General features: G+C 39.5%; 1 protein-coding gene and 1 long non-coding RNA gene across 2 annotated transcripts; one reads left to right on the top strand and one right to left on the bottom strand.

The window, feature by feature from the left end:
* Positions 1 to 55,213: 55,213 nt before the first annotated feature.
* LOC138901155 (uncharacterized) lies at positions 55,214 to 55,809 on the bottom strand. Its single transcript, XM_070188899.1, has 2 exons — positions 55,621 to 55,809; positions 55,214 to 55,546 (listed from the first exon to the last, which is right to left on the bottom strand). Exons 1-2 carry the CDS (start codon positions 55,807 to 55,809, stop codon positions 55,214 to 55,216), a joined length of 522 nt encoding a protein of 173 aa, XP_070045000.1.
* Positions 55,810 to 56,236: 427 nt separating this feature from the next.
* Positions 56,237 to 62,722, top strand: LOC138900752 (uncharacterized). Its single transcript, XR_011411995.1, has 2 exons — positions 56,237 to 60,123; positions 60,499 to 62,722. It is a non-coding gene; the product is annotated as an uncharacterized lncRNA (long non-coding RNA).
* Positions 62,723 to 72,089: the final 9,367 nt, after the last annotated feature.

Genomic DNA, 72,089 nt, shown 5'->3' with positions numbered 1-72,089 from the left:
TTCTTTCGGAGCCATGAGATACGGTGGGATAGATATAGGCTGGGTATCTGGAGCCAAGTCAATAGAGAATTCAATATCACAATCAGGTGGCATACTTGGAAGATCTGAAGGAAATACATCGGAGAACTCCCGAACTACAGGCACTGAATCAATAGCCGGAGTCTCTGCAGTAGTATCTCGAACATAGGCTAGATAAGCCAAACAACCCTTCTCAACCATGTGTTGAGCCTTTATAAAAGAAATCACTTGATTAAATGAACTAACAGACGAACCATTCCACTCTAGCTTAGGTAATGCTGGAATAGCCAAGGTAACAATCTTGGCATGACAATCTAGAATAGCATGATATGGAAATAACCAGTCCATGCCCAGAATAATTTCAAAATCGGTCATCTCAAGCAATAGGAGATCTGCTTTAGTTTTATAACCACAGAATGTAATAATACAGGGCCGGTATATCCGATTCACAACAACAGAATTGCCCGCAGGAGTGGACACATAAACAGGAGTACTCAAGGACTCACGAGAAACACCCAGGAATGGAGCAAATAGAGATGACACATATGAATATGTAGATCCTGGATCAAATAATACTGAGGCATCTTTGCCGCAAACAGAAATAATACCTGTAATCACGGTATCTGAGGCCTCTGCATCTGGTCTGGCCGGCAAGGCATAGAACAGAGCTGGAGAGCCAACTGGTTGGCCTCCGCCTGGCTGACCTCCACCTCTAGGACGACCCCTACCCACCTGTCCTCTACCTCTTGGTGGTCGGACTAATGGTGGAGAAACTAGTGCGATAATCATAGGCTGCTGACCATGCTGCACTGGTATACCCCACAGTCTGAGGCAGAATCTATGCCTGTGACTGGGGTCTCCGCACTCGTTACAACTCTTCGGTGTGATGGGCTGTTGACTAAGTGTTTGGCCCTGGGGACCTGAATACCCACTGGAAAGAACCTGAATAGCTGGTGGGCGATAAGAACTCTCTGGTATAGTACTGAGATAAGGTCGCACTAGAGCACTTCGAGGAGGCGGTGGTGCAAGATATAGGGGCATGCCCTCTCACGAACTGACCTCTGCCCCCAGATGGAGTACCTCTGAACGCTCCAGAATACCTAAACCGCTTATCTCTCGTAACCTACTCTTGGCTCCGCTGACGTACACCCTCAATCCTGCGGGCTATCTCCACGACTAGCTCATAAGAAGTACCCATATCAACCTCTCGAGCCATAGTGGCCTGAATGTCAGTATGTAAACCCGCAACAAACCTCTGCACTCTCTCCGCCTCAGTAGGGAGTATCATAAGTGCATGGCGAGATAACTCAGAAAACCTCGCCTCATAATCGGTCACTAACATCTGACCCTGCTAGAGCTGCTCAAACAAAAACCTCAAGTCTTCCCTCTAGGAGGGTGGAATATACCTGTCCAGGAAGATACGGGCAAACCTATCCCAAGTTATGAGAGGAGAATCTACTGGTCTGCCAAGAACATAAGACTGCCACCATCTACGGGCTCTGCCCTCTAGCTGAAAAGTAGCAAAGTCTACCCCATGAGACTCCAATATCCTCATGTTGTACAGTCTATCCTTCCACCGATCAATGAAATCCTGGGGATCCTCTTGTCGCTCACCCCCAAAGACAGGAGGATGTAGTCTAGTCCATCTGTCCAATAGTTTCTGAGGATCAACGACTACAGTTGGCCTGGGCTCAGGTGTAGCTGCTTCCACTGGCTGGACTCCACCCATGGGTAGTGCACCCTGGGTCTAATATACAGCAGCTTCTTCTCCATGAGCCTGTGCGGTAGGGGTCTGTGCTCCCCCGCCCGCCTGAGATGTGGTTGGGTCTGCCGGAAATAAACCGACCTGAGTCATATTGTCCATGAACCGCAGCATACGACCCATGACATCCTGAAATTCTGGTGCAGATGTGAAATCCACGCAGATGTGAAATCCACCGGAGCTGGCTCTGCCACAGGAACCTCACCCTGTTCCTCAGTAATGGGATCATTTGTTGGACCCACTGGCGACATAACTGGAACAGTCCTGGGACGTCCTCGCCCTCTACCACGGGTAGGAGCGCTCCCTCGGCCTCTAGCAACTGGGGGAGTGGCTATTCCCTGGTCTGGAACCTCATTAGAGCATGTTCTCACCACTTGTGAGAGAAAAAGATAATGATATTTAGTACTACATTAATTTCACGACAGAATATGAAGAAAGGTAGTTTCCTAACACCCTATAGCCTCTCGAAGATAAGTACAGACGTCTCTGTACCGATCCGCAAGACTCTATTAGGTCTGCTCATAACTTGTGAGACTTACGTGAACCTAGTGCTCTGATACCATGTTGTCACGACCCAATTTTACCTATAGGTCGTGATGGCGCCCAACACTATATCTAGGCAAGCTAACTAATAAATTAAACATATATCGATAAAATTTAAATCCAAGAAAAATAATAAGACACCAAATTCTACCAATGTGTGTGCCAAGACCTGGTGTCACAAGTGTATGAGCATCTAGTAGATTATACAAAACTCCAAATACTGTCTGAAATAAAAATAGACAGAATTAAAAATACAAGAAGAGGCACTGGTAGCTGCAGGATGGCTCAGAAAGGCAGCTCACCATTACGCCCCTAGATAACGAGGATGTGCGATGATAGGTCCTCCACTAGTATCTGTCTCAGATCCTGCACAAAAAGTGCAGCAAGTGTAGCATGAGTACGTAAACAACGTGTACCGAGTAAGTATCAAGCCTAATTTCGAAGTGGTAGAGACGAGATGGACGACTTTGACACTCACTAAGGGTCAATAATAATAAATGAAATAAATTATAATTATTCAAATCAGCATGATTCATAGAGTTAACAATAATTTTATTCAATTAGCATAAATAATAAAATCCTTCAAATGCAATAATTCCCAATCTATTAATTAAATCCTTCAATTTCAATAAAAATTCCAATTTATCAAATAGCTTTACAAGCTGCAATTAAATTTCAATAAATTTTCAATTTATCAAATAGCTTTACAAGCTGCAATAAACTGTCCAAGTATCATGTAATTATTATTATTATTAAGCACGATTTCTGCCGAGGTCGTACGACCCGATCCAGAGTTTCGTGTACACTGCCGAGGGACGTGCGACATGATCCATAGATGCATATATCCTGCCGAGGCGTTCGACCCGCTCCAACAGAAAGGAGGACATTTTCTTATGTACCTACGGAATGAGAGTATATTTATCATAAGATAAATTCAGGAGAAAGAACAATTTCTCTTAACAATTAATTAATTTAAACAGAACATTTAAGCATATGAGATTTTCATCCTTCAATATCTTCCCAGTAAAATCCCAATATATATATATATATATATATATATATATATATGAAATAATTTAATTAAGTAAAGACTACAATTTACAAAAGTAATTCATGCTTTTGAGTCCTAAACTACCCGGACTTTAGCATTTAATAGTAGCTACGCACGGACTCTCGTCACCACGTGCGTACGTAGCCCCCACAATTAGTAACAATTATTTAATTTAATCACCTATGGGGTAATTTTCCCCTCATAAGATTAAACAAGAGACTTACCTCGTCTTGCTCCAATTTAATCTACTAGTAGGCCTTTTCCTCGATTATCCAACATCGATTGGCTCGAATCTAACCAAAAATAATTCGATACAATCATTAAAATTTATAGGAATTAATTCTATAAGGAAATACTACATTTTCAATAAAAATTCCGAAATTAATTAAAAATTCGTCCATATGGCCCACATATCGGAATCCGGTAAAAGTTATGAAATCCGACATTCCATTCAATTACGAGTTCAACCATACCAGTTTCACTCAAATCCAACTCCGAATCGATACCGAAATCTCAAAAATTTATTTCTATGAGATTTTTAAAAATTTTCCAAATTTCAATCTCAAAACACTAATTAAATGTGAAAATAATGATATATTTGTGTATATTGACCAAATTCGATTTAGAATTACTTACCGTAATGTCTTTCCTTGAAAATATATCAAAATCGCCTCTACTCAAGCTCCAATTCGTTAAATATGGCAAATGGGACGAAGTTCCCTGTTTTTATAACTTACAGATCTGTCCAGTCCGATCACGGACCTCGATCAGGGAGTCCGATCATGGACCTCGATCCTGGAGTCCGATCATGGAGTCTGATCCTGGAGTCCAATAGAGTCCTATCATGGAGCTCAGTTAGGGAGTCCGATTTTTGGGAGCTCGATCCTGGGGTTCGATTATGGAGTCCGATTTTTGGGAGCTTGGTCCTAGGGTTCGATTATAGATTCTGATCATGGAGTCCGATTAGGGAGTTCGATCTTGTACCTCGGTCATGGAGTCCAATTTTGTACCTCGATCAGGGAGTTCGATTTTGACAGAGAAGAAAAAAAAACCAGATCAGCCAAAAACCAGTAAAACTCACTTCAGCAGTCTCCCGGCTTCAATTCTTGATCCGTTAACCATCCGAAACTCACCCGAGGCCCTCGGGACCTCAACCAAACATACCAAAAAGTCCTAAAATATCATATGAACTTCTTTGAAACCTCAAATCACATCAAACGATGCTAAAATCATGAATTATGCTCCAATTCAAGCTTAATGAAACTTAAAATTTCCGACTTCTACATTCGATGTCGAGACCTATCAAATCAAGTCCGATTGATCTCAAATTTTGCACACAAGTTATAAATGATATAACGGAGCTATAAAAAGTTTTGGAACGGTATTCCGACTCCATAAGTCAACTCCCCGGTCAAAATTCCAAACTTAAATTTTTAGTTTAGCCATTTCAAGCCTAATTTCACTACGGACTTCCAAATAAAATTTTGATCACACTCCTAAGTCCAAAATCACCATACAGAGCTATTGAAATCATAAAAATTATGTTCCGGGGTCGTTTGCACATAATTTGATATCTGGTCACTATTTGAACTTAAACTTTTAATTTTTTTATCAAAATTCCATATCTCGGGCTAGGGACCTCGGAATTTGATTCCGGGCATACGCCCAAGTCCCAAATTACGATACGGACCTACCGAAATGATCAAAATACTAATCCGAGTCTGTTTGCTCAAAATATTAACCAAAGTCAACTCAGTTGAGTTTTAAAGCTTTAATTCATATTTTAATCCATTTTTCACATAAAAACTTTCCGAAAAATTTTACAGACTGCGCACGCAAGTCGAGGTATGATAAATAGTACTTTTCGAGGTCTTAAAATACATAATTAATTATTAAATTTAAAGATGATATTTTGGGTCATCATATTTATGTTCTATGGAGCATACTTCTCTTCGTTAAGAAATTTTGTTTTTTAAAATTACATATTTGTGCTTGTGTGCATGGTAACCATAGCTCAATGCAGCCACACAAGTTATAACTTGTTAGAGTTTGTAGACGGATTCTTTGCATTTACACCTTTAATGTATGCGGTCTTTTGTGTTTGCGCCTTATAGTTTTCTTTTAATATTTTGCACCTTAATCTACTTCTTTCTTTGCAAAATTAGTATATAAAAAATAGTAGTATAAACTTTTGATTTATTATGAGGGCAATAGATAAAATATCAGAATTATTCAACCTAAGCTATATGAACCTACTAAGTGTGTTTTTTTTTTTTTTTTTTGAAAGCAAAAAACCAAAATGGCAAAAGAAAGGATGAAAGAAGTATTGATCGCAAGTAGTAACAATATAAATATATTACATTATTGAAAATAAAAAATAAAAATAAAAAGATTCGCCATGTAAAATCTTAAAACACAATGGAAAAAAGGGGGAGGATAAAGCAGATAACAATGGATACAATTAGTTAGTAAGGATTTCAATTTCCTCTCCCAGATAGCCGGTGAAAATTTTCACTTTCATTCATCGAACCATTTTCTGAAAATAAGCAAAGTCTTCGTACTTGTCGTAAAAGGGAGGCGTTACTGATTCCCACTTATTGCAATCTTTAATTCTGATTTGTAAGCTGCTCCCAATACCATCTTCTTCATTGATTACTTCGCAACATTGTCGTCGTGGTGCCTGTCTGACCAGAGGCGGATGTAGTGTATTATCTACAGGTTCAACTGAACCAATAACTTTCGACGCGGAGTAAAACTTTGTAAGTAAAAATTCATTAAAATTGCAAAAATAGTAGATTTGAACCCATAACTTTAAAAATATAATGGGTTCAATGCTAAAATTTTTAAAATTGAACCCATAAAATTTAAATCTTGGATCCGCCTCTGTCTGTCTCCATACTTGGGGAGATAACATTGGCGCGGTGACATTAACCATATGAACTGCTAAAGCTGGTTTATAATTTTGATTCTCGCATTGCTTGTTAATACCAGTAATGGTATTATAACTGGTCAGGCTTTCACCACTGCGAAAGTCAACAACTTGATCCAAGTAGTACTCTATAGGACTCTTGCACGGTTCTACATTGTTTGGCCGAGTATTGAATGTGAATGGTTCTTCAGACCCTTTCCATGTCTTGAACGTCTGCGTTGGCATCTCCCTTGCATTCATCAGCCATGGATATAATTGAACTGAGTACGTATCCCCACGACACTGATAATGACCATTTCTCTTTAGTTCATAGCACAAACTATGTTGCATTGTCCGACTCGGATTCTTGTTGTAAGCTTCAATTACCTTCTTCACCGACTCAAATCGACTCATTGAAGGAATCAAATGTTGTAACATATACACGTCTGATATTTTATACGTCAATACCACCCAAGAGGGGTGATTTGTGTGGTGTCCAATTTTTCGCGTACACAGATTATAGAAGGACCTGGTTCTTCTATATGTTTCAACTACTACTGTTGCGGAATAATAAGTACAGAAAATAAAGAACACAGAGATTTTTACATGGAAAACACCTGGCTCAAAAAGTGAAAAAACCACGACCTACTTCCCAGTTGGATTTTCCCAAAACTCTTCACTAAATCACTAAGCCAAAAGCTGCATTTATAAAACACTTTTGTAAACCTAGGATTAATTCTAATCCCGTTGTGGCAACCAGCCTCTAACTACTGTGATAACTTCAAGTTAACTTTAACTTGAATACTCTTAGTACCTATTATAATTGCCTCTAGATAAAGTCGAAAGGTACAATATGAAAATACCTACTATAATTGAATTAGAATAAAAGACAGACACTTGGAGCTGGTTCTTCTATCTGGTTCATGTAGCTTCAGGTTCGCACACTTGAATCACACACGAACTGCTTGCAAAATGCCTTGATATTTTGCTCTCAATTCACGTTTAACTTCTGCTTTTGTGCGTCACATGTAGAATGAGAACATCCTTCGATTTATAGAGTGAGTAGAGTAGAAAATAACTAGAGTTCTAATGCTACTCTTCCTTGGTGGAAGAGTTCTAGTTAATCTCAACTCCTAACTCCTTCCTTATCTTGGATAATGTTCTCGTTGAGTAAGGAGTCTTTCTCTTTATCAATTATGCAATCTTTTCGATCAGGAGATATCTATTATTATACCAGATTTCGTTTATCTCCTGCATGTGTATCTCACGTGCTTTGAATCTGCCCGTGTCTATGCCTACCAGTGATGGACCTGGTTCATCCCTGAGTTCCTTTGTCAATCTTCAAAACTATCCTTTACTTGGACCAATAAATTTCCCCTTTTTGATGATGACAAACTTTGTGCTTCCATAAGCTTAGGCCCTATTTCAACTTAGCTCAACATCAACACAATGTTAGAAATATTTTTTTTTATCACTTATCATCAAGGACCAGGTTCATTAGGTTATAAATATCACTGTTCAAAGCACAACCATTTTTTCCCTTTTGGCATCATCGAAAAGTTGCATAAAACATATGAGATAACCATATTTTAAAACTTACTCATGGCCACTGGGGCTACTTCAAATACAATCATGGATTAATCATCATAGATCAAGCTAAGAATTTTAACCATCAAAGAAATATAAACAAACAGTTAGAGCAAAAACAGTGAATTTCATTGATGATTGATACGATTCTTCCACAAAACATAAAAAGAAGTAAAAATACTGAAAATATGAGCAAACAAAAAACATCCCAAACTGGGTCACCGAAAGGTCTATACTGGGCTAGAAGTTTAAGTCTTGGAAGAACTGGGGGCTTGAATTTTGGCTTGGAGAAATTTCAGCATGTCTTGAAGAATTCCATCATTCTTCTCCTTTTCCCTTGCTAGTTCAGTTCTGAGAGCATCTCTCTCAGAATCTACCTCAGCCAACCTTTTCTCCAGCCTCTCAATCTCAGCATCCTTAGCCCCATTTTCTTGCACCAAGGCTCGCACCTTGCTATTCAGTGGTACCTTTTTAGATGAACCAGGTTCTTTAGGAGTGATATGGACTTCATAGTGACAAGCAGGCAGCGTATTTGCCCCAAAATGATCCTTTCTTGTACCAACCTCCCTTTCTTCTTTGGATTATAACTTTTAGTCATTCTCTTCAGTAGGTCTGCGAGGGTTTCCTATTCAGATGAAACAGGTTCATCTATATTTTCTCCAAGTTGAACCAGCCCTTCAGCGGCTTCGCCAGACCCACTTCCCCTTATTTTCTTTACACTCTCCTCTACTCCAGCAGATTTTTCTCCCCAAACAACCATTGCACCTGTGTCTTTGGTTAAACTCAAAGGAGTGGGTGAAGAATCAACCACTTTTTTGACCCTTTCCCCTCACAGCACTTCGAACACCCTTGCTCTCTTTTTCTTTTTCTTTTTCCTTTTCATTTTTACCACCAATTCCTCCAGATTATGTAGTTTCAACATCTGCTATAGACCCTACCAGCACAAACATATTCTCCAAATTTGTATCAACTTCAGAAATTGTCTCAGGAGTAACTTTAGGACCAGAAGATACATGTTCGGTTTCAGAAGAAACTGTTTCTTTCCCCTCAGTAGCAGATTTAAATGAGTCTTCAGATTTCCTTGGGTGGGAATGAAGGATTTTCAGGAGTGTTAGCCATTTTTGTGCTTGGGTATGGGAGAGAAGAGAATTGGATTGTGTTTGGAAGATGAGAGTATTTAACGGCAGCTCATGATCCAAATATTATTATTTCAAATTATGCAGAGTATAAAAAACATACCATGCTATCTTGATGAACCAGGTTCTTCACTGATAATTCTCTTGTGTAAGTCTAAATTTGCCAAAATAGAGAAAATATCATTAGAGATTAATGAGTCATGTTAATACATGGCACAATAGTCTATTGAAAGTATGAGTCTGAGCAAGAATTAATTTAATTATATACATATTTTCAGATTTTCTAACCAAAACCAACAATTTGTTTTTTTCAATTTTTTTTTTCATTGTGAATTCTGAACTGATCCTTTTAGGTGATCTTAATCATCCCTAATTCTAACATGTTCCTTTCAAAGTAATCTTTACTTAGGACTTTTGTGAAGATGTCAGCTATTTGTTTGTCAGTAGCACAAAATTCCACAGTGATCAACCCTTTTTCATAGTTATCCCTCAAAAAGTGATGCCTAACATCTATGTGCTTAGTTCTCTTATGATGAACCGGGTTCTTGGTCATACTAATAGCACTAGTGTTATCATAAAAAATAGGGATACAGCCAATATCAATTTCAAAATCCATTAATTGTTGTTTGATCCATAACAATTGAGCACAACATAAGGCAACAGCAACATACTCAGCTTCAGCAATAGATAAGGCCACTGAATTTTGCTTTTTGGTGGCCCAAGACACAAGACATGAGCCAAGAAAGTGTGCCATACCTGAGGTGCTCTTTCTATCCACAAGAAAACCTGCATAATCAGCATATCCCACAAGATTGAAATTACTACCTTTTAGATACCAAAGACAAAGATCAGTGGTGCCTTTTAGATATCTCAAAATTCTCTTGACATCCGTCAAGTGAGACTCCTTCGGATTTGCCTGAAATCTTGCACAAAGGCCTACACTGAAAATAATGTCAGGTCTACTAGCAATGAGATACAACAATGAGCCAATTATTCCCCTATACAACTTCTGATCAACAGATGAACCAGGTTCATCTATATCCAACTTTTTAGCTGTTGCAATAGGAGTGTCGATTTCTTTGGAATCTTCCACTTTAAACCTTTTAAGCAACTCTTTTACATACTTCTACTGATGGATCATAGTTCTATTTGAATTTTGTTTAATTTGTAAGCCTAAAAAGAAATTAATCTCACCCATCATGCTCATTTCAAATTCACTCCCCATTAGTTTAGCAAAATCTTTACTTAACTTATCAGTAGTTGCTCCAAAGATTATATCATCAACATATATCTGAACTACCAAGAGATCTTTACCTTTTTCTTTCAAGAACAAAGTATTGTCAATTTTACCTCTCTTGTAGTCATGCTCAAGCAAAAACTTTGATAATCTTTCATACCATGCTCTTGGCGCCTGCTTGAGCCCATAAAGTGCTTTGTCAAGTTTGTACACATGATCAGGACTTTCCTTGCTTTCAAACCCCGGAGGTTGCTTGACAAACACTTCTTCCTTTACATAGCCATTAAGGAAGACACTCTTGATATCCATATGGTGAAGGGTGAATTCCATGTAAACAGCAAAGGCTATAAAGAGTCTTATTGCTTCCAACCTTGCGACTGGAGCAAAGGTTTCATCATAGTATATGCCCTCCTCTTGGCTATATCCTTGAACCACCAATCTTGCCTTGTTCCTTGTAACTGTTCCATCTTCATCAAGTTTGTTTCTGAAGACCCATATTATTCCAATTATTGATCTGTCCTTAGGTCTTGGTACCAAATGCCAAACTTGATTCCTTTCAAATTGGTTGAATTCATCTTGCATTACATTTACCCAGTCTGCATCCTGCAAAGCCTCGGCAATATTTTTAGGTTCGATAAGAGATAAGAAAGCATCAAAAGCGCAAAGATTCTTTAAAGAAGATCTGGTTTTGATTCCAGAGGTTGGATCAGTGATGATGTTCTCAATAGGATGAGAACTTTGATATCTGTAAGGTTTCACAACCAACTGGTTACCCCTTGATGTTCCCTCAATGTTTTGTTGCTGTAGAACAGGTTCAGGTACAGGTTCCACTGAAGTTTGAGAATTGTTTTGTTCTATTCCCCATGTCATGTTGTCGGTGATAGATGAACCTGTTCCATTACCTGTTCCTTCCTCCAGAGATGCTTCGGTCTGGGTTGTGGTTTCATTTAATTGTTTAACCAGCCCAATTGCTTCATCAACATGTTCGTGTCTCTCAGAAAAAATGTTAGTTTCATCAAACACCACATGTACACTTTCTTCAACACACATAGTTCTTTTGTTATAAAGTTTATAAGCTTTACTATGTGAAGAATATAACAAGAATACTCCCTCATCACTTCTGGGATCAAACTTACCTAGGGAGTCCTTATCATTATTGTGCACAAAGCACTTGCATACAAATGCCCTAAGATGGGATATGTTTGGTTTTCTCCCTTTAAGTAACTCATAGGGAGTCTTATCTATTAGAGGTCTTGTCATGCACCTATTTATGATATAGCATACAGTATTTACTGCTTCTGCCCAGAAACTTTGGGGCAGTTTACTAGAAAGAAGCATAGTCCTAGCAATATCTTCAAGTATCCTATTCTTTCTTTCAACTACTCCATTTTTTTGTGGAGTTCTAGGGGCAGAAAAATTATGATCTATGCCATGCGCATCAAAAAATTCAACAAATTTAGCATTTTCAAATTCAGTACCATGATCAGACCTAATTGATGCAAGTTGATTTCCTAATCATTTCTGAGTTTTTCTAACAAAGGAAGTGAACATGTCAAATTCTTCATCTTTAGATGTTAAAAATAGTGTCCAGGTAAACCTAGAATAATCATCAACAAGCACCATCATATATCTCTTACCACCTCTACTTAATGTTCTCATTGGACCACAAAGATCCATATGAACTAGTTCCATCGTTCTGGTGGTACTTACCACTTTCTTGCATTTAAAAGAGGATCTTACCTGCTTCCCCCATGCACAAGCCTCACAAACTTTGTCTTCCTTCAACTTAATGTTAGGCAGTCCTATCACCAAGTCCTTGGAGACTAATTTGTTAAGTTGACTTAGACTTGCATGCCTAAGCCTCTTATGCCAAAGGAGGGGATCACTATCCAGCACACTTAAGCAAGTTAGTTCATTCTCTGAGAGTGTGGACAGATCTATAATATATATATTATTCACTCTTTTACCCTGCAAAACAATCTTGTCAGTGATAAGATTTATCACAAAACATTTAGTAGAGGTGAATTCTACCAAGTTACCTCAAGTGAAAGGAACTGGTCCTTGCTTCCTGCCATATGCTTTGAGCAGCCACTGTCCATGTACCATATTTGGATGCTCCCCTTCACTTGAACCTAAAAAAGGAAATCAAGGGTTAGTCTTAGGAACCCAAACTAGTTTGGGTCCCTTTCTATTGGCAAAATGATGAATCAAATTCTTTTTAGCCCAACCTCGCAGCCTATTTTTCCCTTGAACAAACTTTTTATTCTTTTGACTAGCCTTTTCTTTTGCAGTGCATTCACTTTTATAGTGACTTGTCTTACCACAGTGTGTGCAAATTCTGTTCTCAGGAAGTGTGGGATACTTGCTTTTGGGATCCCATTTAGGTGGCCAATTCATCTTCTATTGCTACTGTGATGTTCCTGTAGCCATGATAGTGCATCGGAGGACCTGTTCCATTTACAAGTTCTGTCTAGTTCATGCTTGACCTTGCCTAGATCCTTTGTCACAATTCTTACCTGCTCATCCTTCTTATACAACTCATCTTTTAGTTTACCTACATTTTCTTCTAGAGTGAGTTGTGTGTAATCAGTTGTCTTCTTACTTGTTCCTAATTTCAGTTTTAGGTTTTCAGATCTAAGTTCTAGGACATTTGATTCAAGTGCATGAACCTGGTTCTTTAGTGCAGTATTTTCACTTACAGTCTCACTAACTCTAAGTTCGAGGTTCTTACACTTTGCTTTTAAAATCACACATTCCTTAGACAATTGTTTCTTTTCATTGTTTATATCTTCAGATTCATCAATGAAATCTAGAATTAACTCAGATAGCCTTTATTTAGACAAAAACTTCATCTTGTCTTTTAGATAGATTATACTTACTTCAGATTCCTCATCGGATTCTCCAATTGCCATAAGTGTTTGTTCATCTTCATCTTCATCATTTGAGTCCTCATCTAAGATTTCTCCCCAAGCAACAATCATAGCCTTTGTTGATCCTTTATTCTTCTTGGGATGAACTTGTTCCTTCTTTCTGTTTCTTCGTTCAACTCTTTCCTTCTTCCATTCAATTTCCCATTGAGGGCAGTTTTTGATGTGGTGATCATTCTTCCCACACTTGTAGCAGCCCTCATTGTTCTATTTTTCAGGATCCCTTGCTTTGCTGTAGCCTTCACTTATTGAAGAACATTTTCCTCTCATAAGGTATTTCTTGAAGTCCTTGGTGATCATAGCCATTTCATCTTCCTCCATATCAGCACCTTCAATGATTCTGAGTGCCAGGCTAATTTCCTTCTTGGGCACATCCATCTTCATGGTCTGCCTTCTAAGTTCATAAGTAGTGAGATTTCCAATTAGCTCATCCAACCTAAGAGTTGCAAAGTTCTTAGATTCCTGAATTGCAGTGATTTTGCTTTCCCAAGAAACTGGTAGAACCCTAATTAGAATCTTTTCAACTTTGTCTTCTTCGAGAAGAGTCCTTCCAAGAGACTTCAGTTCATTTGTCAGTGTGGTGAACCTTGTATACATCTCTTGGATAGTCTCTCATTCCTTCATAGAAAAATTCTCATATTGAGAATATAGTAAAGTACCTCTAGACCTCTTCACCTGAGCAGTTCCTTCATGAGCCACTTGCAAGGTGTCCCAAATTTCCTTTGCAGTAGTATAGCTTTGAATTCTGTTGTACTCGTCTGAACCAAGTCCACACACAAGCCATTTCTTGGCCTTATCATTCTTCTCCCATTTCCTCAAGTCGTCATCAGTGCAGTCAGCTCTTGTTTTTGGCACCTCTTCTCCTTTGGCATTTTTCTTCATGGTAGCCAATGGACCATCTGTGACAATGTCCCATAGTTCATAGTCTTCTCCTATGATGTGGTCTCTTATTCTGTTTTTTCACCAGGAGTAGTACTGGCCATTGAAGAGTGGTGGCCTAGCAGTGGATTGCCCTTCCCAGTTTCCAGGTGGTGCGCTCATTTTGATCTTCTCCTAAGGTGTTAGCCTCTTCAAGGATAACCTGCTCTGATACTAATTGATATTTTATATGTCAATACTACATAAGAGGGGGGATGATTTGTGTGGTGTCTAATTTTTTGCGTGCACAGATTATAGAAGGACCTGGTTCTTCTATGTGTTCCAATTACCACTGTTGTAGAATAATAAGTACATAAAATAAAGAACACAAGGATTTTTACGTGGAAAACACCTGGCTCAAAAGGTGAAAAAACCACGACCTACTTCCCAGTAGGATTTTCCAAAAACTCTTCACTAAATCATTGAGGCAAAAACTGTATTTACAAAACACTTTTGTAAACCTAGGATTAACTCTAATCTCGTTGTGGCAACCAGCTTCTAATTGTTATGATAACTTCAAGTTAACTCTAACTTGAATACTTTGAGTGCCTATTACAATTGCCTCTAGATAAAGCTGAAAGGTACAATATGAAAACACCTACTACAATTGAAATAGAATAAAAGACAGACACTTGGAGCTGGTTCTTTTATCTGGTTCATGTAGCTTCAGGTTCGAACACTTGAATCACACACGAACTACTTGCAAAATGCCTTGATATTTTGCTCTCAATTCACGTTTAACTTCTGCTTTTGTGCGTCAAATGTAGAATGAGAACATCCTGCGATTTATAGAGTTAGTAGAGTAGAAAATAACTAGAGTTCTAATGCTACTCTTTCTTGATGGAAGAGTTCTAGTTAATCTCAACTCCTAACTCCTTCCTTATCTTGGATAATGTTCTCATTGAGTAAGGAGTCCTTCTCCTTGTCAATTATGCAATCTTTTCGATCAGGAGATATCTATTATTATGTCAGATTTCGTTTATCTCCTGCATGTGCATCTCGCGTGCTTTGAATTTGCCTGTGTCTATGCCTACCAGTGATGGACTTGGTTCATCCCTGAGTTCCTTTGTCAATCTTCAAAATTATCCTTTACTTGGGCCAACAATATCCAAATGGTGCAGTGAGACCAGTGGCACCACGGGATGTGCTGCCAAAAGCCCTCTTAGACTTCCGTGTATATCCATGTGGTGGAAATCGGGTTCTTTGGTGAGAGAAATGCCAATATCAACTACACAACTACCGATCTTCTGATCTGAACTTAACAGGTAATGGTAGCGATTAATGAAACTATCCAAAATCTTCACGAGCTCAGCCGCGAGAGGATAATTAATAGCAATGACGCCACCGCCGTAAGCCATACAATAGGAAAATACTACGTCAGTCTCCACGCTTTCAGAATAACCACCAATATAATACATTTGGTTGTGATCATATTTAGCCAAGATTGTCACTAAATTCACTAGAAAAAGTATCATCATCTCCCATTACGAACCACCTCACATTCTTTAAACCTAGTTCAAAGCTCTCCTTTACAATCCTCGCAATCCTTACAACTGATCTGTCACCAAACCAACAAGTGTACTTGAATTTGGACGTGTCTTGAGAAACCCTATAAGGTGGGAAAATTTCGGACCATGCTCGTTTTCTTGGGGATTTTCATCGAGACACACGATCCCTCGCGTTATATCTCGTCTCCACCAGAGCTCAGAATAACGCGAGCGGTTGTTCCATGCTTTAACTGACCCTCCGATGCCAAACAGAATGTGGGATACAGTTATTTCTTTTTCTTTTTCTTCTTCTTTGCTGATATATTCTTCACTATCGGAGAAACTAAGAGTGACAGATAATATTAGATAAATAGAGGCCACTAAGCAGATGGCAATTAGAAAGCTCTTGACAATGAAACATTTTGGGACTTTTTTTTCCCCGAAACACCCAAGAATGTTGGGTGTTCATATATTAGCTCCCAACCGGGTACAATAGTGTGGCATCTGCCAACACTCCAAAAGTAGGCCAATGTACATTTCACCTTAATTTATATGAACAATAAAATACCTTAGCTTACAAAAATGTTAGCCTTGTCATACCTTAGCCTGATGCTAGGTAGCTGAATTATATTTAGCTGGTAAGATCCTACTACACTTCTAGGCAAACAATGCCAGTCAAAATACATACAAGGATCAACTAATCTAGCTGCAAACTTCGCCAAACTATCAGTAGTCCGGTTCACTTCTCTAAAACAATGAGAACCTGTGCAATTTAGCCGGAGAGTAGTCTGCCTCAATGCATAAATTGAGTCCTTCAGTTTCAAGTTAGTCGGGTGCCCATTTTCAGCATATCTACAATTACTAGTGAGTCCATATTCAAGTCACAATTTATATAACCATGTTGCAGGCACCATTGGACACCAAAACGTGCTGCTTGTGCTTAGTGCCAGATTGTCACTAGAACATACAATTGGAATTGAATATGCCATAATCATACCACCTGTATGGTCCCTATCAACCCCACCAATTCCTGCTTTTCCTTCTGAGAAAATACTATCATTATTGATCTTGACTCTGTGTTCAGGAGGTTTCAACCACTCAACAATCTTCCATTTGGGAGTAGGTTTAAATCTTTCAACTATTCCACATAGTTCCATCCATGAGTTCCCAACATTGCAATTTTTGAAAGTTCTCCCCATCGTCATCTTAATTATCCACCAAATCTGGTGCTCCATGGTTCTCTGTCATATTTTTTTTCTGTTTCCCATATCTACAATCACAGTTGGTGTGATATGTAGCACCATTTTATGTACCCTATTTTTTGGCCTAGTTTCCCACCATTTCCTTAGCATGTTGTTGATTGATATGGCCTTATCATCAATTCCCAAAGGTCCACCAAAGTTTTCTCCATATTTTGTTAGCAGCATCACTATCCATAAATACATGTTGAAGAGTTTTCCTCTTTGTATCATTGCAACAGACACAATCAGATACAATGTTCCCATGGTGTCATCAAATGGCAGCTTCCTTTGTATCAATCTCCAAGCCAAGAATGATATTTTAAAAGGAAGCTTAGCATTCCAAACTTTATACCTGAAATTATCCTTCTGCCTTGGCGTAGTAGTAAGGTGATGAGCCGACTTGGTTAAAAATTGACCATCTGTTGCAGGGTCCCAAATAGCATAGTCTTGTGTATTTTGATCTCCAATCCTTAATTTGGTAATTTGGTTTATCATGTGTTCAGGTATAACCTCTGCTAACTTCATAACATTCCATGTACCTCCTTGAATGTAATCTTCCACCTTGTCTTTAGCAAGCTTTGCTTGAGATGGTATTAGCTCAGCCAATGCTCCTTTTCCGGTCCAGTTATCCCACCATAAATTGTTGTCGCCCATTTGTATTTTTCAAGTGAGGTTCCCGCTTTCTTCTTGATTTGCATCAATTTCCCCCATGAATGTGCCTGTTTTGAACTACTGGATTTAGCTACAGGATGTAGTCTAGAGCAATACTTTGCTCTCAATAAGCATGCCCATAGAGAGCCTTCAGTTCTAAATTACTACCACCTTTTATAAGCAAATGCCCATCCAACATTTATGATAAAAAATGCCATTGAATCTATCTGGACCTGCTGAACTTGCTGGACTCATATCAAAAATCACTTCTCTGATCTCATCTCCAGTAACCATATGTGATAGGAGATCATTATCTTCCCAGGTAATGTATTCAGGGATACAACTGATAACATCACTATCCACCACAGTAGGATTCAGATTAAACATGGACTAAAAATATCGAAATGCAGCCTTGGTTATCTTTTTATCCCCTTGTATCCATCTTCCTCTATGATTCTTCACTTTGTGGAGCTGCAACCTTCTCCTTCTATCCTTGATAGCATTGTGAAAATATCTACTATTGCATACTCCCTCCTCGAACCATTTTATTTGGGATTTTTGCTTAAGTATAGACTCTTGCATTGCCATCCATCTTACATACTCTGCTTGAGCTTTATTCAGTTATGTTCTGGACTGTTTAGAGTTGTTGTTAAGATCTAATTCTTCCATTCTTTGTACCACCCTCTCCCATTCATCAAACTTTTATACACATCACCGATCTCTTCTCTGGAACATTTACTAAGTCTCCTGCCCAATGCTTTTAGTTTCTGCTAAAGTCTCCACATTGGATTCTCATCCACCTGCATGTCCCAAACCTCTTGAACTAATTCGTAGAATCCTGGTTGGTCTACCCAGAAATCTAAGAATTTGAAGTATTTGATATGATCTTCTTGATCCTCTTTATGCTTTACTAGCAAAGGCCTATGATCTAATCCTGATTGTGATGATCCAAAATGTCATCTTTAAATTTAATAATTAATTATATCTTCTAAGACCTCAAAAAGTACTATTAATCATTCTTCGATTTGCTTGCATAGTCCGTAAAATATTTCGGAAAGTTTTTATGTGAAAAATAGATTAAACTGTGAAATTTAGCTTTAAAACTCAATTGAGTTGACTTTGATCAACATTTTGAGCAAATGGATTCGGATCAATATTTTGACAGTTTCGGTAGGTCTGTATCGTGATTTGGGACTAGGGCGTATTACCGAAATCAAATTCTGAGGTCCCTAGCCAGAGATATGGAATTTTGATGAAACATTTAAAAGTTTAACTTCAAATAGTGACCGGATGTCGAATTATGTGCAAATGACCTCGGGATAGAATTTTGATGATTCCAACAGCTCTGTATGGGGATTTTGGACTTAGGAGCATGATCAAAATTTTAATTGGAAGTTCATAGTGAAATTAGGCTTGAAATGGCTAAAATAGGAATTTAAGTTTGGAAGTTTGACTGGGGGTTGACTTTTTGATATCGGGGTCGGAATCAGTTCTGAAACTTTTTACAGCTCTGTTATGTTATTTATGACTTATGTGCAAAATTTGAGTTCAATCGAACTTGATTTGATAGGTTTCGACATCGAATGTAGAAGTTGGAAATTCTTAAGTTTCATTAAGCTTCAATTGGGATGTGATTTGTTATTTTAGCATTGTTTGATATGATTTAAAGTTTTACTAAGTTTGTATGATATTTTAAGACTTGTTTATATTTTCGGACAGGGTCCCGAGTACCCCGAGTGTGATCCGGATCGAAATCAGATCAATTTTTGGACTTAGGCAAATTCTGAAATTTGCAGCTTCTGGTGTCATCGCACCTGCGGAGGGACTGACCGCAGGTGCGGACTCGCACAAGCGAGATGCGGTGTGCAGAAGCGGACAAAGGGATGCCCAGTTGGATCCGCAAAAGCAGAAAGAGCTCCGCAGAAGCGAAGCCGCTTCTGTGATTGAACCCACTGCACTAGTGAAAGACGCGCAGAAGCGAAAGGCATGGTCCCACCTACGGTTGCGCCGAAGCGAACCATGTTCCGCAGGTGCGAGGGGGGTTGTTGATTGCTTCTTTGCTGAAGCGGAAATGTGGTCGCAAATGCAACTTCGCAAAAGCGACAATTGGTCTGCAGGTGCGAAAGCACTGACCAGATTACAAAACAGAGAGGTTCCGACATTTTTCTCATTTGGACATTTTCAACACGGTTTTGGGCGCTTTTTCAGAGAGAATTCACGAAAAATTTGGAGGTAAGTCCCTTGTGAGCCTTCCTACTCCATAATATTGGATTATCATTGAATATTTTAAATATATTACATGTTTTTTAGGTGAAATTAGAGGATTTGGGCCTAGGGATTTCAAAATGAGAAATTGAGATTTGGAAGTCAAGTCAAGGTCGAATTTTGGTAAAATTAGTATGGGTAGACTCGTGGTTGAATGGGCATTCATATTTTGTAACGTTTGCCGAATTCCGAGACGTGGCCCCCACAGGCCATGTTTGAGTTAATTTCGGATTTTATTGAAATCTATAGTATTTTCTTATGGAATTGATTATATAATTTTTGTTGACTGTATTGAATTAATTATGACTAGATACGAGTCAACCGGAATCGGAAAATCGAGGATTTGACATTTTTAAATTTGATATTGAAGCAACTTATTAAAGATTTTGAAATATTATTTTTCTAAGTTATTTATTCCTGAATATTTTTGTAAGATTTTCGTACTCATTGTGATGGAGCTGTGAGCTCTTTATTGTGAAAAATTATTATTGATGATTTATTTTGGCATGAGCCGTGAGCTCTTTATTGTGAAAAAATATTGTTGTTGAATTATTTTGGCAAGTTAAATTATTTGATCACTTGAGATGCAAATTGTGATATATTGTGATATTGATACGCATGCGGTGGTATAAGGTCTGGGTATTGAAACGCATGCGGTGAGATAAGGGTGGCTTGATATGCGTGGCTAGTAAGGGGGAACTACTAGAAGTCATACGGTGTGATAAGGATGGCTAAAACGCGGGATGCTATTTCGGGGAAAATATTTTCTTTAAAATAGATTGTGAAGGCTCCCGCGGTGAGATAAGGAAATGAGATATTGTGAATTTATTTATGATTTGGGACTACAAGGCGGGTACCTTGGGACTGCCCTTGTTGATATTGATTTATGGCCGTAGTTGCCTTTGATTTTGTTGTGATTTTTTTCTTAAAGTTGAAAAGAAATTATGTTTTGTTCCACGAGGTATTATTTGCCATTATTTGTGTAATTAAATGGTGACCTACTACTTGATTCATTTCCATTGTCATTTTATTTTATTATATTGTGAAAAATTTTACCATGCTATTTATTATTATTGTTCCAGTAGGGCCTGACCTGACCTCGTCACTACTCTACCGAGGTTAGGCTTGGCACTTACTAGGTACCGTTGTGGTGTACTCATACTACGTTTCTGCACATCTTTTATACAGATCCAGGTACTTCTTACCAGCCCAGACATTAGTGAGCACCTGTGCACGGAGACTTCGAGGTATATATGCCAGTGTCCGCAGACTCCGAAGTCCCCTTCTATTCTTGTTATGTTGCTTCCTTGGTTTTCTTAGACTCTGTTATATAGAGACATTGAGGATAAATTCTTAGAAGCTTATGACTTATTTCTACCGGGTTTTGGGAGTTATAATTAAGTGAATTGCAGATTTATTTATTTCATATTTCTATTGTTATTCTGCGTTGATATGCTCACCTAGTCTTAGAGACTAGGTGCCAGCACGACATCCTACGGATGAAATTTGGGGTCGTGACAAGTTGGTATCAGAACACTAGGTTCATAGGTGTTATGAGTCACAAGCAGGTTTAGTAGAATCTTGCGGATCAGTACGGAGACGTCTGTACTTATCTTCGAGAGGCTATGGAATTGTTAGGAAATATTCACTTCTTTGATTCCTTATCGTGTGCCTTTGTTGATTTCAAAGTTCTAAACAATTGTCTTTCTATTCTCTCACAGATGGTGAGGACACGCACAACTAGATCCGATGATTAGACACCCGCGCCCCCTGTTGGAGCCGCAAGAGGCCGGGGTCAGGGTAGAGGCTGAGGAAGACCACGTGGTGTAGGCAGAGCACCTGCACGAGCTACTGCACCAGAGCTACCAGTAGCTCCAGTTGGAGAGAAGGCACCTGAGACGCCTGTTACTACTCCTGCACTTCAGGAGACTCTTGCCCAGTTTTTGAGCATGTTTGGAACTTTAGCTCAGGCAGGGTTAATTCCACTTGCTCTTGCCACATCTCAGGTCGAGGGAGGAGCACAGACTCCCGCCGCCCGTACTGCAGAGCCACGGGCACAAGTTGACCATGCCCCAGAGGTTATACCAGTGCAGCCAGTTGTCCCAGTTCGGCCTGAGATTAGGACAACAGTCTCAGAGGGGGAGCAGCTCAGGCTCGAGAGGTACAAGAGGTACCACCCTCCCACTTTCAGCGATTTAGCATCAGAGAATGCTCAGGGTTTTCTAGAGGAATGTCATACTATGGGTATTGTGGATTCCAGTGGGGTTTCTTTCACGGCATTCCAGTTTAGAGGAGCAGCCTACCAGTGGTGGCGGGTATATGAGTTGGATAGTCTGGCTGAGACAGCTTCACTCACTTGGACTCAATTTTCAGATATGTTCTTAAGAGAGTATGCACCTCAGAGTCTTAGAGATGCATGGCACATAGAGTTTGATCAGATGCGCCAGGGTTCTATGACCATGTCAGAATATGCGGTCTGATTCTGTGATTTGGCTAGGCATGCACCAGCTTTAGTTGCTATTGTTCGAGAGCGGGTTCGCAGATTTATTGAGGGTCTCCACACTAGTATCAGATACAGTATGGCCCGAGAGCTAGAGATTTACATCACATACTAATAGGTGGTATCAATTGCTAGGAGATTGAAAGATATGCAGACTCGGGAGAGGGAAAAGAGGGAAGCTAAGAGACCCTGAGATTCTGGCACATATAATAATTTTCGTGCCCCAGTTGCATCCTGTCATGGTAGAGGTTATATGAGTCGTCCTATTCATTCAGCACTTCCAGCTTCCAGTGGTATTCTGGCTACTCCCAGACCTCGGGTTCATATTATGCACCGCTAGTGCCTTCTGTACCTCCTGTACGGGGTGTTTTCAGCGGGCAGTCTAGCCGATCAGGCCCGAGCCAGTCCCAGCAACCACATCCTCCGAGGGCTTATTTTGAGTGTGGTGACACTCGTCATATTATGAGAGATTGCCCCAGATTTTTGAGGGGTGCACCTCCATATATTTCTCAGGCCCCACCTATTCCACAGGGCCCTCAGGCTTCTCAGACCATGATTATTGCACCAGTTTCCACTCCACCTGCACAGCCAGCTAGAGGTGGAGGTTGGATGGGTAAAGGTCGCCCTAGAAGGGGAGGCCAGGCCAGATATTATGCCCTTCCTGCTAGGACAGATGTCGTTGCATCCGATTCTGTTATCACAGGTATTATTCCGGTCTGTCATAGAGATGCATCAGTCTTATTTGATCTAGACTCCACTTATTCTTATGTGTCATCTTATTTTGCCTCGTATTTGGGTGTATCACGTAATTCCTTGAGTTCTTCTGTTTATGTATCTATACCTGTGAATGAATCTATTATTGTGGACCGCGTGTATCGGTTATCTTTAATTGTTATCAGTGGTTTTGAGACTAGAGCTGATTTATTATTGCTCAGTATGGTGGATTTCGATATTATTTTGGGCATGGACTGGTTATCACCCTATCACACTATTCTTGATTGTTATGCCAAGATGGTGACGTTGGCTATCCCAAGTCTACCGTGGCTAGAGTGGAGAGGTACCTCGGATCATGTTCCTAGCAGGGTTGTTTTATTTCTTAAAGCTCAACGAATGGTTGAGAAGGGGTGTGATGCATATCTGGCCTATGTGAGAGATGTTAGTATTGATACTCCTACTATGGAGTCAGTTCCTGTAGTAATGGATTTTCCTGATGTATTTCCAGCAGATCTTTCGTGTATGCTACCCGACAGGGATATTGACTTTGGCATTGATTTATTACCAGGTACTCAGCCCATTTCTATTCCACCATATCATATGGCCCCAGCAGAGTTGAAAGAATTCAAAGAACAGTTACAGGAGTTGCTTTATAAGAGTTTCATTCGACCTAGTGTATCGCCTTGGGGTGCTCCTGTCTTATTTGTGAAGAAGAAGGATGGTTCTATGCGGATGTGTATTGATTACCGCCAGCTGAACAAGGTTACAGTGAAGAACAAGTATCCATTGCCACGTATTGATGACATATTCGATCAGCTTCAGGGTGCCAGAGTTCTTTCTAAGATTGACTTACGTTCAGGCTATCATCAGTTGAAGATTCGGGAGCCAGATATTCCGAAGACTGCTTTCATGACTTGGTACGATCATTACGAGTTCCTTATGATGTCGTTTGGCTGACCAATGTCCCAACAACATTTATGCACTTAATGAATAGTTTATTCCAGCCCTATCTTGATTTTTTCGTCATTATGTTTATTGACGATATTCTGGTGTATTCCCGGAGTCAGGAAGATCATGAACAACACCTAAGGACTATGCTTCAGATTTTGAGAGGAAAGAAGTTATATGTAAAATTTTCAATGTGTGAATTCTGGCCTGATTCAGTGGGATTTTTAGGTCATATAGTTTCGTGCGAGGGAATCAAGGTAGATTCGAAGAAGATTGAATCTGTGCAGAGTTGGTCCAGATCATCCCTAGTTACAAAAATCCGCGAGTTTCCTTGGTTTGGCAGGGTATTATCGCCGATTTGTAAATGGTTTCTCTTTTATTGCTGCATCTATGACCAAATTGACCCAAAAGGGTGCTCCATTTAGGTGGACCGAAGAATGTGAGGAAAGCTTCCAAAAGCTCAAGACAACTTTGACTACAGCCCTAGTATTGGTATTACCTACAGGTTCAGGGGGTTATACTATGTATTGTGATACATCGCCTATTGGTCTCAGTGCGGTGTTGATGCAAGACGGTAGGATGATTGCCTACTCGTCCATACAGTTAAAGGTGCATGAGAAGAATTATCATGTAGACGACCTTGAGTTAGCAGCTATTGTTCATGCCTTGAAGATTTGGCGGCACTATTTGTACGGTGTCCATTGCGAGGTCTACACCGATCACCGAAGTCTACAGGATCTATTTAAACAGAAGGATTTTAATTTGCGGCAGCGGAGGTGGTTGGAGTTGCTTAAGGATTATGATATCACCATTCTCTATCATCCTGGGAAGGCCAATGTAGTGGCCGATACCTTGAGTCGTAAGGTGGAGAGTTTGGGCAGCTTAGCATATTTACCGATAGCAGAGAGGCCTTTAGCCTTGGATGTTCAGGCCTTGGCCAACCAGTTTGTCAGATTGGATATTTCTGAACCGGGTCGAGTTTTGGCTTGTGTGGTTTCTCAGTCTTCTCTTTATGATCGTATCAGGGAGCGTCTGTATGATGACCCCCATTTGCTTGTCCTTAAGGACACAGTTCGGCACGGTAATTCCAAGGAAGTCGCAATTATAGATGACGATGTATTACAGATGCAGGGCAGGCTATGTGTGCCTAATGTAGATGGTTTGCATGAATTGATTCTCCAGGAGGCTCATAGTTCGCGGTACTCCATTCATCCGTGTATTGCAAAGATGTATCAGGACTTGAGGCAACATTACTGGTGGAGGAGGATGAAGAAAGACATAGTGAAATATGTAGCTCGGTGCCTAAATTGTCAGCAAGTAAAGTATGAGCATCAGCGGCCAGGTGGGTTGCTTCAGAAGTTAGAGATTCCGGAGTGGAAATGGGAGCGAATCACTATGGACTTTGTTGTTGGACTTCCATGAACTCAGCGGAAGTTTGATGCAGTTTGGGTGATTGTGGATAGATTGACCAAGTCAGCTCATTTCATTCCTGTGATTACTACTTACTCTTCAGAGCAGCTAGCTCAAGTATATATTCGCGAGATTGTCAGACTTCACGGTGTACCGGTATCTATCATCTCTGACCGGGGTACACAGTTTGCCTCATGGTTTTAGAGAGCTGTACAGCGAGAGTTGGGTACTCGTGTGGAGTTGAGTACAACATTTCACCCTCAGACAGACGGGCAGTCCGAACGCACTATTCAGATATTAGAGGATATGCTTCGTGCGTGTGTGATAGATTTTGGGGTGCTTGGGATCAGTTCCTACAACTTGCGGAGTTTGCTTACAACAACAGTCACCAGTCAAGCATTCAGATGGCTCCGCATGAGGCCTTGTATAGTAGGCGGTATCGGTCTCCAGTGGATTGGTTCGAACCGGGCGAGGCTAGACTATTGGGTACAGACTTGGTTCAGGATGCCTTGGAAAAGGTTAAGTTGATTCAAGATCGACTTTGTACAACCCAATCTTGATAGAAGAGTTATACGGATAGGAAGGTTCGTGATATTGCATTCATGGTTGGTGAGCGGGTCCTGCTCCGTGTTTCTCTAATGAAGGGTATGATGAGGTTCGAGAATAAGGGCAAGTTGAGCCCTAGGTATATTGGGCCTTTTGAGATTCTTGAGAGAGTTGGAGAGGTGGCGTACAAACTTGCACTACCACCTAGTCTCTCTGCAGTTGATCCGGTATTCCATGTTTCCATGCTTCGGAAGTATCACGGCGATCCATCTCATGTGTTAGACTTCAGTTCGGTTCAGCTAGACAAGGATCTAACTTATGTTGAGGAACCAGTGGCTATTTTGGATAGGCAGGTTCGAAAGCTGAGGTCAAAGAACATTGCTTCCGTGAAGGTTCAGTGGAGGGGTCATCCGGTCGAGGAGTCGACTTGGGAGACCGAGCATGATATGCGCAGCTGTTACCCACACTTATTCACCAACTCAGGTACTTTTTCTAACTCCGTTCGAGGACGAACGTTTGTTTTAGAGGTGGAGAATGTGATGACCCAAAATGTCATCTTTAAATTTAATAATTAATTCTGTGTTCTAAGACCTCGAAAAGAACTATTTATCATTCCTCGATTTGCATGCACAGTCCATAAAATTTTTCGGAAAGTTTTCATGTGAAAAATGGATTAAACTGTGAAATTGAGCTTTAAAACTCAACTGAGTTGACTTTGGTCAACATTGTTTAGCAAACAGACTAGGATCAGTGTTTTGACAGTTCCGGTAGGTCTGTATCGTAATTTGGGACTTGGGCGTATGCCCAGAATCAAATTCTGAGGTCCCTAGCCCGAGATATGGAATTTTGATGAAACATTTAAAAGTTTAAGTTCAAATAGTGATCGAATATCGAATTATGTGCAAACGACCCCGGAATAGAATTTTAATAATTCCAACAGCTCCGTATGGGAATTTTGGACTTTGGAGCATGATCGGAATTTTAATTGGAAGTCTGTAGTGAAATTAGGCTTGAAATTGCTAAAATAGAAATTTAAGTTTGGAAGTTTGACCGAGGGTTGACTTTTTGATATTGGGGTCGGAATCCAGTTCTGAAAATTTTCACAGCTCCGTTATGTCATTTATGACTTGTGTGCAAAATTCGAGATCAATCGAACTTGATTTGATATGTTTCGATATCGAATGTAGAAGTTGGAAATTCTTAAGTTTCATTAAGCTTTAATTGGGGTGTGATTTGTGATTTTAGCATTGTTTGATGTGATTTAATATTTTGACTAAGTTCGTATGATATTTTAAGACTTGTTGGTATTTTCAGACGTGGTCCCGAGTACCCCGAGTACGATCCGGATCGAAATCGGATCAATTTTTGGACTTAGGCAAATTCTGAAATTTGCAGCTTCTGATGTCATCGCACCTGCGGAGGGACTGGCCGCAGGTGCGTAATCGCACAAGCGAGTTGTGGCACGCAGAAGCGGACAAAGGGTTGCCCAGTTGGAGCCGCAAAATCAGAAAGAGCTCCGGAGAAGCGAAGCCGCTTCTGCGATTGAACCCACCGCAGAAGCGAAGGACGCGCAGAAGCGAAAGGCATGGTCGCACCTGCAGTTGCGCAGAAGCGGACCATGTTTCGCAGGTGCGAGGGGGGCTGTTGATTGCTTCTTCGCAGAAGCAGAAATGTGGTCACAAATGCGACTCCGCATAAGCGACAATTGGTCCGCAGGTGCAAAAGCACTGACCAGATTACAAAACAGAGGGCTTCCGACATTTTTGTCATTTGGACATTTTCAACACGGTTTTGAGCAATTTTGCAGAGAAAATTCACGGAAAATTTTGAGGTAAGTCCCTTGGGAGCCTTCCTACTCAATAATATTGGATTATCATTGAATATTATGAATATATTACATGTTTTTGAGGTGAAATTAGAGTATTTGAGCCTAGGGACTTCAAAATGAGAAATTGAGATTTGGAGATCAAGTCGAGGTCGGATTTTGGTAAAATTAGTATGGGTAGACTCGTGGTTGAATGGACTTTCATATTTCGTAACTTTTGCCGAATTCTGAGACGTGGGCCCCATGGGCCATGTTCGAGTTAATTTTGGATTTTATTAAAAAAATATAGTATTTTCTTATGGAATTGATTCTATAATTTTTGTTGACTGTATCAAATTAGTTATGACTAGATAAGATTCGACCAGAATCGTAAAATCGAGGATTTGACATTTTTAAATTTGATATTGAAGCAACGTATTAAAGATTTTGAAATATTATTTTTCTGAATTATTTATTCCTGAATATTTTTGTAAGATTTTCGTACTCATTGTGATGGAGCCGTGAGCTCTTTATTGTGAAAAATTATTATTGATGATTTATTTTGGCATGAGCCGTGAGCTCTTTATTGTGGAAAAATATTATTGTTGAATTATTTTGGCAAGTTAAATTATTTGATCACTTGAGGTGCAAATTGTGATATATTGTGATATTGATACGCATGCGGTGGTATAAGGTCTGGGTATTGAAATGCATGCAGTGAGACAAGGGTGGCTTGATACGCGTGGCTAGTAGGGAAAACTACTAGAAGTCATGCAGTGTGATAAGGATGGCTAAAACGCGGGATGCTATTTCGAGAAAAATATTTTCTTTAAAATAAATTGTGAAGGCTCACGCGGTGAGATAAGAAAATGAGATATTGTGAATTTTTTTATGATTTGGGACTACGAGGCGGTACCTCTGGAGTGCTCTTGTTGATATTGATTTATGGTTGTAGTTGCCTTTGATTTTGTCGTGATTCTTTTCTTAAAGTTGAAAAGAAATTCTGTTTTGTTCCACGAGGTATTATTTTTCATTATTTGTGTAATTAAATGGAGACCTACTACTTGATTCATTTCTATTGTCATTTTATTTTATTATATTATGAAATATTTTACCATGCTATTTATTATTATTGTTCCAGTAGGGCCTGACCTAGCATGACCTCGTCACTACTCTACCGAGGTTAGGCTTGGCACTTACTAGGTACCGCTGTGCTGTACTCATACTACGCTTCTGCACATCTTTTGTGCAGATTCAAATACTTCTTACCAGCCGAGACATCAGTGAGTACCTGTGCACGGAGACTTTGAGGTATATCTGCCAGCGTCCGCAGACTCCGGAGTCCCCTTCTATTCTTGTTATGTTGCTTCCTTAGTTTTCTTAGACTTTGTTATATAGAGACATTGAGGATAAATTCTTAGAAGCTTGTGACTTATTTCTACTGAATTTTGGGAGTTGTAATTAAGTGAATTGCAGATTTATTTATTTCATATTTTATTATTATTCTGCATTGATAGGCTTACCTAGTCTTAGAGACTAGGTGCCATCACGACATCCTACAGAGGGAATTTGGGGTCGTGACACTGATCTACGGAGATGCCTCACTACTGTATTCTGAAATGTGTGGATCCATGAATTATTAGTCAGGATTCGATCAAGCCTTTCCCAGACCCTTTTTTTAGGACAACAATTATTACAAAAGGTATAAGTTGAGCCAACATACCCTACATCTGATACCCCATAAAGATCAAGACATTCTGCAAAATCATAGCTTTTTGAGGCTCTATGTGGTCTACCTCCCAACTTTTCGCAAGGTTCCAAAATAACATTAAAATCCCCCTATAAACCATGCACCATCAATCTATGACTTAGTATTCACCAAACTTTCCCAAAGGTCTTTCCTCTCCCCAGAGGTACACTTAGCATAAACCGCAGTTATGAAAAACCCAGCATCATCATTATTTGTTTCAAACCGTAGAGTCATTTATTGGTCATCCATACTTATCATAGTAGCATTCATATATTCTGACCAAAAATACCATATTTGTCCAATATCATTAGACATACAATGTTTAAATCCCAAGAATCTTTTGTATCCTTCTATTTTTTGTTTGTGAACAAATGGTTCAAAAATAGCAGCAAACTGAACCTTATTCTTCCTTACTAAGTTTTTAAGCCTATGATTGGCTTTCTGAGATCTCATTCCCCTTATATTTCAAAATATAGCATTGATCATAAAATCAGTTAGGATTGTTGGCTTTGTGTCCTCCCCTCTGAGTGAGGTTTGGATTTTAATTTATCTCATTTTTCCACTTTTCTTGCTCCTACTTCTGCTTCTGCCTCTTCTTTTTCCTATAGGTGACAGTCCTTCATTATCCACCACCTGTTTTAGATGTTGTTGATAGCTATCTTTTTGATCGCTAACCAATTTATTGACATGTTCATCTTCCGAGTCATTTGAAGATTCAACCTCAAGTTATTTCGAGCAATCTTTGTTAGTCATTTGGAGAGTCATCTGATGTTTCCCAAGATCCACCACCAACTGAATACCCGGATGGTTTTTAATTTCTGATCCTAGATTTGACGACTCTATTATAGATTCCTCCACTCTGAATACTATTGCCTGATTTTTCAATAGAGTCCTGTTTTAGTTTTCCTTGGACTTCTGAGCTGGTTTATGGTATTTCGTTTATCTGCTCCTCCTCATTAACTATATTATTGGAAGTGCCCATTTTGTGACTTGTCCCTGCTATTTGATCCTCGTCTTGTCTAGCTTGTTCCCCTTCTTTTGTGAGGTTCTCTATGATCCTTTGTTTTGCCCTCTTTCTGTTCCTCATCATCATGCTTACCCGCGGTTTGAATGTCACATTTGGTTTTTTTTAGCAGCTTTTGTTGAACTTACATTTCTCTTTTTCTTCCTTCTTGTTCTCTTCCTCATAGTGTTATCTTCTTCTGTGCTCTCTACCTTTCCTTCATTCTCTATCTTGGTACTTTCATCTCTTTCTGCATTCTCAGGCTGACCTTCTTTTTTGTTATATTGTTTCTCTCTAATTTCATTCACTTTCCCCACTCCATGGTCTTTCTTCTTTTCTATTTCAGCTGGTCCTTTGTTACTTGCCTCATCACTGAAGTTGTTTATATGTTGATTAGCCTACTGCATTTTTTCCTTCTCTTTGATTTCATCTGCCTTCTTGTGTGCCGATGTATTACACTCTTGAGTCTTTTCTTCAATTCTTTCTAATTCTCTTTGTTCTGCCTATTTCTTCTTCTCCAATATCCTACATTCAATCAAAGAATGTCCGAGTTTTTTACAGTGCCTGCAATACTTGGGGACCCCTTCATACTCCATCATTTGTGTAAAACCATTCAATGGTGATTCTTCTTCTTCTGATCATATCCATACACTACTTGGCAATGGTTTCAATAGATCGACTTCCACTTTAACCTTTGCCATACTAGGACTGGTTCTGCAAGCAGTCGCAATATCCATCTCTAATGGAGTTCCAACTTCACTGTCTACCTCCTTGACATAGTGCCAAGTATGCATGTGAAATGGTAGTTGAGGTAATAGAATCCAAACTGGAACAATCAGGATGTCTTCTTCTGGCTTAAAATCTGGCTTTCATTTCTGAAGCCACATTTGACGGCCCTCAATCTCGATTACCCTCTTGAATCATATTGTGTTGACATCCTCATCGTTGGTAAAATCTAGAAATACATTGTGATTATCATAAACTCCAATCTTAACTGATCCCTTTAGGGCAAATTTCTCCGCAAATCTTGACCCGATTTTCTCAATTTGTGGTCTGATTTTGATAAATCTTCCCACAATAGTTCTTCTACATTCCTCTGCCATGACTCCATAGTAGTCTTTGGCCTTGAATATTACATCAGCCATTTCGTTATGCGTAGTCTTTCTTGCAATTACAGCTTCGCATCCATGTTGAGATGACGTCGCAGATGTGGGAGAGGAAGTAGTCACTCTAGTGGCAATGAATTCTTTCTTGTTTTTCCTTCCATAGGTTGAGTCGGCCCAGCTTGGGGTTTCGATTGGGTTGTTGAACGCGCCAGATTGGCGCCGTCCGGTGGCGTGAGTTCTCAAGCTGTTGATGGTGGAATTTTTGGTTTGTGTTTTTATCGGGCGCGTGAGGCGCGTTCAGTGAGATTAATATGCAAAGACAATTGAACCTACTAAGTTGATTTCAGGGTATCAACCAGGTTTTCTAGATGAATGTGGAGTAGATAGTTCACTTTTATACACTTCAAGGAATTTTATATCTATTTTACATTATTTTTTTATCGATTGCTTAATTCATTTGAAAATATCCTCGCAGGAGATGTTTAGTTTTGTAATTTCTTTGGTTTCTCAAAAGTATTACACTGAATTTTCATATTGTATAGGTAATATAAGTGATGTAAATTATGATTCATAAATTTGGGCCAAGCCACTACAAATGTTTTGACGTGATGCATACTACATTGAACATGTAACTGCAAAAGTAATTTCAGCAATTCTAAGGCATAAATAGATCTGCAAAATCATAATTAATAATTTAGGAAAAGTAGAAGCAATTAGAATCACAATTGATGGACAAAGGAAGTTGTAGCCTTTTGGCTATCAGATGAGCCATGAGTTAAAACATACTAAAATCTCAACAAATGTTAGATTTGTATCCATAATTTTAAAAATACAATAAGTTTAGTATAAAATTGAACCTAAATATAAATCTTGGATACACTTCTGATGATGGATGATCATTGTTGGGTCAAAAGCCAAGCATGCAACGTCTGCTAAATTTTGAAGTGGAAATAATCTGAAAGGTCTTTTGATATAGGAAGCACTGTCCTTAACTTTCTTAGGGAAGACTAAATAACAAATATGTTGTGTTAACGTATGATAGACTAAATAGCACTAGGAAATCTTTTCGGTTTTGGAATACTTATAACTATGTAATATACATGCCACCACCGAAGAACGTGGTAGGATGGATTTAATCCTCCACCCTTAAATATAGGTTTCAGATTCATCACTGCCATGGACAATGATGAAAAAATATTGTGATTTTAGTCAGATTTTATAGCACTTTGCACAATTCAAGTAAAAGTTGGACTAGGATTCTTATTAACCAATTTTTGACACAATAATAACTCGTAAATAGTAGGATATTTGCATCTCTGTTGTAACTTGGGTAATTCCCTTATATAATGCTTTTTTCCCTTCAATTTGAGAATTGCTAACGCACATATAATGAGCGCATGTGAAATGTATAATATCTGAAATCGTGTAATTACTACATATATATTATCACAATCTTTCTAGATGAATAAATTTTGTTCTTCTTGTTTTAGAATTATGGAAAGGAAGAAAGAAATAGGATATACGAATCCGTTACACATTTTTCTTCTATAAGCAATTATTTTTTATCTAAGTATACATGGTACGTCTCTTTTGTTTGGTAGAAATGACATACGGTAACCACTAAAAGGCTGTTATTTAGGAATTAGGCGGTGCGTCGTGAATTTTAGTTTTTCAGTTTAATTTTTTAGGACAATAATATCCTGAATTGTCCCGAATTTAAAAGTTTTAGTTTAAAATTTCAATTTAAATTTTAGTTTTAAATATAAGAGCATACCTGAAAATGGCTATTTGTGCACTTGCCCTTTTGTTTGACCCAAAAATCGGTTTTAGATTAGACAATTGAGTTTATACTTTAAAGGCCACCAGAGCAACTCGACTGATTCAAAATGGACATATAAAATAATAACAAACACTTAAGACGAAAATAAATTCAGCAGAGTTATAAAGAGCAAGAAATTCTTATTGATTTCCAATCTCCGAATGGTTTGACAGATGGAGAGACTGTAGAGAAAAATCCTAGTTGGAAGTTACTTCGTTTGTAAAGAAGATTTCTGTCACTATTCGATGATCTTTACAAGTAGGGATAGCTAGGTATTTATAGCTAGGAGAATGGGTGGCGGTTCCGACCCCTAAGGCTGCATGTTAGGGAGAGTGGATTGTGCGGAATGGGATATTGACCTCTTCAAAGGTATAGACTAGGTTGTCCGTAATTCGGTAAATGCCGAATTACCGTACCGAAATCAAAAAATTTTATATTTGGTATTTCATATTTTGGTTTTTGGTTTAAATTTTAAAAATAATTGGTATTAGGTATGGTATTTGGTAGTTTAAAATAAAATACCGAAATACTGATACCGTACCGAAATATATATTATATTACACAATACACATATTATTAGTTAATAACATAAATATAAGAAATCTAAAATTTTACTTTTCTTTATTCTTTAAGTTCATCAATTAACTCTAAGCAAGTAACAAGACATTTCTAATGATCAATTTATTCTTTTATGTACAGTTTTCTCTATGTGGGTTGGTATTTGCTGATTTTGGACAAAATTTTTGTCAATAAACGTTTTTAGTTTTGAACTTTCGAGTACTTTAATTAAGAATATTATCGTTTATGACTCTATGCACTAGTTAGTATTCAAACAGAATAAACCGAAATCGAAAGGAGAAAAACCAAACCATACCGAATTTAATTAGGTACGGTATTTGTATAGCATTTTAAGAAACCGAATACCGAAAATACCGAATCGAAATGTCTAAATACCATACCGTACCGATCGACGAACACCGCTAGTATAGACCATGATTTTTGGAAGGGTTCAAATTTGATTAAACAAGTCTTCGAGAAGCTTCAACCTATTTCCAGCCTACGTCCCTTCGACTAGTTCCACGCCAAAATTGAGGGATAGCTTCGGTCGCAACTAGGGGTATCAATGTTTCAGTTCGGCCGGTTATTTTATAAAATTTATACCATACTAATTTTTCGATTATTCTATTATGTATAACCAAAATTAGACTTTTCGAAACCGTCCCAATCATGTCGGTTACTCTTCAGTATCGGTACGGTTCGATTAATTTTCGGTATTTTTTTAAATATCATGAAAAATTCACCAGTAGAAGTCGAATGCAATAATATATGTTCTTTTATAGGACTTAGCAAAACTCTCTAGACATTTTACTGTTTAAAGGGTGATGAATTAAAAAAAATGAAAGATGGCTAGAGTATAGATCCAGCAACTATTCTACAACAACATAAAAGAAACCAAACAAAGGCAAAAAAAATTTAAATCACACGAGTGGAAAGATATTAATCAAACTGGGACTCAAGAATAAAGTCTATAGAAGATTAAATATTCAAAAAGATAAATTTAAGTTATATGAAAGGAAACATATTCAATACATTATAGTTTGCTTTGTGTCTTGCTAATGAAGATACTTGAAATAACTTAGTTTAAGTAGAAGTAGCATAGTAGGTTTTAGGAATTAGTACTTATAAAAAAAAAGTTTTAGGAATTAGTATTTTGAGTTTAATTACTTGTTGGCTTGTAACAGTATTCATAATTCCAAGGCCCAAAGAAAATATTTTAATGCATTGTTATTTTTAAACTTACTATATAAATTTATTTTTCACATGTAAAATTTATTCTGTACGGTTCGGTATTTTTTCGATTTATTTTCATAAAATTAAAAACCTACCCTAATTATTGGTGCGGTTATAGATTTATATAAAAACTTACGATTTCTTTAATAGAAACCTAAAAATCGGTTCGGTCGGTTTAGTCGGTTTTCAAATATCCATTGACAGCCCTAGTCGCAACTCATCTGCTTCTGACTCTTGACTTCGAAACCTAACACATGTCATTATTTCACTGTGCCATGTACCGTATCCAAATTTTACCCATACATCTTTAACGGAATTATAAGAAAATGGTGTTGAGAATGTGTACTATTGGATTGGGGGGAGCGGGAGGGTTGGTACTTAGGTACGGTATTTATGAAGTACGGTTCGGTACTTCGGTATTCAGTATTGTATACGGTCGAAATCGGGCATACCCGATTTCATTGGCAGGGGAGTTTCCCCGAGGGTAGCCTCGTAATGGGTCGGACTCGGGCTCGAAAATAGGACATCGAGCCTGGAGATCGAAGTGTCCGTTGAGATCGAGGTCAGCAACAATCGAGGCCAAGCATGACTGACTTCGAGTAAGGCGTAATAACGAAATGGTGAGATATCAGTAATCGATCGAAGATTATGGCGAAAATCCCGGAACAGATCAAATCAAAGTGGTTATTGGTGCCAATCATGGAGTTTACTTCTGTAATTAGAATTGTACCTTATTTAGAATTCCTCTATTATATAAAGAGGGATCCCATTCACTTGTAATGATCATTATTCACTGATAAGAATCCATACTTCCGATATTCTCTTTATTTCAATTACTGTTCATCATTGTTGTTCCATTCTTTACTGTTATTACTGCTCTATCTCGAGACTGTCCCGAATCGAGGTCGAGACTCCACTTGCATACTGGTTTGATTTATCTTATTGTCTAATTTATCTATTTAATTCTTTGTTTATCAGTTGGTATTAGATTAAATCACGTATCATTAAAACCACAATATAAGTTTAATTGTTACTCGATTTTTAGGGTAAACAGTTTGACGCCCACCGTGGGGCTAAGGATAATAGTGATTGTTCAGTACTGATTCTGGTAAAACATACTATTTTACACTTGTTCTTGTCAAGTATTTTTGCTTTCAGTTAAAACATGTCAAACTCACAAAACGCATCCACACACGGTGACAATGGCCTCAGATTCCATGGGAAAAATAAAAATGTGATTGCTCAAGGATTCGAGGTACCACAGGCTAATCTCGGAGGAGCACTAGTTGTCAACCCAGTCGATGTCAGTTAGCACGTTGCTCTAAATGCGGACCTAGGCGCAGATCCCGATTGGAGTGTACGCGGAAAGGGCCGATCTGGTAGCCAAGGAACACAGGGTAGAGGAGACGAAGGAGTCAGTCTCCAAGTGATATTTGTCACGACCCAATTTCACATATAAGTCGTGATGGCTCCCAACACTACAGCTAGGCAAGCCAACTAATAAATTAAGCATACATTGATAAAATTTAAAACCAAGAAAATATAAATAAACCCAAACTCTACCAATGTGTGTGCCAAGACCTGGTGTCATAAGTGTATGAGCATCTAGTAGATTATACAAAACCTCAAATACTGTCTGAAATAAAAATAGACAAAATAAAAAATACAAAGAGAGACACTAGTAGCTGCAGAACGGATCAGAGAAACAGCTCACTACTATGCCCCTGGATAACGTGGGTGTAAGACGATAGACCCCCTCCCCCCACTAGTACTTGCCTCAGTTCCTGCACAAAAGTGCAGCATGTGTAGTATGAGTACGTAAACAACGTATACCCAGTAAATATCATGCCTAATCTCGAAGTGGTAGAGACGAGATGGCCGACTTTGACACTCACTATGGGTCAATAATAATAATTGAAATACAACTAGGATATTTAAATCAGCATGATTTACAGAATTTAAAATAATTTATTTAACCAGCGGAATTAATCAAATTCTTTCAAATGCAACAATTCTCAATATATTAATTAAATTCCTTCAATTCAAATAATTTCCAATTTATCAATTAAATATTATTTACAGGAAAAATAATTAATTCTTTAACAAGCAAGAATAATAATTCATTAAATTTCAAGGATTTTCCAATTTATCAATTAGCTTCGCAAGCTAAAATAAGCTATTTAAGTATCGCGTAATTATTATTATTATTAAGCACGATTTCTGCCGAGGACGTACGGCCCGATCCAGAGTGTAGTGTTCACTGCCGAGGGACGTGCGGCGCGATCCATAGATGCATTTATCCTGCCGAGGCGTTCGGCCCGCTCTATAAGAAAGGATGACATTTTCTTATGTGCCTCCGGAAGGAGAGTATATTTATTATAAGATAAATTCGGGAGGAAGAATAATTTCTCTTAACAATTAATTAATTTAAACAAAAAATCAAGTATATGAGATTTTCATCCTTTAATATTTTTAGATATATATATATATATATATCAAGTAATATTAATTAAACAAGGAATACAATTTACACAAGTATTTCATGCTTTGAGTCCTAAACTACCCGGACTTTAGCATTAATAGTAGCTACGTACGGACTCTCGTCACCTTGTGCGTACGTAGCCCCCCACAATTAGCAACAATTATTTAATTTTAATCACCTATGAGGTAATTTTTCCCTCACAAGATTAGACAAGAGACTTACCTTGTCTTGCTCCAATTTAATTCACTATAAGGCCTTTTCCACGATTATCCAACTCTGTCTAGCTCGAATCTAGCCAAAATAATTCGATACAATCACTAAAAATTATAAGAATCAATTCTATAAGAAAATACTACATTTTCAATAAAAAAAAATCCGAAATTAATTAAAAATTCGTCCGTGGGACCCACATCTCGGAATCCGACGAAAGTTACGAAATATGAACACCCACTCAACCACGAGTCTACCCATACTAAAATCACTAAATTCCAATAACAATTCGGCCCTCAAATCCTTAAATCTATCCAAGAGAGTTTTCAAACTTTTTCAACTCAATTCACCAATTAATTGATAAACATAGTGATGGATTCGGGTAATTTAACCAATATTGAGTTAAGAACACTTACACCGTTGTTTTCTCTGAAAATCTCCCAAAAATAGCCTAAATTCGAGCTCCAAATCGTTAAAAATGGAAAATGGGACGAAGTCCCATTTTCAGAACTTAAACTCTCTGCCCAGTGATTTCTTCTACGTGATCGCGAACTTCCTCACGCGATCGCGTAGCACAAATTTTCTGACCAAACATTAACCCTACGCGATCGCATCAAGTCCCACGCGATGTCGATGCACCAGGTTCTAACTCTACATTATCGCATCCCTCTTCACGCGATCGCGTAGCACAAACGCGTGGCCCAGCTTCCTCTCAAATTTCCCCTACGCGATCTCAAACAATGACACGTGATCGCGATGCACACACTGGCCCAACCTACGCGATCGCGGACGTATCCATGCGATCGCAGTGAACAAATTCCCAGCTGCCCAAATTAACCCTACGCGATTGCAACCCCATTCACACGATCGCGTAGAACAAATCCACCTCTGCCTAAATTACTCTACGCGATCGCACACCAACTTACGCGATCGCGTATAAGGATACCAGAAGAAAATACCAACAACTATCAGCAGTGTTCCAAAGGCCAAAAGTGATCCGTTAGTCATCCAAAATTCACCCGAGCCCCTCGGGACCTCAACCAATTATACCAACAAGTCCCAAAACATCATACGAACTTAGTCGAAACCTCAAATCACATCAAACAGTGCTAAAACCACGAATCATCCTCCAATTCAAGCTTAATGAAACTTAAAATTTTCAACTTCTTCATTCGGTACCGAAACCTATCAAAACAAGTCTGATTGACCTCAAATTTTGCACACAAGTCATAAATGATATAACGGAGCTATGAAAATTTTCAGAACTGGATTCCGACTCCGATATCAAAAAGTCAACTCCCCGATCAAACTTCCAAACTTAAATTCCTATTTTAGCCATTTCAAGCCTAATTTAACTACGGACTTCCAAATAAAATTCGGAACACGCTCCTAAGTCCAAAATCACCATACGGAGCTGTTGGAAGCATCAAAATTCTATTCCGGGGTCGTTTTCTCAAAATGTTGACCGAAGTCAAACTTAGCACTTTAAGGACAACTTAAGGAACCAAGTGTTCCGGTTTCAACCCAAACACTTTCAAATCCCGAACCAACCATCCCCGCAAGTCATAAATCATTAAAAGCACATATGGGAAGTTGTTTTTTAGGGAACAAGGTTCTAAAAGTTAAAATGACCTGTTGGGTCATTACATTCTCCACCTCTTAAACAAACGTTCGTCCTCGAACGGGTTTAGAATTGTACCTGGAGTGCTGAATAAGTGTGGATATCTACTCCGCATGTCTTCCTCGGCCTCCCAAGTCGCTTCCTCGACTGGTTGGCCCCTCTACTGGACCTTTACTACAGAAATCCTCTTGGACCTCCACTGGCGAACTTGTTTATCAACAATGGAAAATGGCTCTTCTTCATAACCCAAACTCTTATCTAGCTGAACTGTGCTAAAGTCCAACACATGTGATAGGTCAGCATGATACTTCCGGAGCATAGATACATGGAAAACCGGATGAACTCCCGATAGACTGGGAGGAAATGCAAGCTCATAAGCAACCTCCCCAACTCGTCTCAACACCTCAAATGGGCCTATAAACCTTGGGCTCAACTTGCCCTTCTTCCCGAATCTCATAATTCCCTTCATCGGCGAAACCTTCAAGAGAACTTTTTCACCTACCATAAATGATATATCACACGCTTTCTGATCCGCGTAGCTCTTCTGTCGGGACTGTGCTGTACGAAGTCGCTCCTGAATCAACTTTACCTTTTCCAAGGCATCCCTTACCAAATCAATACCATATAACTTAGCCTCACCGGGCTCAAACTATCTGATAGGTGAACGGCATCGACGGCCATATAAAGCCTCAAATGGATCCATCTCGATGCTGGATTGGTAAACGTTATTATAAGCAAACTCGGCCAAAGGCAGGAAACGATCCCACTGACCTCTAAAGTCAATCACACATGCCTTGAGCATATCCTCAAAAATCTGCACTGTCCGCTCTGACTGCCCGTCGGTCTGCTGATGAAAGGCTGTGCTGAGCTCTACACGGGTCCCCAACTCACTCTGTACGGCTCTCCATAAATGTGAAGTAAACTGAGGGCATCTATCTGATATGATGGAAATAGGCACACCGTGCAACCGAACTATCTCCTGAATATAAATCTGGGATAACCTCTCTGAAGTATACGTAGTCATAACATGAATAAAATGTGTTGATTTGGTCAACCTATCAATAATGACCCAAACTACATCAAACTTCATCAAGGTCTGCGGCAACCCAACTACAAAGTCCATAGTGATGCGTTCCCATTTCCACTCTAGTATAGTCATCTGCTGAAGTAGTCCACCTGGCCTCTGGTGCTCATATTTAACTTGCTAGTAATTTAGACACCTAGCTACATACTTAACTATGTCCTTTTTCATTTGCCTCCACCAATAATGTTGCCTCAAATCACGATACATCTTCGTAGAACTTGGATGAATAGAATACCGAGAACTGTGTGCCTCCTCTAGGATCTTTTTCCTCAGTCCATCCACATTAGGAACACATAGACGATCCCAGAGTCGCAGAACACCATCCGCTCAAATAGTAATTTCCTTGGCACCACCCCATAGTACCATTTCTCGAAGAACCATTAGGTGTGGATCATCATACTGGCGAGCCTTGATCTGCTCAAATAGTGAAGATTGAGCTATAACACATGCAAGAATTCGGCTGGGCTCTGAAATGTCCAACCTCACAAGTCGGTTAGCCAAGGATTGAATATCCAAAGCTAATGGCCTCTCCTCTGCTGTAATGAAAGCCAAACTACCCATACTCTCCGCCTTTCTACTCAAGGCGTCTGCAACCACATTTGCCTTGCCCGGATGATATAGGATAGTAATATCATAATCTTTCAGTAACTCAAGCCATCTGCGTTGTCTCAAATTTAGGTCCCTCTGCTTGAACAAATGTTGCAAACTACGATGATCAGTGTAAACTTCACAAGACACCCCATAAAGATAATGCCTCCAAATCTTAAGAGCGTAAACAATCGCAGCTAACTCCAAATCATGTACCGGATAATTCTGCTCGTGGGGCTTCAACTAACGTGAAGCATATGCAATAACTCGCCCTTCCTGCATTAAGACACAACCCAAACCAACGCATGAAGCATCGCAATACACTGTATACATTCCCGAATTGGAAGGTAACACTAACACTGGTGTTGTAGTCAATGATGTCTTAAGATTCTGAAAGCTTGACTCACAATCATCGGACCATCGGAATTGAACACCCTTCTGGGTTAATTTTGTCAAAGGTGCTGCAATAGATGAAAAACCTTCCACAAACCGGCGACAATAACCTGCTAAACCCAGAAAACTCCTGATCTCAGTCGCCGAAGTGGGACGATGCCAATTCTGAACTGACTCAATCTTTTTGGGATCAACTTTAATACCTTCGCCCGATACAATATGTCCCAAAAATGCTACAGACTCTAGCCAAAACTCACATTTAGAAAACTTACCATATAGCTTTTGTTCCCGAAATGTCTGAAGCACTACTCTCATATGCTGCTCATGTTCCTCCTTGATGCGCGAGTAGATCAAAATGTTATCAATGAAGACAATGACAAACGAATCAATATATGGCCTGAATACCCTGTTTACCAGATCCATAAATGTTGTCGGGGCATTAGATAAACCGAAAGACATTACCAGAAATTCATAATGACCATATCTAGTACGGAAAGCAGTTTTTGGAACATCCGAATCTCGAATCTTCAACTTATGATACCCCAACCTCAAGTTGATCTTAGAGAACACCCTAGCACGCTGCAACTGGTCAAATAGATCATCAATACGCGGCAATAGGTACTTGTTCTTAATAGTGACTTTGTTCAATTGGCGATAATCAATACACATCCGCATTGTTCCATCCTTATTTTTCACAAATAATACCGGTGCACCCCAAGGCGATACACTCGGTCTGACGAACCCTTTGGCTAGTAACTCTTCAAGTTGTTCTTTCAATTCTTTCGGAGCCATGCGATACGGTGGGATAGATATAGGCTGGGTATCTAGAGCCAAGTCAATACAAAAATCAATATCACGATCAGGTGGTATACCTGGAAGATCGGAAGGAAATACATCGGAGAACTCCCGAACTACTAGCACTAAATCAATAGCCGGAGTCTCTGCAGTAGTATCCCGAACATAGGCTAGATAAGCCAAACAACCCTTCTCAACCATGTGTTGAGCCTTTATAAAAGAAATAACCCGATTAAATGAACTAATCGATGAACCCTTCCACTCCAGCCTAGGCAAAGATGTATTAGCCAAGGTAACAGTTTTGGCATGACAATCTAGAATAGCATGATATGGAGATAACCAGTCCATATCTAGAATAATTTCAAAATCGATCATCTCGAGCAATAAGAGATCTGCTCTAGTTTCATAACCACATAATGTAATAATACAGGACCGGTAGATCCGGTTCACAATAACATAATCGCCTACAGGAGTGGACACATAAACAGGAGTACTCAAGGACTCACAAGAAACACCCAGGAATGGAGCAAATAGAGACGACACATATGAATACGTGGATCCTGGATCAAATAATACTGAGGCATCTTTGCCGCAAACAGAAATAATACCTGTAATCACAGCATCTGAGGCCTCTGCATCTGGTCTAGTCGGAAAAGCATAGAACCGAGCTGGAGCGCCAAGTGGCTAGCCTCCGCCTGGCTTACCTCCACCTCTAGGACGACCCCTACCCACCTGCCCTCCACCTCTTGGTGGTCGGACTACTGGTGGAGCAACTGGTCCGGTAAGCATAGGCTGCTGACCCTGATGTACTGGTCTACCCCGAAGCCTAAGACAAAACCTCCGCATGTGACTGGGATCCCCGCACTCGTAACAACTCTTTGGTGTGATGGGTTGCTGACTAAGTGTCTGGCCCTGGGGAACTGAATACCCACTGGGAGGACCCTGAATAGCTGGTGGGCGGTAGGAACTCTCTGGTATAGCACTGAGATAAGGTCGCACTAGAGCACCTCGAGGAGGTGGTAGTGCTGGATATGGGGGTCTACTGGACTGCCCCCTCACGAACTGACCTCTGCCCCCAGACGGAACACCTCTAAACTCTCCAGTGTACCTGAACCGCTTATCTCTCATAATCTGCTCTCGGCTCCGCTGACACACACCCTCAATCCTTCGAGCTATCTCCACAACTTGCTCATAAGAAGTACCCATCTCAACCTCTCGAGCCATAGTGGCCTGAATACCAGTATGTAAACCAGCTACAAACTTTTGCACTCTCTCCGCCTCAGTAGGGAGTATCATAAGTGCATGGCGAGATAATTCAGAAAACCTCGCCTTATAATCAGTCACTGACATCTGACCCTGCTGGAGCTGCTCAAACTAAAATCGCAACTCTTCCCTCTGGGAGGGTGGAATATACCTGTCCAAGAAGATACGGGTAAACCTGTCCCAAGTCATGGGAGGAGAATCTACTGGTCTGCCAAGAGCATAAGACTGCCACCATCTACGGGCTCTGCCCTCTAGCTAAAAAGTAGCAAAGTCTACTCCATAAGACTCTAATATCCTTATGTTGTACAGTCTATCACCCCCGAAGACAGGAGGATGTAGTCTACTCCATCTGTCCAATAGTTTCTGAGGATCAGCAGCTACAGCTGGCCTAGGCTCAGGTGTAGCGCTACCACTGGCTGGGCTCCACCCACGGGTAGTGCACCCTGGGTATAATATACAACAGCTGCCTGTCCATGAGCTTGCGCGGTAGGGGTCTGTGCTCCCCCGCCCACCTGAGATATGGCTGGGTCTGCCGGAAATAAACCGACCTGAGTCATATTATCCATGAACCGCAGCATACGACCCATGACATCCTGAAATCCCGATGCAGATGTGAAATCCACCGGAACTGGCTCTGCCACAGGCACCTAACCTTGCTCCTCAATAATGGGATTCTCTGCTGGACCCACTGGCGGCATAACCGGAATAGTCCTGGGACTTCTTCACCCTCTACCACGAGCTGGAGCCCTCCCTCGGCCTCTGCCTCGGCCTCTAGCAACTGGGGGAGTAGCTCTTCCCTGGTCTGGAACCTCATTCGAGCGCGTTCTCACCATCTGAGAGAGAATAAGAGAAGGACATTTAGAACTACATCAATTGCACGATGGAATATGAAGAAAGGTAATTTCCTAACACCCTATAGCCTCTCGGAGATAAGTACAGACGTCTCCATACCGATCCGCAAGACTCTATTAGGCCTGCTCATAACTTGTGAGACCTACGTGAACCTAGTGCTCTGATACCATGTTGTCACGACCCAATTTCACCTATAAGTCGTGATGGCGCCCAACACTACAGCTAGACAAGCCAACTAATAAATTAAGCATACATTGATAAAATTTAAAACCAAGAAAATATAAATAAACCCAAATTCTACCAATGTGTGTGCCAAGACCTGGTGTCACAAGTGTATGAGCATCTAGTAGATTATACAAAATCTCTAATACTGTCTGAAATAAAAATAGATAGAATGAAAAATACAAAGAGAGACACTAGTAGTTGCAGAACGGATTAGAGAAACAGCTCACCACTATGCCCCTGGATAACGTGGGTGTAAGACGATAGGTCCCCCACTAGGACTTTCCTCAGTTCGTGCACAAAAGTGCAGCAAGTGTAGTATGAGTACGTAAACAACGTGTACCCAGTAAGTATCAAGCCTAATCTCTAAGTGGTAGAGACGAGATTGCCGACTTTGACACTCACTATGGGTCAATAATAATAATTGAAATACAACTAGGATATTTAAATTAGCATGATTTATAGAATTTATATTATTTATTTAACCAGCGGAATTAATCAAATTCCTTCAAATGCAATAATTCTCAATATATCAATTAAATTCCTTCAATTCAAATACTTTCCAATTTATCAATTAAATATCATTTACAGGAATAACAATTAATTCTTTAACAAGCAAGGATAATGATTCATTAAATTTTAAGGATTTTTCCAATTTATCAATTAGCTTCGCAAGCTGAAATAAGCTATTTAAGTATCGCGTAATTATTATTATTATTAAGCACGATTTCTGTCGAGGACGTACGACCCGATCCAGAGTGTCGTGTACACTGTCGAGGGACGTGGGGCGCGATCCATAGATGCATTTATCCTACCGAGGCGTTCGGCCCGCTCTATAAGAAAGGATGACATTTTCTTATGTGCCTCCGGAAGGAGAGTATATTTATTATAAGATAAATTCGGGAGGAAGAACAATTTCTCTTAACAATTAATTAATTTAAACAGAAAATCAAGTATATGAGATTTCCATCCTTTAATATTTTTAGCTAACAATTCACAATATATATATATATATATATCAAGTAATATTAATTAAACAAATATATATATATATATATATAAGTAATATTAATTAAATAAGGAATACAATTTACACAAGTATTTCATGCTTTGAGTCCTAAACCACCCGGACTTTAGCATTAATGGTAGCTACGCACGTACTCTCGTCACCTCGTGCATACGTAACCCCCCACAATTAGCAACAATTATTTAATTTTAATCACCTATGAGGTAATTTTTCCCTCACAAGATTAGACAAGAGACTTACCTCGTCTTGCTCCAATTTAATCCACTATAAGGCCTTTTTCACGATTATCCAATTCTGTCTGGCTCGAATCTAGCCAAAATAATTCGATACAATCACTAAAAATTATAAGAATCAATTCTATAAGAAAATACTACATTTTCAATAAAAATTCCAAAATTAATTAAAAATTTGTCTGTGGGACCCACGTCTCGGAATCCGGTGAAAGTTACGAAATATGAACTCCCACTCAACCACGAGTCTACCCATACCAAAATCACTAAATTCCGATAACAATTCGGCCCTCAAATCCTCAAATCTATCCAAGAGGATTTTCAAACTTTTTCAACTCAATTCACCAATTAAATGATAAAAATAGTGATGGATTCAGGTAATTTAACCAATATTGAGTTAAGAACACTTACCCCGTTGTTTTCTCTGAAAATCTCCCAAAAATCGCCTAAATCCGAGCTCTAAATCGTTAAAAATGGAAAATGGGAAGTCCCATTTTCAGAACTTAAACTCTCTGCCCAGTGATTTCTTCTATGCGATCGCGAACTTCCTCACGCGATCGCGTAGCACAAATTTTCTGACCAAACATTAACCCTACGCGATCGCATCAAGTCCCACGCGATCGCGATGCACCAAGTTCTGACTCTACGCGATCACATCCCTATTCATGCGATCGTGTAGCACAAACGCGTGGCCCAGCTTCCTCTCAAATTTCCCCTACGCGATCGCAAACAATGACACGCGATTGCGATGCATACACTGGCCCAACCTACGCGATTGCAGTGAACAAATTCCCAGCTGCCTAAATTAACCCTACGCGATCGCAACCCCATTCACGCGATCGCGTAGAACAAATCCACCTCTGCCTAAATTACTCTATGCGATCGCAGACCAACTTACGCGATCGCGTATAAGGATACCAGAAGAAAATACCAGCAGCTATCAACAGTGTTCCAAAGGCCAAAAGTGATCTGTTAGTCGTCCGAAATTCACCCGAGCCCCTCGGGACCTCAACCAATTATACCAACAAGTCCCAAAATATCATACGAACTTAGTCGAAACATCAAATCACATCAAACAACTCTAAAACCTCGAATCATCCTCCAATTCAAGCTTAATGAAACTTAAAATTTCCAACTTCTTCATTCGGTACCGAAACTTATTAAATCAAGTCTGATTAACCTCAAATTTTGCACACAAGTAATAAATGACATAACGGAGCTATGAAAATTTTCAGAACTGGATTCCGACTCCGATATCAAAAAGTCAACTTTCCGATCAAACTTCCAAACTTAAATTCTTATTTTAGCCATTTCAAGCCTAATTTAACTACGGACTTCCAAATAAAATTCCGAACACGCTCCTAAGTCCAAAATCACCATACGGAGCTGTTGTAATCATCAAAATTCTATTCCGGGGTCGTTTTCTCAAAATGTTGACCGAAGTCAAACTTAGCACTTTAAGGCTAGCTTAAAGAACCAAGTGTTCCGATTTCAACCCAAACACTTCCAAATCCCGTACCAACCATCCCCGCAAGTCATAAATCATTAAAAGCACATACGGGAAGTTTTATTTTAGGGAACGGGGTTATAAAAGTTAAAATGATCGGTTGGGTCATTACAATATTCGAGATGCTTCAGGCTCAGCAAGCCGCTATTGCTCAGTTACAATATCAACATAGAGCTACGAATATGGTCGAGCCGGAAATTACTCGTCGTACCGAGCCAGTACCGGAAAGGTTGAATGGTAATGAATCGGGGATTGATCCTGCGATAATGAAAATACTCGAGGAGCTCACCAAAAGAATTGAGCCAGGAGAGAAGAAAATCAAAGCCAATGATAAAAAAGTGGAAACATACAACTCCCGAGTTGATCAGATGCCGGGGGCACCACCAATCTTGAAAGGATGGACTCGAAGAAGTTTGTACAAATGTCGTTTCCTCCAAGTGCGGCTCCAAAGCCCATCCCAAAGACGTTTCATATGCCGGACATACCCAAATATAATGGGACCACCGACCCCAACGAGCATGTTACTTCTTACACATGCGCCATCAAGGGTAACGATTTAGAAGATGATGAAATCGAATCTGTGTTATTGAAAAAGTTCGGAGAGACCCTGTCGAAGGGAGCAATGATTTGGTATCACAACCTACCACCAAATTCCATCGACTCATTTTTCATGTTAGCAGATTCTTTCGTAAAGTCGCACGCAGGGGCCATAAAGGTCGCGACAAGGAAATCGGAACTTTTCAAGGTGAGACAGAGGGATAATGAAATGCTGACGGAGTTCGTGTCCTAATTTCAAATGGAACGCATGGAGTTTCCACCAGTCACAAATGATTGGGCAGTTCAAGCTTTCACTCAGGGGCTCAATGAACGGAGTTCGATAGCATCACGTCAGTTGAAGCAAAATTTGATTGAGTATCCGGCTGTAACTTGGGCAGATGTGCACAATCGATACCAATCGAAGATCAGGGTCGAAGATGACCAACTAGGAGTCCCTTCCGGTTAAGTACATCCAAACAGGTCGGCAACTAAAAATCAGAGGGACGTCGATAGGGAGCCAAGGTCGAACAAAGACTAATATCAACCATACACCACTGATCGATGGAACAACGGTCCGGGATGCAATTCCGCCCGGAATGATCGGAGAAGTGATCGAGGACAAAATTCTCGAGGACTTATGAGCAAAAGTGGTTTTGACAAGTGTGCCGATCCCACAGAGGCACCTCGGTTATCGGAATATAATTTTTGCATCGATGCATCAGGCATTGTATCGGCAATCAGAAGGATCAAAGATACTAGGTGGCCCAGACCCATACAGACCGATCCTTCCCAAAAAAACCCCAATTTGATGTGCAAGTATGATGGCACGCATGGTCACAGAACCAAGGATTACAGGCAGTTAAGGGAAGAGGTAGCATGTCTATTCAACGAGGGGCACCTTCGAGAGTTTCTCATAAATCGAGCGAAGAATCATTTCAGAGAGGGACTCCAACAGGAAAAATGAACAGGAGGACAGCATGTCATTCATATGATCGTCAGCGGGGTCAACATTCCGCATGGACCCGTATTCAACACACTAAGGTATAGATCACTAGGGAAAAACGAACCCGAAATTATGTGCCAGAAGGCACCTTATCATTCAATGATGAAGAAGCAGAAGGAATTTCTCAGCCCCACAATGACGCTCTGGTAATTTCTATCTTATTAAATAAAGTTCAAGTTAAGCGTGTTTTAGAGGATCCAGGTAGTTCGGCAAATATCATCTGATCGAGGGTCGTGGAGCAGCTCGGCCTACAGGATCAAATCGTGCCTGCAGCTCGGGTCTTAAACGGCTTCAATAAGGCCAGTGAAACAACTAAAGGGGAGATTATCCTACCAGTGAACGTGGCTGGAACCATTCAAGATACCAAGTTCCACGTAATCGAGGGCAACATGAGGTACAATGCCCTGCTCGGAAGGCCTTGGATCCACAACATGAGGGCAATCCCCTCAACTCTCCACCAAATGATGAAATTCCCGACGTCGGACGGTGTAAATACAGTGTACGGGGAGCAACATGCTGCAAAGAAAATGTTTGCGGTCGATGAGGTAACACCGATATCGATGTTATCAACCTCGAAAAAGTCGAGAATCAAAAGTAAAAAGGAAGCCAAATAGCAATCACTGCCACCAGCCTCGACCGAATCGGGGAAGCAGGAGATAAAAGAAGAAGAGGAGGATTTTCTGACCCCTCGAACTTTTGTTGTTCCCGAAGATTCCGACGCCACCAAATCGACGGTCAAAGAGATGGAACAGGTTATATTGATCGAGTACCTGCCCGAGCGAAAGGTATACCTGGGAACGGGGTTAACCCCCGAACTAAGGCTGGCAAGTGGGCCGGTCCAGGCCCGGGACCAGCCCCGGACCGCGGGCCAGGACCGTTAGGATAGGATTTAGTGGTCCTGGGCCGGTCTCATGGGCCGGTCCTATGCTTTGGGCCCTCCAGGGCTCGGGACCGGCCGGGGACCGGACCGGTCCCTTCGCGGGCCAAACGGTCCCAACGGTCAACTTTAATTTTTTTTAAAAAAAATAGCCGTTTAAATTTATATATATGTGTGTGTATGTATTTTTTTTAATTACTTATAATAATATAATAATATAACCCCTTTATTCTCCATTACTTCTTGTCCCCTTTACATAATAATATAATAAAATAACCCCCTTATTCTCTATTACTTCTTGTCCTCTTTATATAATAATATAATAAGATAATAAGATAACCCATATTTAATTTCTCTTAAAAAATATTTGTTGGGCCCACTTAGCTCATTTAGCCCGCGGGCCAGGACCGTTTAGCCCGGGACCAAACGGTCCCGGTCCTGGGCTGGTCCATACAATAAGACCGTTTGGCCCGGGACCGTTTGGCCTATTTAATTTAGGACCGGACCCGGGACCGTTTGGACCGGCCCACTTGCCACCCTTACCCCGAACTTAGGAAAAAGCATATTCAATTTCTTATTAATAACATAGATTATTTTGCTTGGTCCCACTTAGACATGACAAGGATTCCACCGAAGATAACAACGCATCGACCAAGCCTGGACCCTAAGTTCAGACCGGTGAAGCAAAGGAGAAGACCCCAGTCAGAGGTAAAGCACGCATTCATAAAGAACGAGATAACTAAACTTCTCAAAATAGGGTCCATTCGGGAGGTAAAATATCCCGAATGGTTAGCCAATGTAGTCGTAGTCCCTAAAAAAGGGAACAAACTTAGAATATGTGTAGATTATAAGGATTTAAACAAGGCATTCCCCAAAGATTCTTTTCCATTGCCTAACATCGATCGCATGATCGATGCCACGGCCGACCACGAGATCCTTACTTTTCTCGATGCCTATTTCGGGTACAATCAAATTCAAATGATCCCGGAAGATCAAGAAAAGACTTCATTTATCACCAAGTACAGAACATATTGTTATAATGCAATGCCCTTCGGGCTAAAAAATGCAGGAGCTACTTACCAACGCCTAGTAAATAAAATGTTCGAAGAACAAATAGGTAAGTCAATGGAGGTATATATTGATGACATGCTAGTTAAGTCCCTGCGCGCAGAGGACCATTTGGCTCATTTGCAGGAAACGTTCGAGATTTTAAGGAAATATAAAATGAAGCTTAACCCAGAGAAATGTGCTTTCGGGGTCGGTTCGGGCAAGTTCCTTGGCTTCATGGTGTCGGATCGGGGATCGAGATCAACCCCGATAAAATCAAGGCCATCGAACACATCACTGTCGTGGACAGTGTAAAAGCCGTACAGAGGCTGACTGGACGGATAACTGCCTTAGGCCGATTCATCTCGAGGTTGTCGGATCGATGCCACATATTTTTCTCTCTACTCAAAAAGAAGAACGATTTCGCCCAGACCCCGGAATGCCAACAGGCATTAGAGGAATTGAAGCGATACCTATCGAGCCCACCACTGCTTCACACTCCAAAGGCAGATGAGAAACTTTACTTGTACTTGGTAGTATCGGAAATCGCAGTAAGTAGTGTCCTAGTTCGAGAAGAGCAAGGTACGTAATTTTCTATTTATTATGTAAGTCGAACCTTAGGAGCAGCAGAAACTAGATATCCACACTTAGAGAAATTGGCACTTGCGAGAGAAATTGGCACTTGCACTAATAAGCGCCTATAGAAAGTTAAAACCATACTTTCAACGTCACCCCATATGCATATTAACCACTTACCCACTTCGTAATATTTTGCACAAGCCCGAACTATCAGGCCGATTGGCCAAATGGGCCATCGAACTCAGTGGGTACGATATCGAATATCAACCCCGAACGGCCATCAAGTCTCAAATTTTAGCGAACTTCGTGGCCGATTTCACTCCAACCCTCATACCCAAAGTTGAAAAGGAACTCTTGTTAAAATAGGGTACATCATCGGGGGTATGGACCCTTTTCACAAACGGCGCTTCGAATGTGAAAGGGTCCGAGCTAGGCATCGTTTTGAAGCCACCCACGGGTAGCACTATTAGGCAATCTATGGAGCAGAAGTCATTGAAGCCAAGTGTGACTCTTTACTGGTGGTGAACCAAGTAAACAAAACCTTCGAAGTTCGAGTGGATAGAATGCAAAGGTATTTAGACAAGATACAGGTAACTTTGCACCATTTTAAGGAATAGACCTTGCAGCATGTACCTCGAAAACAAAACAGTAAAGCCGATGCGCTCGCAAATTTGGGGTCATCGGTCGAGGAGGACGAGATCAGCTCGGGGACTGTCGTTCAACTCTCGAGATCCTTGATCGAAGAAGGTCACGCTGAGATAAAATCTACAAGCTTAACCTGGGATTGGAGGAAAAAATATATTGAATATTTGAAAAACGAAAAGCTCCCATTGGACCCTAAGGAGTCGAGGGCCCTACAAACCAAAGTTGCTCGATTCACATTGGCTGAAGATGGAACATTATATAGGAGAACATTCGACAGACCATTGGCAGTGTGTTTGGGACCAGGGGACACCGATTATGTTCTACGAGAGGTCCATGAAGGCACTTGTGGGAACCACTCCGGCGCTGAATCACTGATTCACAAGGTCATTAGAGTAGGATACTACTGGGATATCATGGAAAAAGACATTAAGGGATTTGTTCGAAAATGTGATAAATGTCAAAGGTTTGCATCGATGATTCACCAGCCCGGAGAACAACTTCATTCGGTCATATCCCCATGGTCATTCATGAAATGGGGGATGGATATCGTCTGCCCTCTGCCATCGACCCCAAGTAAAGCTAAGTTCATTTTATTTATGGCTGACTATTTCTCTAAATGGGTTGAAGCACAGGCTTTCGAGAAAGTTAGAGAGAAAGAGGTTATAGACTTCATCTGGGATCACATCGTGTGTCGATTCGGGATACCCGCCAAAATAGTGTGCGATAATGGAAAATAATTTATCGGCAGCAAAGTGACAAAATTCCTCGAAGACCATAAAATAAAAAGGATATTATCAACGGCATATCATCCTAGTGGGAATGGAGAGGCCGAATCGACGAACAAGACTATCATTCGAAACCTAAAGAAAAGTTTGAACGACGCTAAAGGGAAATGGAGAGAAATTCTACCCGAAGTCCTTTGGGCATATGGAACAACATCGAAGTCCAGTACGGGGGAAACTCCGTTCTCCTTAGTATATGGCTCCGAAGCCTTGATTGCAGTCGAAGTCGGGGAACCCAGTGCCAGGTTTCTACATACAACAGAAGAATCAAATTACGAGGCTATGAATACTAGCCTCGAATTATTGGATGAAAAACGAGAAGCCACACTCGTTCGAATGGCTGCACAAAAGCAACGAATCGAGAGATACTACAATAGGAGAACTAACCTTCGCCACTTCAAAGTCGGGGACTTAGTCCTAAGGAAAGTCACCATTAACACTTAGGATCCTAATGGAGGGAAGTATGACCCAAATTGGGATGGACCCTACCAAGTCCTTGACATCGTCGGAAAGGGGTCTTATAAGCTTGGCACAATGGAGGACGAACAACTGCCTAATAATTGGAGCATATCACTTCTCAAATGATATTATTGCTAAGGTATGACCTTCTCCCTTTTTCATTTATATATTCAATGCTAACTTACTGCAGGTGTTCGATCAAAGACATCAAGACCTCAGGTTTTAAAGCACGCGTTGCACTCTTTTCCCATTAGATCGGTTTTTGTCCCAAATGAGTTTTTCCGGCAAGGTTTTTAACGAGGAAATAATTATGTGCTACCTGAGGACAATTCAACAGTATCCAAGGCTTCTTTACAATCAACCTCGGATACTGGGGGCCATCACCCTCGAATGTTATATTTTCGAGGAAAGTACTTCGTGTCAAAGGGTCTCGATAGAAAAACTTTGTAATGGGCCAAACGGTCGAATGAACTGTGTCCATATACATTAGTCGAGCCCCGATGGCAAAACATGTATGCATGTATAAATTATTCAAAGAAGCATTCTTTCTATATCAAATATCTTGTGTCTCAAAACAAATTTTCTACTATACGAGCTCCACACTTATGATTTTGTGAGAAATGGCTCAAGGGCCAAGTGCAAATGTACCTCGAACACTCGAGGACTGCCGTCGACGATTGACATATTCGAGTTATCTAAACTTAAATTCTTAAGACCTCAAAGAGGTACCCCTCGATCTATAGGACAAGGCCATCATTCTCAGGGACTAACACTTCGAATAAGTTCGAAGTGTTATTGGGAAATAAGCCCAAGAGGCATACCCATAGGCTACGGCCAAATTAATGCGGCTCGGAGACGTCCGAATCCCTCAATAAAAATAGGACTTCGAATTCTTTGAAAAATCGGTTAAAAAAGGCTACCCTCGGCAAATAATCAAAAGGGCTTCGATAAAATCAGCCCTCGAAAAACCTGAAGAGATATCAAATTATGCTAACACAAACGTGCTAAGGCACAAAAAGCAAAGGGGTTTCAATCGACATCGAACCATAAAAAAAACCAATGGGTAAAAAATACATGCTAAGGCATAAAGAAATTTTTACTAAGTCTTTTAAGACGAAAGAAGGAAATAATAGCCATCCTTTAGAGGCCTTATCAGCCCAATTTAATGAGCCCGAGGGCCAATACACTTATAATTCGAGATCTTGTTCTCGCTCAATTCAAACCCACGGGTTCTACTATTTTGAGCCCAGACTGACTATGGCTCGGGGACTCATCATTACTCGACACAAACCTTAAGGGGTCTGTTACTGTGAGTCCGAACCTTACTCGAACTCAGCTATAAAAACAGTATCATTATGGCTTTGATCAAGCCACCCGAAATCAATCCCGAACATATTGTTGAGCTCGGGGACCCGCCCTTGTTTAACCAAAAAAACCTAAGGGTTTATTCTACTCTAAGTTCGAGCTAGTGCTCACTTGATTACAAAGGCTGCAGCGACCCAATTGCAACAAAATTTTCACAAGGCAAAGGCAAAATAGAGTTTATCATCACGAAATAGAAATCAGAGACAAAGCGGAAAGGGAACCTTTCATAAATGCAAAGTATTTACAAATATCACACAGGGCCTTACACAAAAATCCAAAAACAAAAAGGGAAAAAAAAAATCCTAAGTGCCTAATCCGCCTCGAGAGCCGCATCTTCGGGAGCTTCATCTTCATCCCCTCCGCTCTCGGATCCACTCGCGGAGTCTTCATCATCGGAAAGCAATGCTCCGGCCTCGTCCTCCAATACCTTCGCATTCTCGATATCAGCCGTGAGGTCGAAGCCACGAGCATGTACCTCCTCAAGAGTCTCTCTCCGGGACTGGCGCCTAGCATGCTCGGCAACTCAGGATAATCTAACCTCAGCAACATCAGAAATTTCCTTTGCCCGAGTGTCAGCGGCTTCAGCGTCGGCTCGGTAGGAGGCCGCGAGCGCCTCTGCCTCGGATGTGGCCCTTGCAAGCTCAGCGATCAACCGAGTCTCAAGCTCTTCAATTTTCTTGGCTCGGGCCAAGCTCTCCTCCTTCACACTTTGGAGTTGACGCTCAACCGAAGATAGTTGGGCTCGAACCGTATCTTTTTCCGAAGCGAGACGGTCCATATGCTGCTTCCACCCCAAAGTCTCTACCTCTTTCATATTAGCTTCCTCGCGAAGCTGCTCAACCAATTTGGCCTTCTGCTGAACCAGCATGATCAAAGTGTTAGCCGCCAATATCAAGTTAATACATAACAAGCTCCCAAAATTTACATTACCTGTTCGATGAGCTCGGTCTGATCTTGATGAGCTCTTGCCAGTTCGCCTCGAAGGCCCCTGATCTCCTCTTTTTTTTGCACATAGAGGAGTTTGAGGGCGTTTCTCTCCTCCGTGAGCTTTTTGAGATCAACCTCACATCGGGTCAGCTCGGCTCGGTATTTGGAAGACGCTTCTCGATGGAGCGCCATAGCCTGTGCAGAAAGGAAGAAAATCAGACATAAAGAAATTAAAACAAACGCAAACATGATAACGAGGGCTAAAACTTACTTGGTTCAGAAGCCGCTGAGCCTCATCACAAATGAGCGATGCATCCAGGTCGGGAACATCACCGACCCCTGCGAAGCAGCCACTTAATATGTGATACAAGCCGGATGAGCATGCTTAATGAGGATGATTTCCTAGTCAACATCATAGCATTGGAGTGCTTTAAAAGAATCAAGATCAAGAAGGCTATATTAGCAATTTAGCTATTAAGGTTAGTCTTATAATTTAGGTCTACTTAGCCTCCTTACTAGTCTAAGGGTGTTTTAGTCATCTAGCCTAAATAGCACTCTAGTATAAATAGTCTCTTCTCTCATTTTGAAAGGGAGCTTTTGGATGATGAATTGATAAACAAAGACTAAACCTTAGATAGGTTTAGGGTATTTTTATTTCTCTTTATTTACCATATTTTTAGATTATCTATGTTATGTTTATCATGTATGAGTTCATGTTCATACTCTTGGATTATCTTTTGTATTTGAATGTTAATTCATTGTTCTAGTTGTTATATTTTCTAGGGACTTTGGATTGCATTCTTTACTTAGCTTAATTCATATTTCTTATTAGTGTTCTTCCTTGATTAGTGTTTATCATAGTAAAATCAAGGTGTCTAACTAGTTAATAGTTAGATTTTGTCTATATCTATTTTAAACCCTAATCTTCTATCTTTTTGATTCCGTGCATTTTTGTATTATCTGTGTTTTTGATATGATTTCGTATCGTCTTGGTATCCGAGCGGAGCGGAGGTCTTGGATTGTTTTATCAATCCTTGGGTCTTTGTTTTGATTATCAATTAATCTGAAAATTAAAAAAAAATTGAAAATTCCCAAAATAGCAGGTTACTGTTCGTCACTGTTTCATTCAGAGAACTTGCTCTCCGTTCGATTTTTGTCCTGAATTTTGTGTTTTCTTCATTATCTAAGTTTGAACTACTGATTTTGAGCTTCAATTCGAAGAAGTAAGATTGAATTTGAGGTCGCAATTGAAACCCGTCTGTGCCGAGTTCAACGAAGAAGCTAGGGTTCGTTTGATATCTGACATTGGGGGTTCAAAATCGATTGGGTGTTCGAGATTTAGTTAGAAACACTGATACGAGGTGGAATCTTAAGATTTGAGTCCGATTAACACTGATTTGCTAGGGTTTTGGTTCGAATTTTTGAACCGAGTTGTGCGAAGAAGTAGACCACTGGGGCCTTTCGTTTCAGGCCATTGTTTGCACAAATTGAACACTGAGGTTTGATTTTGGGGTTTACTTGGAAGTCGAATCCAAAGTTTGAGTTCGAGTTGGTGAAGGATTGAGGGAGAATCAAATTCCCTGCCATTGAAGCTCGATGAACACGAAGAACAGTCGCGACCTTGTTGTGCTTCAGCTAGTCGACTGAAAATTTGAAGTCGAGCGCCGTCACGCAAACACTTCAGTTTATCTTCACGCACAGGATTGATTCTCTAAGCTGGTATTTGCGATTCGCTGTTGAATTTTCTGCCATTGAAGAACTCGAAGAACACTAGCTGCGAATTTGAAGAACTTCACAGACTGATTCGAATCGATTTGAGCAGCTGCGAAATCATCACGACGAATCAGGTTTGATTCCTTGAAGTTTAAAATTGTGTTTCATCTCTGATTTCTGGAAATTCTTAGTTGACTTTGGGAGTTAGTAGCTGTTCCGTTGAGAGTTAATCTTGTTCTACTGCTGGTGAATATCGAATGAGTTTTTGAGCTTGAACTGTTAATTTCTCATTTATAATTGACATTCGGAACTGAAACTGAAGTTCATCTTTGAGTTTTGAGAAATTTGGTTGAATTTGGCTTGGATATTAGAGTTTGTTTGGAGGTTTTGAACACAAATAGGATGGTTTCTGACCTGCTGGATCCTTGAACTTTCTACTGTGATTTTGGTTCAAAAATCTGCTGAAATTTTGCCATTGCTGAATTGAATGCTCTTGTTTGTGAAAGCTACTGCCCAGCAGTTCATATCTGATGTTTTGTCTTGATCTGGTGGAGTGTTTGTTGGATTTAGAACCGAACCACAGCTGGGAAAGTGGAGCGACACTATTTGAGCTGAATGAAGTTGAATTTTGGTCGAAGAACACTTCTAAAATTTGAACTGCAACGACGGAACAGCTGAAACTTTGCGATTGTGTTTCAATTTTTATTCTCTCTCATTTGAATTGTGTTCGACGAACAGTTACAACTTCGATAGAATTAGATCAAGCATATTCATGAAAGGTAATCGTCTTCACGAATCCTTTGAACTACAATTGTCTCATGTGCTTGAATTGAATCAGAGTTTGATTTCTGGGATTCCAAACTGGTAGTTGAGATCAGTTCTTAAGTCATAAACTGAAATCTCATTTCACTTGTTGCTGGTGGAGCTGATTTCTGCATTAGTCGACAGCAGGATTGGACCAGTTTCAGCAGGTTTTGACAGCAAACTTGCACCAATTCTTGTAGAAATTCCGGCTGTTCTGTCTGTAGTTTGTGCACTAGTAGCTGCACAGTTTCTGCAATATAAACCTTCATTTTGGAGTATGTTTGACAGCCAAAATCTGTTCGTATAGCTGGGTTCTAATTCGTTGCTACTACTTGTTATAGTGAGAATTGTTCACTGATTCAGTTGAGTTGTAATACCTACTGAAAAGAGTTTCTGAACAGTATTTTGAAGTCTCCGTTCAAGAGTGAGTTTGCAGAATTCACATAGCTACACTTTAGTTCTTCTGTCCAGGAATTTGTTAGCCAAGGTTAATATCAAATTTCAATCAGGAATTTCAGTTGTAGCCTCAGTTTAAAGCTTCAATTACTGCAAAGTTTGAACTGCATATCTGCAGTTTAAGCTGTTTAGTTCGGAGAAAGAGTGCACCACTTTGGAGAACTGCAGTTGCTGAAAATCTGCAGTAGTTTGGCAGCAAATTTCTGCACAGTTCTAGCTGCAGCCTGTTCCAAATTTCTGCACTTTGTCAGCAGATATTTCTGCTATTTCCTGCTGCATTTCTTGGCACCAATTGGTACCAGTTAGCTGCTGATTGTTAGTGATGGTTCTTGAACATTGTTGCTGAATCAATTTGAAATTGTGAAACCTGCAACTTGCTTGAGAATTTGTGGAACAAGTTGGTTGTTAGCTGATTGATTAAAGGTTGGTTTGAGTTGCGGCTGCAAGCTTGTTGAAGCTAAAAGTTTAGAAAGGTAGCAGTTTTATGTCCAGTTTTAGATTTCTGCACAACTGAGTTGCTAAGAAGATTACCAACAGTCAGAAATTCTGTCAGCAATTGTGAATCTGTCCAGGATTATAAAATTGCCCATTCTTTGCAAATCTGGCCAGTTTTGCAACAATGACCTGTTTTGCGAATATGACCAAAATTTTGAAAAGTGTCTAGTTTTGTAGTTTCTTTTCTTTTCTTTCTTTCCAATTTGTAGTAACCTGAACTCTTAACTAGATTAACTTGATATTAGTTCATATTGAGTTTAATTCTAGTTTCTTTGTGTGCTTCATTTTATTTCGTGCTTTTCTCTTTTAATTTCGTTGTGAATTGTTTGGCTCATGTCCGTTAGCTTTTAGTTGTGCTTTCTTTGGTGTCGCATAAATTCCATTCCGAACCGATACTTGATTGCCTACTTGGATTGATTTGAGAACGTTGGTTGTGAAGAGAACTTTTAGATACCCTTGTATGGAAAAAGGATTGAGTAGTGAGTTCAATTGAGCGAGGTCGCAAAAGCCTTTGACCTTTGAGTGTAAACACGAGTGTTGAGTGACATATATATTGAGTGATACACTAAGGGAGTGAATAGTGAGGTCTTATTTTTGACTAACCAACTTTCTTGTTTTAAGTTTTCTTTTGTAGGTACAAGGAGTCATAAGGGAGGTATGGATGGTTATGTGGGTTCTTCTTATGAAACTAATTGTGCTTCTCCAAGTGTTGAAATCTTTTATGATGAAAGTGGGAGAAAGATAAATTTGAGGCATTATGTAGCGAATGTAGAAGGCTATGATGATTGTTTGGTTGCTATAAGTAATCACTATGCGACCAACTTTATTGCTTCTTCCTTTGTTGAATGGTTGGGATTGAGTTGTATTCCAAGGGAGTCGCCTTATGAATTTAGTGGTGAATTGGTGGATGGAGGAGTGATGGTTACTGTAACCAAATGAGACTTTAAAGAAGTGGTTCGGTGTGATGTATAGCCTATGAAGTATTGCCATGTACGATTAGGAAAACCTTGGTTTCTTGATCATAATCTTCCAATTGATGTAAAGTGGAATAGGTATGTGGTTGATCTAAATGGAAGGGGGCATTCTTTCATTCCTAAATACTTTGAGGATAAGTTGGTGGCAAGGCAAGATATTGGATATGGAGTTTGTAGTGCAAATCAATTCACGAGTCCTTCTCTTAGTCCAAGTGGAGATTATGATGCTTATACTATGCCAAGCCAAATTGCATCCTTTGATGTTTTTTGCAATGCACTTTACACTTATCCACCACCCCACTACCAACGCCAACTACAACCCCCCAACCACACTTCAACCACCACAAGTACATCAACTACTACCTTATCAACCTTCACCACAATCTAGACCAACACTAACTCTACATCCACAACATATGCCTCAAGCACCATCAAGAAGGGACAATCTCCCTCCTCCACCACCCATACCACCTCAAGAGCCTCGAATGATTAACAACCCACTTTTTCAACATGATCATGATACCACCTTGAATGAGTTGGACAACATCCAACAAGTTTTCAATGACGAATATAGGGGGGATGTAGTAAACCAAAGGGGAAGAGGCCAAATGAGTTTGAGAACATCCTTGAAAAATACAAAGAGAAAAAGTAAGGATGAGAGACAAAAGAAAGAGAGAAGTGAGGAAGAGAAAAGTGACAACTCTAGAGTGGAAAAAGGAGAGAAAGTGTGGAGTGAAGTGAGTGAGTTATCCCAAGAAAAGAGTAAAGAGCTTGAAAAGATAATGAGAGAAAAGAAAGAGGGAAAACAAAAGGAGAGTGAGGATTTTCCTTAGTCTAGTGCCATTGACCTTTCTTCTTTCTCTAGTTGTTTTGTATCATGTGTAGAGAATTTTGGAAAGGAGCCGTCAAGTGAAGTTCCTTCTACCTTGAAGAGCTTGGAAGAAGATCAAGCTACCTTTTCAAGAGAACTTTTGAAATTAAATGAGCAAGTTCAAGGTAAAGAAAATACTTTCGAAGAGCTTCAAGGTAAAATAGCTTATCCTTCTACTCATGGTACTTTAATTGATTGTGGTGACACTTTGAGTTTGAAAGATAGCTATGATATTGGTGAGTTTGATATTTCTTTATCTTGTGATGTGAAAGATAATGGTGACTTGCAACTAGTTAAGAGTTCTTGTGTATTGTTGGATGCTTCTAGCTCTTTGTGTAACGACTCTTTAGCTAGTGATGTTGAGTCTTATGATAGTCCACCTTTATGGGATGATGAATGTGATGATTCTTTTGACTCTACTTTAACTTTGTTGGAAGAAAGTTTTGAACTTTATGAAGAAACGAGTCAAGAAAAATGTGTTGATGAATTCTTTGATTCTATTTCCATTCATTGGGAAGAAAGATTCAATTTTTATGATGAAATGAACAAATGTGAATGTGGTGATGATTTGGTTGAGTAAAAAGGAAAGTAAAGTTTTTGATGCTAGGACTAGTATTAGTTGCTTTACTTATCTTATTCCTACTTTTGAAAGAACATTCTCGTTAGATTTTATTAATGCTTCTTTGAGGCAAGGTAAGAATGTTTCTTTTGGTGTTTTGATTGATCACTGTGAGTAAAAAAAACCTAACTTTATTGATTATTTTGTAAAGGTTCAACAAGGAAAAGTTGCTAAGGGTAAGGAAAGCCTTGAACTAACACTTTGGCATATTATTTGTCAATAGCTTTTTCTTTTGCCTGAAAGCAAGAATGGTATGTACATTTGGCTTATGCTTATCTTGTGTTTATCTAAGGCCATTGAGGTAGGGATTCGTAACTTTGAGTATTTTGATATTCTTGATATGATGATTCTTGATGTTGGCCTTTCTCTTAAGTTGCCATGTGAAACTGTGGTTGGAAAGCATGTAGATACTTGGGGATTAAAGTTTGTTTTTGACCCCGAAGTTATTTTTTATTATGGTAAAGTGTCTTTCTTTGGATTGGGGAGTATGCTTTTTATTGTTTCTTATGACACTTGGTTATACCATAAAAGTGTGCACTTTGTTGAGCATTTTACAAAATTATGCTTTTGTTGGAAGTATGAGACTTTCTACTCTCTTGATTCTTCTCATGGGTATTATTTTCGTTATAGACAAGTTTGTGTCATTGGTGTTAAAGATGTGTTCTTTCTAGATTATGACACTTGGTTATATCAATAGAGTGTTACTTTTGAGTGCAAGGTTGAAAACTTTGATCTTTTAGCTTGGACATACAATGCTTTGATTGTGACTGGCTTGGTACTTATGTTTGCCCCTTTCTTGGTTTTGCAAGGTCCAAATTCTAGGACGAATTTCTTTCGGGAAGATCAAGAAGGCTATATTGCCAATTTAGCTATTAAGGCTAGTCTTATAATTTAGGTCTACTTAGTTTCCTTACTAGTCTAAGGGTGTTTTAGTCATCTAGCCTAAATAGCACTCTAGTATAAATAGTCCCTCCTCTCATTTTGAAAGGGAGCTTTTGGATGATGAATTGATAAACAAAGACCAAACCTTGATAGGTTTAGGGTATCTTTAATTTCTCTTTATTTACCATATTTTTAGATTATCTATGTTAGGTTTATCATGTATGAGTTCATGTTCATACTCTTGGATTATCTTTTGTATTTGAATGTTAATTCATTGTTCTAGTTGTTATATCTTCTAGGGGCTTTGGATTGCATTCTTTACTTAGCTTAATCCGTGTTTCTTATTAGTGTTCTTCCTTGATTAGTGTTTATCATAGTAAATTCAAGGGGTCTAACTAGTTAATAGTTAGGTTCTTGTCTTTCTCTATTTTAAACCCTAATCTTCTATCTTTTTGATTCCGTGCATTTTTGCATTATCCATGTTTTTGATACGATTCCATATCAATATGTCATCTCCTTCGTGGGCCGTCCCCACATCGGGGGTCCCCATGGACTGAGCATCCCGAAATTGTCCTTCAGAAAACGTGGGGTCGGGCGGCGAATCGTCAATGTTAATTGCCCCAAGCGAGTTACTTGGGGCATTCTCTCCTTTTTGAAGAGCCTCAGAACTGGACCCTTCGGGGACACCCGCCGGTTGTTCATCACGACGGGAGGCATCATCAATACCCGATGACTCTGGAACTCTGCTCGGATGTCACGACCAAAAAATCCCACCACAGGCGTCGTGATGACACCTAGTCTCTAAGACTAGGTAAGCCGTTTTCAATTACATTTTTGGAGCCATTTTTTTTAATTAAATAAGTAACCAAAACTAACAGCGGAACAAATATGAATGTACAACCTCCCAAGACTGGTAGTACTGAGTCACGAACTCTAACTGAATACATGGAATGATTACGAGGACCGAATATACAATATTGTTTGATTAAAATTAACAGTACAATGAAATGAAAAGACTCCAAGGGACTGCGACAACCAAGCAGCTCTACCTTGAATCCTTACGATCCCGCTTTAACTCTTCTCAAGTCCGTTGTCTCCAATACCTGGCTCTGCACAAAAATATGCAGAAGTGTAGTATGAGTACACCACGGTCGGTACCCAGTAAGTATCAAGACTAACCTCAATGGAGTAGAGACGAGGTACATTCAAGACACTCACTAGTCTAATAACCTGTGCAATATATATTATACAAAATAATATGAAATAAATAACAATAAGGGCATGATAAAATAATCAGTGATATGCACAACAAACAACAAGAATACCATTAATATTACTCAATAATTAATAAATAAAATTACACCCAATTAAATCGAGTCCTCCAAATAAATATCTTTCGCATATAATTCTTCCAGATAACTCTCTTTCAAATATAATTTTCTCAAATAATTATTTTTCAAATATAATTCTTTCAATAAATCTTTTCAAATATAATTTCCTCAAATAAATATCTTTCAAATACAATTCTTTCATATAATACTTTCTAAGTAAAAATTCTTCAAAATAAATATTTTGAATATAATTCTTTCAATTAAAAAGTCACCATGTGACACCTCATTTCATAATCATAAAAATATGGGTCTCAGCCCATTTTCATATTTTTCGTAAACACGGGTCTCAGCCCATTTTCATATTTCCACGGCACCTCGTGCCCATAATTAAATCATCATATTTTTCCCCGGCACCTCGTGCCCTCATTTCATATCTCAACTGCATGGACAATTCACATGCCAATTATCATTATCATTTCATCACAGCACCTCGTATCCACATTTCATATCATAACTGCATGGACAATTCACGTGCCAAATATCCTCATTATTTACTCACGGCACCTCGTGCCCACATTTCATTTTATAAACTGGTTGGCAATAGTCACAAGCTCTCAATTTCAACATAAATCAGATTGTTATCAATTTACCAACAACAAGACAAGTTGCACAAGGTATAGAAATAAACACAAGAAAATCACAACATCACGTGAAAATTATCAACACCGCAACCCCACATCATCACATATTGTCCCTGACAATAGCCACCATTATCGCTCCTATTGCCACCCTTATCACTCCTATAGCCACCCTTATCGCTCCGCCCAGACAATATCAATAGTCACCCTTATCGCTCCTATTGCCACCCTTATCGTTCCGCCCAGACAATATTCCAACAAACACAACGACAGTAAAATGCCACCCTTATACCCACATAATATCAACAGTGAAATGACACCCTTATATCCTCAAAATAACAACAGTGAAATGCCACCCTTATATCCTCAAAATAACAACTCACACAACATAATAATTTATACGGGAAATTATCATGATAACATAACAAAATCAATTCATATCACAATTTGCCTAGTAACCACAACCAAATTCCAAAGATATAACCAAATCAATAAATTTCACAATAAATAGCCGAAGGCTCCACACAATGTGTATAACACCATAAAAAAAATAATCAACAGAGATAGAAATTATTCAGCATAAATCAAATCCTTCATTAATCCAAATTTAGATAATTATATTAACGCTTCTTCTTAAAACTTGCTTAATTAATTATTTGCATAGGAAAAATTCAAAATGAAATTAAATTCCCAGAATTATCAAATCAACAATTCACGGAATTACATAAATATTAAAATAACAATCACATCAAATTGTTATATAAAAACAAGTTCAACCAATAAGGATTTAGGCATGGCAAATAGATGATTAAATAAATGCCAATAATTATCCAATTTACTACACAATATGCCTAAGACTTAAACCCAATATATTTTGCACATACAAGACCGAGTACGTACTCGTCACCTCGCGTACACGGCTTTTCACATTTCACAAACGTCACATAAGACTCGATTTCTAAAGGGTAATTCCCCCACTCGAGGTTAAGCAAGACACTTACCTTTTTGAAGTTAGGCTGATATTCCAAAATAGCCTTCTTGCTTGAATTGACCTCCGGACAACTCAAATCTATCCAAATTAATTGTATAGCTTCATTAAAATTCATCAAAAATAATTCCGGATAATAATACGTCGACTTAAAAATTTATTCCAAAAAGTCAACAAAAATCAACGCGGGACCCGCCCCTCGGAACCCGACATAATTTTAATAAAATCCGAATACCCATTCCGATACGAGTTCAATCATACAAATTTTATCGAATTCCAATAACAAATCGACCTCCAAATCTTAAATTTAAACCAAGAGGGTTTTCTAAATTTTTCAACCCAATTCACTAATTTAGTGATAAAAACAACAATAGATTCATGTAATTTAACCAAAATTAAGTTAGGAATTCTTACCCCAATATTTTTCTTGAAAAACTCTCAAAAAATCGCCTCACCCTAGCTTCCTTGGTCCAAAAATGAAAGAATGACACGATTTTGGACTTTATTCTACTGCCCAGGGGTTTGTTCTTCGCGTTCGCGAGACTCCCTCGCGTTCGCGAAGAACAAATTCTTCAAAAGTCATTTTGAAACTCTTCTCAGACAGCCTCTAGTTTAATGGTCATAACTTTTTGTACAAAACTTCAAATGATGAATGGTTTGCCTTTCTGAAAACTAGACTCCAAGGACTATAACTTTCATTTGTTGCTCAGCTCCCAATTCCTTATAGATTACGAGATATAAGCTTCCAAAGTCAGCCCTGTGCAACAGAGATTTCTAAACTGTTCCCGGACAGCCTATAGATTATCCACCATAACTTTTTGTACACAACTCCAAATGACAAACAGTTTACCTTTCTGAAAACTAGACACAAATGGCTACAACTTTCATTCTTGGATCATCTCCAAATTTCTTATAGATTGCGAGATATCAGCCTCTAAAGTCAGACGACGAACAGCAAAATTTCCTTCTTCGCGAACGCGAGAACCTCTTCGCGAACGCGAAGAACAAAGTCCTAACAACAAAATCCTTCTTCGCGAATGCGAGAGGCTCCTCGCGAACACGAAGAACAACACCAGAACCAGCAACCATCAGCATCAAAACACCCAAACTTGGTCCGGAACCCCCCCGAATCAAACTCGAGGCCCCCGGGACCCCGTCCAATCGTACCAACCAGTCCCAATACATAACATGAACCTGCTCGAGGCCTCAAATCATATCAAACAACATCAAAGCCAAGAATCATACCCCAATTCAAGCCTAATGAACTTTGAAATTTCAAATTCTATATCTTGTGCCGAAATACATCAAACCAATCTGGAATGACTTCAAATTTTGTACACAAGTCATAATTGACATAACGAAGCTATTCCAATTTCCAGAATCGGATTCCGGCCCCGATATCAAAAAGTCAACCCCCGGTCAAACTTTCCAAAAATTTATCTTTCGCCATTTCAAGCCAAATTCCTCTACGGACCTCCAAATAATTTTTCGGATACGCTCCTAAGTCCATATTCACTATACGGAGCTATTGACATCATCAAAATTTCATTGCGGAGTCGTCTTCACACAGTTCCGACTACGGTAAAAATCCTAAGACTTAAGCTTCCGTTTTGGGGACCAAGTGTCCCAAATCACTCCAAATCATTCGGTAACTGAATTCAACCATGCACGCAAGTCAATACACATAATAAGAAGCTGCTCAGGGCCTTATGCCGCCAAGCAGGGCTTAAATTCTTAAAATGACAAGTCGGGTCGTTACATCGGACCTTCCTCCGAGATCTCCTCGGTCTGTAGCTGAACCTCCTCGACCGTCACTGGCTCAGCAATCTTCGAAGCTTCGATGTTTGCCCTCTTCCAAACCACCAGCAGGCAGTCGACATATTCTCCCTCCTCGTCTTCCTCTCGTAATTGTTGAACTACATAAGCAGACAAAACGGCGGGATCGATCTTTGACTTTTGAGCCTTGCTCTTCCTAGGCTTTGGAGTATTAGGAGGCGAGGCCCTTCTCTTCTTCTTATATTTAGTTAGCTTCAGGACCTCCTCTTCCCCGGGTGGAGGCGGCCTCATGATGGCTTTTTCTCCAAGACCTGTATGAGAAGAAATCAAGTTAAAATAAAGTATTTTACTGGGAAGCATCAAACACAGACGGAGGAACTTACCATGATTTTTGGCCTCCCATTGGCCCTCAGTCAAATCATGCCACGAGCGCTCAGCATACGAAGAGGTCGAGGCCAGTTGTCGAACCCAGCCTGCAAGGTTCAGGACTGCACCAGGAAACCAAGGGGAAGATGCACCATGAATAAGAATATAGATAAGAAAGGGTAAATGAAGCAAAATAGTAATCAAACGCTATTAGTGAGGTTGTACTTACGCTTCATGTTCCATTCTTCGGGGAATGGCATCTTCTCGGCTGGGATTAAGTCGGAAGTCCTGTCTCGGACAAACCGGCCCATCCATCCTCGGTCCTTATCCTCGTCTATGCTCGAGAACAATACTTTTTTGTGGCCGGACGTTGAAGCCTTATCAATCCGCCTCGATAAAGACGGGGGGTTGTAAAGCCTAATGAGATGATCGAGGGTGAAAGACATCTCCTCGACCTTGCTCGTGAAGAATCGGAGCAAGATAACAATGCGCCAAAAATAGGGGTAGATCTGGCCTAGGGTTACGTGGTATTGGCGGCAGAAGTCGATTATGACGGGATCGATGGGACCCAGTGTGAAAGGGTAAGTATACACACTTAAGAACCCTTTCACGTGAGTGGTAATATCCTCCTCGGGGGTAGGAATCACCACTTCTTTATTTTTTCAGTGGCAATCTTTTTTCACCTGTTCGAGATCGCCTTCGGATATCGAGCATATGTATCTCGACATGGGCTTGCATCGGCCAGGAACCGAAGAGGATTTTTCGACTTTAAAGTCGGAAGTAAGTTCGCATGGCCCTGGAATGCACTCTTCGATACGCGGCTCCGCCAGTGTTTTGTCACCGACCGGCCGCGATGAGAAGGCCTTTTCCTTTTGAGGAACGATTCTTTGATGTTTTTGCCATTGTTATATGAGGTTTAAGAAAGAAGAAGACGGAACTTGTGTTTTAAGAAGAGATTAGCGAACGAAAACTGGCAAAGTTGATGAGCTTGAGGGGAGTGAAAGAGCTTTTGGAGATTAGAAGAAGTTTTGAAAGTAAAGTTTGAGAAGATTATGAAGATGATCTATTTATAATAGCCACTTTGACGGTTTGAAAACACTGGCGGCCGACCATCAACTGGCATTAATTAATGACCTTAGGAACTGTGCAGACGCGACGCTTCAATCGCTTCTGTCGCTTACGTCACGAGGTTGATGTCATAATTGATCGAGGTATTAAATCGAAGTCTCAAGTTCGTTTCTTCTCGTTACACTCCAAAGAACAAGGGGACTATCTGTATACGGTTGAAATCGGGCATACCCGATTTCATTGGCAGGGGAGTTGCCCCGAGGGTAGCCTTATAATGGGTCGTACTCGTACTCGAAGATAGGACATCGAGCCTGGAGATCGAAGTGTCCGTTGAGATCGAGGCCAACAACAATCGGGGCCAAGCATGACTGACTTCGAGTAAGGCGTAATAACGGAATGGCGAGATATCAGTAACCGGTCAAAGATTATGGCAAAAATCCCGGAACAGATCAATTTATCTATTTAATTCTTTATTTATCATTTGGTATTGGATTAAATCACGTATCCTTAAAACCACAATATAAGTTTAATTGTTACTCGATTTTTAGGGTAAACATGTATATCAATTATGGATATCAAATACCGTACCAAAGTAATTCGATACAGTCAATATTTTTTTGTTTGGTTCGGTATGATTTCGATACGGTTTCGGTATCATACAAGTCTTTGTATTTTTTTACCTTGTTCTTGCTAATCTTCGACTCTGAATTTTTGTAACTCTAAGGATCTCTCTTTGATATTCATATAATGTAGGATTAATGGGGATCAATTCTGTATTCTATTGACTCTCTCTTTAATATATGTCAGAACAGGATTCATCCAATCCTTGCCTCCATCAGACAGCTTCATTTCCTTTTAAAATTCTCTCTAATCCTTGATTTAAAATTTAAAAAACAAAAGAGAAACCCCTTCTGCTCCCTTATCTATACATACATAAAAACCCTTCGAGCAGTTCCTCCAATTCCAAACAAATTCACCAACCAATATTCTTTCTTTCTTTGTCTCAATCTCAAAAGAAATCCAACAAATTAACAAGAAGAAGGAACCGAGAAAGTGATATATAATAACATGAAAGAAAAAGCTCGCATAATAAGAAGCACAAGTCGTCCATCATCATGTTCAGCACTAGGGATGAACAAGAATTCACAAATAATATCCAAAGTGAAGCCCCAAATAATGGCTCTTACAACATGAATGAATCATAAGTCAGCCACCTTTAAGAATAGATATAAAGTACGGCACAAATTTTACATGATAAAGATTGGAAGTGAACCAACGTACTTAATATTAACTTAAACCTAGGTTGGCGCGTTGGGCTTCGTCTCGCTCGGCTTAGTTAAGGGTAACAAAGTTGAAATTTTTGGCTGGGAATTGATAACTTGGCTGGGCAGTAAAGAAATATTTACTAAAATAATTCGGTATTTCGGAATTTCGATATGCCTAAATATCAAAACCTCAATATCGATGATCAAACCAAATACTGAATAAACGAAAATTCGATATCGAAGTAGTACCGAAATACCGAATATATCGATACAGAAATACCAAATTAATTCGATCGAAATTCGATTTTTTGAATTTTATGCCCACCCCTAATATTGGATATCACTGTGTTGATTATATGACTCAACAGTCAACACAATGCAGGTGTGTCAAAGAGATGTGAGTATACTTTAAACTTTGCAAAAAGGTACGACTTGGTGACCTGCTGCTTTGGATGTTGTGATATTTCTATAAATAAATGTAATTGAAGACAATTTTGTTTTCTTCAAAATTGAAGAGACTATTAAGTATTAACCCTCTTGTTTTTTGGATTCTCAAGTGTTTTTGAGGTGCAGATTTTTTCAGTGAAGTTCTTGGACTTGGACAATAAGTTGTATCTTTGGTTTCTCAATAGAATTACACTATATTTTAAAATTGTATTGGTAATATATAATTTATGTAGATTAAGATCAAAATTTGGGTTAATCCACTATATAAATTACAAATTTCGTAATGATACGTACTACATTAAACCAGTAACTCCAAAAATAATTTCATTGATTCAGAGGCATAAATAAATCTGCAAATTCATAATTCAAGAAAAGTACTAGAAGCAATTGGAATCACAATATTGATGGATGATCATAGTTGGATCAAAAGCCAAGCATGTTACTTTTGCTGAATCTTGAGGTAGAAACAATCTGAAAGGCCTTTTGATATGGGAAGAACTATCCTTAACTTTCTTAGGGAAGGCTAAATAACAAATATGTTGTGTTAACGAAGTTTCATTGTTGTTGAAAATTGGAACTTGTTTTAGAGCTTCGTAGAATTCTGATACTGGCCATCTATTTGTTACCTCATAACCGAGGAATAGCATGCTGAATAGCTCGTTGAATTCATGGATAGGCCAAAAACTTTCTTCATATATTTCCTTGGACATTGGAGTAAATGAAAGCTTTACGCAGTTTTCTATGCGTTTGTCTGTCCATCCAATAGTGGACGAGAACAATATAGAGAGGAGAAATATGAGTGCAATAACACTGAATCTTTGAGTTTTCATTGCTAGGAAATCTTCTTAGTTTCAGAATACGAAAGAAAGAGAATAATAACAAGCGAATTTAGGATGGATGAAACTATTTTATCCTTAGTAAGAGTTTTCGAATTCAACCTCTCAAAATAGAAAAGTGGTTCGGATTCAACCTCATGAAATGGAAAAATCCCTCGAAGAGATGATAGAGAATATATGATTTGGAACTACGGACAATGATGAGTAAATATTTTCGGGTTAGTCAGATTTTATAGCACTTTGCATAATTCAAGGTAAAGTTGGATTAGGTTTATTCTTAACCGACTTTTGACACAATTTACAACTCGTAAATAGCGTCTCCGTTCAAATTGGGTAATTCCCTTCTATAATTTCCTTTTCTTATTAAACTAATATTAGGATACGCTGCGTGAATCCTTAAGAAACAACATAAATATAAATAAATGGTTTATAAAATAAAAAAATAAAGAAAAACATGCTAGTGCCTAAAAATTAAAAATAAGACATATCATATTCAGTAAAGGAAGAAATATTGTTTTGAAATTCCTTAGATTCCTTATTTTTGGACTTCCTTGTCAAAGCAAATTGCCAGTCGGATTCATAGAAACGAACTTTTAATGAATTTTAATTTGGTTGGGTGCAACCACTAAATTCGTACTATTTAACTCATTGTACTTTAAAATTTATGAGTTTATAATCTAATATTTATTTAAATTTTAGCCATTTTTCACATATAATTATATTCAGTGTCGAAAATGTCATATGAACCTAGCACTTATGGTACTCTTAATCCGCTATGCATATAGTCTAAACAGTCAATGGCAGTAAAAAACTATAATAAGTAGTATTAGAATAACTATAAACTCTTCAATACTATCTAAAACTTGAATATGTCTTTATCTAGAATGCCACCGAACTAAGTCAGAACTCACACTTAGAGAATTTGGCATAAAGTTTTTCCTCT

Source organism: Nicotiana tomentosiformis, chromosome 11 (assembly GCF_000390325.3).
Source record: "Nicotiana tomentosiformis chromosome 11, ASM39032v3, whole genome shotgun sequence".
NCBI classification, from domain to species: domain Eukaryota; kingdom Viridiplantae; phylum Streptophyta; class Magnoliopsida; order Solanales; family Solanaceae; genus Nicotiana; species Nicotiana tomentosiformis.
This window is presented reverse-complemented; position numbering and strand designations above follow the sequence as displayed.

Bases quoted from the DNA above. Each gene is read 5' to 3' on its own strand.
- LOC138901155 (XM_070188899.1), bottom strand. From the start codon at position 55,809: ATGGCGCTCCATCGAGAAGCGTCTTCCAAATACCGAGCCGAGCTGACC. The intron at 55,547-55,620 runs GTAATGTAAATT...ATGCTGGTTCAG, and splicing joins AGACCGAGCTCATCGAACAG to CAGAAGGCCAAATTGGTTGA.